Consider the following 60,948-nt stretch of genomic DNA (forward strand, 5'->3'; position numbering starts at 1 on the left):
AATAATAACAAATGGCAAAATAAGTTTAAATAATAGTGGTGATGGTATGACGATATTATAAATTATTATATTATACTGCAATATAAACGGTGTTCCACGTATTCTGTTACACCGTGTTTATATAGAAACAGGAGTAATTTATATGATAAGACATTAAAAGAATCCAAGTCCCGAAATAATTTAGCTTCGATGAAAAGACAAAGAGGAGAAAGCAACTAAAATCGAACCGAGTAAAGCGATGACAACTTTGAAGACACCGAGTATACAGGGAGAAACTGATTCCCGATACAGGGAGCTCCCACGCCTATCCCCTTCGAAAAGTTATCGCGAACTTTTAATAGCCAATTCCGATCTTTCGTTGATATTCTCGCGAAGAATCCTTCTCCTCGTCTCCGTTTCTAACGCAAGCTGTTCCGCGCGTGCGTTCTGTGAGAACCGCAAGCGATAGCGAATCGAAGGAAAATCGCGAATACGCGTTTCTATATCCAGCGCCTCCAGACATACACGTCCGATGTTACAATAGATTTTCATGTAGATGAACCGTTGAATTACGTTTCACTTTGATGTCTGGCCAAAGCTGTACCGCGCATCGTGCGTCGTGAGACTCGTTTCCCGACGACGAAGAGACCATCGAACGTTCCGCCGAAGCAATTCGGTTCGCGAGATTCCTGCGAAAATATTCCGTGCCAGCAATTTTCCTGGAAACGAATCGAATTCGGGCTATGCGGAGTAGGAATTCCATTGATATATGCATAGGCAGTTCGTTAGATTGTGTACGAAGTAACGAACGTCGAAACGTAAAAGGACTATATCGTTACTTTCTTGCTTCCAACGTTCTGTCTGCCTCCTCGATATTGAAGAAGATTAAAGTTTTATTAGTTCCTTTGTGCCACCATCCTTTCTCTTTGGTCAGTTTCAAATATGCATTTAATATGTTACAAAGTGTACAAATTGATGGTAAATTAGTAATCACAAGCCGTCTACATTAGTATATTATCTATGGTAATATACCATACTACATACCTTTCTACATTACTATATTACTTATGCTAATTTACCATATTAATACCTCACTACATACTATATTACTTATGCTAATATACCATATTAATATCTCACTACATTACTATATTACTTATGCTAATATGCCATACTACATACCTCACTATATTACTATATTACTTATGGCAATATACCATAGTATATATCTTACTACATTACTATATTACCATGGTAATATACCATACTAAATTACTAAATTACTTATAGTAATGTACATACTACATATCTTGCTGTATTACTAAATTACCTATAGTAATATGCCATGCCTTTCTATATTACTATATTATGTACGCTAACATACCATACTACATACCTTTCTACGTCACTATATTACTTATGGTAATTCGCCATGATACATTCCTTTCTACATTACTATATTATTTATACTAATATACCATAATACATACCTCACTACATTACTATATTACTTATGCTAATATACCATATTAATACCTCACTACATTACTATATTACTTATTGTAATGTGACATACTACATACCTTTCTACATTACTATATTACTTATGCTAATATACCATACTAATGCCCCACTACATTACTATATTACCGTGGTAATATACCATACTACATTATTATAACTTATGCTAATATATCATCTACATACCTCACTACTTTCTTCATCTCACAATTTACATTTCTTATGGTAATATACCATACTACATATCTCACTACATTACTATATTACTTATGCTAATATACCATATTAATACCTCACTACATTACTATGTTACTTATTGTAATGTGACATACTACATACCTTTCTACATTACTATATTACTTATGCTAATATACCATACTAATGCCCCACTACATTACTATATTACCGTGGTAATATACCATACTACATTATTATAACTTATGCTAATATATCATCTACATACCTCACTACTTTCTTCATCTCACAATTTACATTTCTTATGGTAATATACCATACTACATATCTCACTACATTACTATATTACTTATGCTAATATACCATATTAATACCTCACTACATTACTATGTTACTTATTGTAATGTGACATACTACATACCTTTCTACATTACTATATTACTTATGCTAATATACCATACTAATGCCCCACTACATTACTATATTACCGTGGTAATATACCATACTACATTATTATAACTTATGCTAATATATCATCTACATACCTCACTACTTTCTTCACCTCACAACTTACATTTCTTATGGTAATATACCATACTACATATCTCACTACATTACTATATTACTTATGTTAATATGCCATACTATATACCTCACTATATTACTATATTACTTATGGTAATATACTATAATACATACCTTACTATATTATCTATGAATCAGCAATCAATGAAGCAATCTGTCTAAAGTCCTATCAAAAGCATACTAAGTGGAGTATATTCACGTAACAGCGCGTAAATTAAGAACAATCGTTCAGGTTTTTACTATTATAATAATTAAGAAAGAAAAGTAACAAGCGTGAAAAGAGAAAAGTAACAAAGTAATACGAAATATATACGTATTCGTATCTTAGAATCTGTAGAATCTGAAGAATAGATATCTCAAGAGTATGCCGGACGTAATACGTCCAGTACCGTTGAAAATCTTCAATATGAAGATGTATCTTCCGTACGAATGAATCGTCGAAGCTGAGATTTACATTTCGCAGCCACCTTCTTCCCCCAATACACTCACCAAGTTTCATCTCGATCAGCAACCGGTGCCATTCGAAAGAATATCCATAATTTTAGCAAACACGACGTAACGTACCACTTTGAAACTCTGTGTAAAGCAGATAGATACGTCTATTCCCTGCAATCTTAAAATAGACAGATTGTAATCTCTTACTATACCAAAGTTTCTTGAATGAATTCGTATTTAAGTAATAAACTGCGAATAAAAAATAGAAGATTGTTGGAAAAATTCGTAACAAAATCTATCTTGACAAATTCGATTATGCAAAATTTATTCGAAAAACGTAGGTGTCTTTATGGAATTAATGTTTTATTACACGTTGGATATAGTCTTTTTTTCAAGCAATTTTATTATCTATTAAGTAATTCTATTAATGATCTTTTCGATAAATCTCTCGTTAATTCATTTTCATTTATTTTGAATATTATTTTAATTTACTTGAATAATAAATTCTTTCGAATTACTTCGTACGAGCTTCTAGCGTACTTAATTTTATGACGTTAGACAATTTTGTAAAAGTTTCGATCGCCTGTAACGTAGAAGAATTTCATTAAACTACTGCTACTTTGATATCACTTGTAACTTCTACTTTCATGAAGTAGCATAACTGTTATTAACAGAGTGTTAAAGTCGAGATTCTAATTTAAAAAAAAGCAGTATGACACATATATTAATTGAGAACACATAGGGTTGTCAATTTTCAGGAAAGCCAGGAATTTCCCAAAACGGGAATTTATCATTCTGGTGTAATTATTAAAATGAAAAGATAAATAATCATCTATTTTAATTAAATTTCATTATTTTTCTTTAGTATTTCATTTTTTATTTTAATTCCATTCTATGCAATAATAAATTCAAATAGAATTTATACTCGACGAATCGGAGGATTTATTTTTATCTTTTAGATTTCATTTGTGAATGAAACTTGGTCGCCCAATTCGTTGCTCCAAATCATAAAAATTTAACAAAATAATCTAGAACAAACGTTTCGCCACTAGTTCCACTACCTATCTTTGTCTACCAATCAATCGTTGAAAACGTACGAATTTCCTAAAATAGTTTACTATTCTGACCCGATTTTTCAAATCACTAGATAAATGATTATCTGAAATAAATATTATCATTTCCCCATAGCATTATTTTTAATCTCATTTCATTTCATCTTTCGCAATAATAAATTCAAATAGAATTTATATTCAACGAACTGGATTTATTTTCGATCTTTTCATCTTTTAGATTTCATTTGCCAGTCAAATTTGTTCAGCCAATGCACCGTTCGAAAGCATAAAAATTTACGATGCTGATACGAAACAAACGTTTCCCCATTGATTCTCAGTTCAGGACCAATCGCGATGGCAGCCATCGTGTTGGATACTAGTCAATTAAATCGAATATACACGCTGCACTGGCGAGATATTTCTCCGGGCTCGTTTCATTCGGCGATTCCACGTTTAATTATATTATCGATGGACACAACGCTCATCGACTGGGCCCGCGTGTGTCACGCTTCCGTAATTAGCGACAACTGTAGTAAATCGGGTCCAATCACTGCCGAACAGGAAATAGCGAGGTGGCGGAGTCACGTTGCGAATTTTCGCCTATTGTGCGAGAAATTAATAAAGCAATAGACTGGCGTTAAATTACAAGTGAAATTATCGGCTCCTTTCACGACTCGATGAAAATTCCCGTGATTCGATTTAAATTCGCCGAGTTTCCAATTACTTGCTCGCAGGTTGATTAGACTCTGCTTCTGTCTCTTCTATAATTTACCCGAACGTCTGAGTACTCGGTAAAATTATCAGAAATCTGAAAGTTTGATACCAAGTGAGAAGCTTAAATGCTTCTTCATTTATTTCTTATTCGAATGTATCGTAACCCGTTATTCTATCGGAACATCCAATAAACACGACGACTTCGTTATTTTAGCTTGACGATCTTAACGTTCCAAGTAGAGTTTGACTTAACGCTCAGAACGTTAACGCCTTTCTGTTTCTTGCACGGTTTCTCGAATGTTTAAATCGTCGCGATAAAGCAGCGATGATTAAGACGGTAAAAATTGGCCGGCAAATGCAGAAACATTGAAGTGACAAAAGAAGATACGACGATGAGAAGCGAAGCGCGAGATGCAAGTTAAATAACTTTCTTTCTCTCGCCCATTAAACGTTACACCGAGAGATTCAAATTGGACATTTTGTACTTTTCGCCCAAGCGAATGTGCGGAGAATCAGCCCCGTGTTTTCATTGTCCGTCGTCTTATGTGACACGTCGAGCAAGATGATAAAAATTGTTGGAAAAATACAGAAACACTGGGAAGGTACGACGATGAGAAGTGACACGTAAAATGCAAGCTAAACAGTTGCTCCTGTCACCCATTAAATGTTACATCGAGAGCTTTAAATTGCACATGTCGTACATCTGCTACATTTTTGTACATTCTCCCCTGTGAACGCGGATTGTGCTAAAAATCAGTCCCGTGTTTTCATCGTCTGCCATCTTCGTTTGTAACACGGTACAATCGTTTGTCCCTTTACAGTTACAAAATAGACGCGAGATTAATCGCACAACGTGACGCGGTTAAAGAGGAGGAGTCAGCCTGCGCACGATAAATTTCAACGAAGTTTCGCTTTTTATGCTAGTTACGCTAGGAGAAGAATTATGATCGATGCCATAAATGCTATAAATTATAGCCAAGGCATTGTGGTCGATCATTATCACTTTGCTCGAACCTAATGTCTGCCTTGTATTAAATGCAGAGCAAAAAAGAAAAAAGAAGGAAAAGAAAAGACGCGTAAAAAAGCGCGAACGAATCTTATTACCGAAACGAATAGAAGTCCCCCGTGCTGGCGTTGGAGAGAAGAAGTTTTTTATCGGTCGATTTGCGGCAGCGAACAAGCCCTGAATGCAAATTCGTGGGGCGACACATTCCAGAGCGCGGAAAAGGCAGCCACGAGGCGGAATGCTTCCGCGGGGAGTTAAGTCGATAAGCTAACCGCGTGGTTGAATTTAAGCCACGGCTCACGGTGCTTAAGAAGCGAGCTAACGGTACTCAACACATGAAAATTGCCTGTCACGTGTAATTATAGACCGGATTGAAAATCAGATTAACCGAGAACGGTGATCAACGACAAGAAACCGGGTCAGGCGGCCCCATCGAATAAACTTTCCTTAATATCACCGTAAAATTAGCGACGTCAATATCCGGTGAGGAGCCCCACAACCTCCAACAACTTCTCGCGGTGCATCCACCACCAAACTTCCTTCATAATGAATATTCCGTTAACATGCAGTGGCTCGTTAAAGTATCTCGACAGTTACCATCGAAATGTTTTTTCTTTTTTCTTTTTTTTTTTTGGATGTGTAATTATTTAATTATTGTAACGACAGATGTAAATGCGAGTAGAATTGTTCGTATAACGAACAGAGTTTAGCTTAAGCTACGATTATTCTTACGACTTACTTGTTACGTACGTGGTTTCGTTTAGGAGTTTTGTCTATTGTTCTGGTTTAACGCGTACGTGTTTCTGTTTAACGCGCGAGTTTTATGGTTATTGTTCCGTAGTGCAAATGGAAGTAACCGCGAAAGTAGAGGGAAATAAAAAATCCTATTGTATAATTACATGATTACAACGTACGTTGATGACTGTAAAAAGCGCCGACTATATTTTTCCACGTGTGTTTACTAAGTGATATTCCTAAAACGAATAGTCGGTTGCCCTTCTATGTGTTTAGTACAACTTTCCATCGCTCTTAAGAATTTTATAACTTGCTAGTGTTCCATACAGGAAATATAAGTAATAAGCGTTTTTAAAATGTTGCGGCGTCGACCATAAGAATATGGAATACAAAAGTTTGGTTTCAAAAATAAAATTGTAACCTTCAAAGGGTTTTTCAAAGTTCCTGCGAGATAAAGTAAGCGTCGCCATGATATTTTCTCCCCTAAATCGTAAAACGTTTGTTGCGAACGTTTCTTTATACCATCCATGGTCTTCGAACTATTTACGTGTTTCCCGATAATACTGACACACTGTTTAGTGACAAAGATGGTCCATAAGTCAATTTCATGTTTAAAAACCGTATAACTTTCCTTTTACTGCGTATTTTTGAATTTCTGTTTCGGAATTTTAAGGTTAAGCTAAGAACGATGAGTATAAATCGTCGAGAAGGTAAACCTCGATTACTTTTTGTCACATAACCTGTACACTAAATTTTAATCTTTATAGGTTAGGATTCGCGGCGATGAATATAACGTAACTTTTGGAATTTCGGTGTCCTAAAACCTGTTTTTATTTTGTTTATTAACATGTCCATTGAAGTGAAAATGGACCACATCTGCTGTTAGTACAGTGTTAGCAAAACAGATCATGGATTTTGTAAACAAAATTTAATTATTTTTACTCGTTGCTCCGCTTTGAGTTTTCCCATTATAAATTTTCCCCCCAAAAAGCAAACTTTACAAATTTGAAATAAAAATACTTTTCAAATACACCACAAAGAAAGTTAGACAACTTTTAAATGGAAAAGTGAATTATGAACCATCCTGTGTATATTAGGCATATTCGTTACACAAAACATTTTGATTAGCGTTGCAACGAGTAAACTGCAAATTGCACGCATTTATGAAGAATTAATAGTATTACGCAGAAATTCATAAAATATTTCAAGCATAGTAATCTGTATAATATTTAACGAGCTAAATAAATCTACGTAGGTTCTATTTCATTAGTTGTATTTCATAAAAATTTCAATTTTCACCAACATCCGCATTTCAGTAATAAAAGTCGAACACCGCGATCCTACTTTCGAAACGATAAAACAATGGAACAACCTACATAACATTAGGGCGATAAATATTTGTTAGAGCACAGCGTGTGCTTCCTGCTAGATAAAATTTAGTACGAACGTATTTTCCAGCCTGAGTTTCTATATAAATAGAATATATTTCACGCGGTCGAATTTCCAGAAAGCCGCTGTAAATTTGATCAGGCAAGGCCGCTGAAAGCCCCGTTAAGCGGAACAGCGTGAGCAAAAATCAAAATTTAAAGATTCATAAAAATTTCCTTATCCCGGAAGCGTAGGAAACTCTCGTTATATTTGTTATCTATGCAGATTAGTGGCACCTAATGCCCTTATACGGAGATCATTAGCCGCTTTAGACCTTAAATTATTAGTAATGGGAAACTGTAGAACGTGGCGCATAAGCTAAGCGTTCTACAAGAGCTGGCTGCGAAAATAATGAACCGATGTTGGGGAAATATTACACTTGTAACGAGAATGAAGAAGTACAAGCACAGACGATGTACAGAATAGATGGCATGCAATGCTTTCTCGTGTGCCACGTTTTGGGGGTCACCTGACTCACTTACCATCTTCGCGTCACATGCGACCTTATCGATCCTGTACGTTACTGGTTTGAATTAAAACTAAAATCTTGTATGAAATGACGAATACGATATAGAAGAGGGTATTCTATAGTCGCAACGAAATATGGTATTTTATACTTGAGAAGGCATTATACGTTCAAGTTACTTGAATTACCGTAAAATAAAATACCGTACAGTAGATCAACGATTAATTTAATCAGTTTCAAATAGAAATGTAATTTCATACATCAAAAATATGAAGATGTGAACTCTTCCATCTTTTCTATCTTCGTATGTCCAAACCAATTATTAATTATAAATTATTAAGCGTAGGTTATCGAAACCTACTCAGGTCGAAAGCTGACTCAAAACCTCGCAACACAATTTGTCGATGACCTAAACAGACGAATTGGAAGGAAATGTAAGAAACGAAAGGAGCAAAAAGATCACCAAAATCTTGTTTCCTTAGATAAGTACATCGATCAGGTACGTCGACCTTGGGAAATATACTAAAGCTAATAATAATAATAATAATAATAATAATAATAATAATAAGGCTTGAGACTAAGCTTTAAAACTGACACTTAAAAAACGAACAAGTCCCTCGTTGTCCTTCATCGTCCAACAATGAGGTTAAAAATTAACTTAATCTAGGATCTCAGAACTGAAACCTACTTAAAAGTAGAGCTAAACTAAAGATGGATACTAGATAGATACTAATCTAAAATATATTAGATCACAGTTCTGCTGGCAATTTTTTCATATCGGACAGTTGAGCCCAAATTTCAAAAATCAAACTATAAATGCTTCGTTACATCAATTGCTCTCATAATAATAATAATAATAATAATAACAATAGTATAGTATAATAAAGTATAACGATAGTGATATAGATAAATTGTATAAGATAATTGTATCCAATAATAATAATAATAATCTAATGTAATATTTAGAAGGATTAGGTAAAGGAGCATTTAATTTTTCGCCCTAAGTTACACGATGTGTCTTCGTACACAAAACGCGTAAAATGGAATTAGCCTAGATATATTTATCTTAAAATTAATTAAAACTAAAATACACACATCGCACGATGTGTCCCTGTGATATACCACGGCGTCCTACGACGCGTGCTAATAATTTACTATGGTATATATCTATCTTATGATTAATTAAAGTTAACACACACGCACACACACACAAATTTCTCGTTGGCTATCTAAGCTGAGAGTTAAAACTAATACTTAAATCTAAAACTTAAAAATAAGTATGTCTCACGCACCGTTTATCTACCACAGAACGATTACATGTAGATTACATGTAGATTTTTACAAACTTAGAAACAAGCATATACCACGCAACATCTGTTTGCCATAGAACGATTACGTACGTCATTACTAGACTGCGGATTTTTATGTATTTGTAGGAAATTTGAAAGTACAAAGTTGCGCATAATGCACGTAATACGGAGAAATATATAAAATGTACGAAGCATAATTCTTTGTAGAATAGTTGGCAGGTAAAACAATTTTCTATCGTGTGCAAACCTTTTCAATTATACTCTGACGAACATGAATCTGCATAAAAGTCCACGACCTGAACATTACGAAGATTGTACAATAGTAGTAGGTTGTCCGGAAAGTGTCTTTCTTTTACAGACACGTCTTTTATAACAACGTATCTTTATACAAACATGAAACCTAATCTGTCGAACTTCGTGATCTTTATCTTGATAGAACAAAATGGATCATACGTAATTCGATAAAATAATAGAAAACGAAAAATATTGTGCATCCATTACTTCCTTATAAAACGAAAGAAACTTTCCGGACGACCTAATACTATTGTACTATCTATATACTATAATATTATTGTACAATCTTCGTGATGTTTATTAGCTGTAAGATATTTTAGCTGTACAATTTAAGATCGTACAATAGTACTATTGTAATATTAGTGTACGATTACACACATACAATTAGTGTATAACTTGTATATATTATTGTACGATCTTCGTACAATACATAAATACAAAAAATTCGTACAATACAAATAGACAAAATTAGTAATAGACTATGGCTTGCGTTTATCTATTTTATAATTAATTAAAATTAAATCGCGCCACCCTACGTTAATAATTTACATTAATTAATACACACGCATCCATACACGTTGACTGTCTAAGCTGAGAGTTAAGACTACTATTTAAATCTAAAACTTAAAAGTGAGCATACGTCACGGACCATCTATCTGCCACATAACGATTATATATAAATCTTAAATAAATTAAAAAATAAGCGTATATCGTGCAACAACTTTTTCTATGTGATAAGCGACAGTCTCAAGGGAGAAGAGATCTTTATTTTTCGTTCCAAGATGGATAAGTATCATTGTACAGAATCATTGTACAGGCTCATTTCACATATGTATCTACCTTATCTCGAACTAAAGCTAAAACGCGCACATCCAACGTTGTGCCACGACGTCGAACGATCAAAAAATAGCAAATTTGTATATCTACTAAGGTAGCTTGGAAACTCTAATAAGGCATCGTCCTACAAATCATAAGATATCATGACAGTACAACCAATATTTTATCGTAAATATGTCATCTGAAGAAAAGTAGGAGGAAATATAACGGTTCTACATATTCAATCCATTTCATCTTATTTTAGAAGTTATGGTATATCTAATTAGGAATATATTTTATGTAATATTTGCATCGTGATACCTTATCTTAATTTGTCGCGTTTTATTGTTATTAATTAACAATTTCAACAATATATAAATATATTTATTTATTTATTTATTTACATACTAAGTAGATGTCGAGTTTTATTTCTAAGGTGACGTTAGAATTTCTGTATTTCGTGCATTCATTTCAAACTTGCGATCATTAGTAGTCAAAAAGCTTCAACTCCTCTTACGAGCCACTGCATCTGTACTTTTCGTAACTTTCCCATCACATTTGCCATAAACTTTTTGTACTTTTTTAATATCTTAGCTTAGGTATTTTAACTATCTGAAAGGATATAAATTACGTCAAGTGCTCGCCAAGGGGTGTTTTCCAACCAAAAAAAAGAAAAAAAAAAGATTGAAAAGAAGAGAAAAATATAAAAAATGCTTGGAAGGTCCTGGATATTTTAGAAAGACATCTTAGTGTTTCATAATCTGTGACTGAAAAAAGAATTTATAGATGAAAGACAGTATTTCATAAAAAGAGAAAATTCTAGGAAACTGCAGAATCGAGGAAGAAGAAAAAACGTGACGTATACTTGAGACGTCAAGGAAAACGTTCTAGGTGCTATGCATGTATGCGATGATTTCGAAATGGAAAAATTTCGAGGGTACGAAATATCGAAAAACACCTTGCATCCAAATACCATCGAAAAGTGACAATTTCAGACGTACATTATACGTACAAGGACCCATCGAATAACAGAAATGCTAAAAGAAAGAAAATTGGATTTCCAGAGCGAAAGCGAGAAAATTGACTGTCGAAAAAGTGGAAAGGAAAAAGGAAAATTGTTTATAAGGAAGAGAAAAAAGAAAATTGTTTATAAGGGGCGAAAAAAGGTAGAAACAAAGTAAAAAGGGAAAATTGGTCGTAGAAGTCAAAAGAGGTAAAAGCAAAGGACCTTTAAACAAGAAAGAAAAAAAAGAGTTGAAACGTGCAAATAGCAAAAGCGACAAATAGAAAGCAACAAAACAAAAAGGAAACCCTTAAAAATCAAAGAAAACGGTTGAAGGCTTTGAAACCTAATAAAGCATAGGAAAATGACATTATTATCAAACGAGACAGGAAAATTGATTAGAAAAAGAAAAGGGAGATCCTGAGACGCTCGGTGGTTCGCTAAGAAACAAGATAAAAGTAGTATAACATTACCATTTGAAAGACCGTGTCTGGGATTGGAAATCGTCGAAACACAATGTCATGTCGTCCCATTTGAGCAAAGTGTTTTCCTAAGTTGCATGCTAGTACCGTGCCATTAAGAAACTCGTCGGTTAACAAACAGAAGGAAACTATTCTGAGCGATCATGTTCAACTCGTGGAAAGCGAGTGGTTCGCGTTGAAACAAAGCGCGTTTCTTCCTGCTTTGATTCCTGGAGAAGCTCACTTTCCTCGAAAATATGTAAAGAAGAGAAAATGTAGGGAAGAAACCTGTCATGATCGCCAACACTTGCTATCTTCAGCGTTAACTCGGCAACTTTAAAGAACAGGAGAAAAATATTTGATGCCTTGTTCGTTCACGAGACACTCAATGACTTAATCACCTGGTCGAATGTTATAGAAACATTGAAACTTAATATTTCGTTCGAAAACACACGTCATTCGAAATTGTATATCGTGTTGGCAACTAAGTGATTGCGGATTTTGTCATTAGGTGGTATGATAAAATCCGCAATCACTTAGTTGCCAAGCCAATGCATTTCGTAGACGACATTTGGCTGTAAGCGACGGACGTCGAGTTTTTTAGGAGAAAGAAAGGAACTTCTCTGACCAGCTTGAAATTATTTCTGAAATTTCATTCATTTTGATTGTTATAGGATCTGAAGCGTACGATGATCCAAATGTATGGCAAAATATTCTACTTGTTTTTAAAAGAATTGTATTTGTCGAAAGGCCTGTATGGGCCACCTCTTAGTCGCAGAGAAAATTGAACGTGCCATTCAAGAAATATATTTTTTCAAAATATTCCTTTTACTTTTATCGCAAAGATATATTTTACAATGCTCCGAGCAAGAATTGTTATAAAATTGGTGACGTTCCACGTGTTCCACTTACATCATTTTATATATATTTATACCACTTTTTAACGCTATTATTAATTATTTAGAAATGGAAATTGCCCTGAAATTCTCTACTACATTATACGGTAAAAAGACCATATTTTTTAATTTTTCCACTTGCAGTATCGACCACAAGAAGTCTTCGTCCGTTGCGAATTGATTATCATCGAGCGTCGTATGCTCGTGAAATGATAACACGTGTCAATTACACTCGTGCCATCTATTTCATCAGTTTCTTACTAAAACATTAGTCCCCAGCGCACTCTACTATTTTACGGACTATTTTCTAAATAAACTCGTATACTTTTATACTTTTTATAAATAAATAAATAAGTAAATGAATAAGCGAAGAGAAATGGAGAGGCGAAACCGCGGATGCTCTCATCAAACGCTGGAGATGAGAGTTGGGTTAGATAATTAAACACCAGGAGGTCGAAATTAAAGGACTTCCGACAACCGTTTGCTAAAAAATTCAAGAATCGAATTATTTCCAATTACCCGAGCGAGAAGCCGCCTTCAAAGTCTTCGTCGAATCGAATAAACTGGCTGTACGTTTCCCGATGCAACGCCGCTAACGAGCTTTCGAAGAAACATGAAGAGAGTTATCACGAAATTAGGAATTCCCTTAATCACAGCGCCACGGTCTTCAACGCGAATTAATTTCCCACCCCCGTAACGCCCCTCCACCCCTTTCATACTAATCTAAAATTCAACAGTAGTCGCAAATAGACGGTTGACCGAGTGATCGTCAAACAGAGGCGGGTCTACTTGCTTCCTGTTAGTCTGCTTGCTTAATGGCCTGTTGTAATGATGGATGAGCTCGCGACAAGAGTGGTGGTTCGTCAATTTTTGACCTCCTGCCGATTATCATCATTCTCAAACAAGTTTTCTCCTCCTGTGTGTACAGACTGTGACAAAATATGCATCTTCGCGTCGGTTCGTGAAGTAACATGAAACCTAAGTGTTGGGAGTTGACAATTTGGAAAGTGAAACTCGAAGCACGTGCTTGTAAACGAATATGTTGCATCTCCTCAAGGTCCACGATCCTATCCACGATCGACCCTATAAAATTCATTGTTACTGTCGTTGCTGACATTGACGCTGTTGGAATACAACGATATCAGTCGCATGCGGATAGAGTGTTTGATCATACGGATTCTTCCGTTCGTTGCCCAACGCCATCCCCGCCAGCGTGCGTTCGTGAGATGCACCACGGCAGTTAGCACGTGCATGCTTTTTCAAAAAACGCCGGAAGAAGCGTGAGGATATGGATGGAACATTCTAGATGGGCACGTCGAGAAGCTACTAGAAGATTCTGTGCCACATGTGACGCCACACAGACACCCACACAGGTCACACTCATTACTGCGTAGAGAGTGGGGCTCTAAACCTTTTCAAGGGCCATGGGTCACTAAGCCAGTCTGTGAATAACTAGCCAACTGTCTACATTCCAGAACGCACATTTATAACTCTCGAAATAATTGTTTAATAAATATCACATTGTGTTATTTCAACACAAACATTGTGTCTTCCACAGAATATTAATCCTAATTCCAAGATTAAATTCTAACAGACGCTGTTTTCACCGACAAGATTTCATCCACAGCGGACGCCACACTTCGTCGACTACAGTTTTAGCAACAGCGATCGACGCACAGGTGATCGTTCATTTTATTATTCAGTTTATACGAATCTCTGGCAGAGTATGGTTTCCAGCGTTGTATCAGCTTACGTTTTATCCTTTGCCTGTGTCTGCAACATTGACAACAGGCGCATACGTCTTGCTGAAACCTAGTCCAAACCAATAGCAATCGAAGTGGCAGGTGTGATTTTCGGCAGAAGCATTTTTCTTGGAATTTGCTCACAAGTGGATTGGTATTGGCTCGGATCAGGTTTATTCCTGTGAAAAAGCGAGCGTACTTATCTACGTTTGTATGTAGATCTTGTGGATCGTTGCAGACGCATGATACGATCTTGTAACAGTCGGTTAAACGTTGTGTCGATCGATTTTTATCGTCGGTGAGAATCGTGTCGTCGGAGAAATCTAGCGTAAGTGAAGTACGATGTCAGCGAAGTTTGTCGTCGATGGGATCTTGTCGATGAAGATAGTATCGGTCAAACGATACAAATGGATCTCCATTCTGAGCAAGTTGAAAAGTAGACGAAGAGAGGAAAGCAACGATGTTACACGGTCTTTCAAAATCTTCGAATTTGCTATTATTTGTAACGTTCTCTCGCAACGAGTAAGAAGTAAGTTTATGGAAGTAGGTGGTTCGCGAGTGCTTGAACGATGATTGGTCGCTGATGGGCTGAAGAAATTGACAAAAAGCGGGATTGATCGGTTTCTGTGCTTTTGGGATGGTGAAATATTTTGCGACAGCCTGTATAGCGATATTTCATTCAATTCATTAAATGGAGGACCTCGTTAAAAATTTATCGTCGTCTTATTGTAGAGACAGGGCAATCTCGGAACACGCCAGTTCTGTCCATTAATTCGTGCGGCCGGTTCCATTCTGTGATTTCGATTTGTCACGAGCACCGACCTTTCGCCAAACGACACCAGGCTACTTCTCTCTTTAGCCACTCTAGTCCCACGCTGATACGGCTTCTCACTGACACGCATATCGCTCGTTATACCGTCATACCATTCGCTACTCAACGCCAACACGTTGCTCTTCAAGATCTCGATAAACGATTACCCTTTAAATCGCGCCAGCCTACGCCCCCGCAGGATTTTTATTTAGACGCGCACAGATTTCTTCTATAGGAACAATCCACTCGAACGTCCAACTGCGATTTGACGTAGTGCAGGCATGAACGTTTCACAGTGCCATTAATTCCTTCTTTATTTTCTCCTGAATCCCATATGAACACATAGAAATTTGCTTATTAGTCGGCAGCAATTTTAACAGCCTACTGAGTCCATTTAGATAAGATAACTTTGTGATTCAAATTCTAAGGTTGAACCTCCCACTGTAATTTGATCTAGCGCAGGGATGAACGTTTCACAGTGCTATTAATTCCTTCTTTATTTTCTCCTGAATCCCATATGAACACATAAAAATTTGCTTATTAGTAGGCAACAATTTTAACAGCCTACTGAGTCCATTTAGATAAGATAACTTTGTGATTCAAATTCTAAGGTTGAACCTCCCACTGTAATTTGATCTAGCGCAGGGATGAACGTTTCACAGTGCCATTAATTCCTTCTCTATTTTCTCCTGAATCCCATATGAACACATAGAAATTTGCTTATTAGTAGGCAACAATTTTAACAGCCTACTGAGTCCATTTAGATAAGATAACTTTGTGATTCAAATTCTAAGGTTCAACCTCCCACTGTAATTTGATCTAGCGCAGGAATGAACGTTTCACAGTGCCATTAATTCCTTCTCTATTTTCTCTTGAATCCCATATGAACACATAGAAATTTGTTTATTAGTCGGCAGCAATTTTAAAAGCCTACTGAGTCCATTTAGATAAGATAACTTTGTGATTCAAATTCTAAGGTTCAACCTTCCACTGTAATTTGATCTAGCGCAGGGATGAACGTTTCACTGTGCCATTAATTCTTCCTGTGTTTTCTTTCAGATCAAATACACCAGTACATAGTTATTGACAGATAGGAATTTTCATAGAAACTCTATAGAATCTTAAGAATCTTAGACGTGTACATAATATACGATACAAAAGTCCGTGGTCGAAGAAGTTGCATAGTTGTACGGTTCTGTAGTTGGTAGAAATAGAATCGGACTTTGCAGACATTTCGTTTGGTATCCGAAAGCAACTTGCATAATCCAAATACTTTGCAAACACGAAGACCAAGGACCAACCTCTTATGTTTCCTAATGCAAATCCCAAGCGGAGCAACTTTTGTATTGGAATTGATTTGGAAACAATGAACTGCCTAACTTTGGCTATGTGTACGATACCTGAAACCAATTTGTATAATCCAGATACTCGCGTAATTAGAAATTTGCTCCATTAGGAAACTCGTTAACGTCGTGAAGCGCTATTTATTAACGCTAGTAACTGGTAAGTTGGACAAAAACACCTGGAATCTGCAGGTTTCGCGGTATCGACTGTGACAGCACAGCTGTAGCGATCAGGCAAGAAGTTGGACACGACGTGAATCGTGGAAAGAAGCGTATCCAGTCAGTCTGAACGAGTCTAGACGCAACTTTGATTGCTGAAAGATTGCTCGCCGGGTCGAGCTAACTTTAATGAAATGAAACTCTAGCTGGTGAAATGCCTTCGCTCTCTATCATCCCCAGGTTCTGCAGACCAACGAACCAACCTGGACTCGCGTGTAATTAGCTGGTGGCTGCGGTTGGTCCGCGTAACTGCAACGTTTCTTCCTGCCACGGAGAGAGCCTCTGTGAGCTACGGGCCATCCTGCAAACATCCTGCACGCGTTTCCCTTTGAGAAAACCACCGGGTGTAATACGTTCCTTGGTGCCTTTTTCTTTCCCAACGTTAAATCACAGCCTGGCTCGCGTCGCCCGGTCATACATTTTAATAGGAAATCTCGTTCAATTACCATACCAACTATATGGCGGCTTCGGTGTCGATTAAAACAGATGCAAATGAACAGGGCCTCCACTATCATTTTCCGAACGATTACCACAGCTTCGGCTATCCCGCCCGTTAATGAAACCTGTGAATAGACCTAACCCTAACACGCCTCCGCTGCTCCGATTTCCAACCTTTGTTGCGAATATAGCACCTGCAAGAGGCACGGCGAGGTTATGAGGTCAGACGCTGAGGTTTACGCGTTTTAATCCCCAACGCTTTGACTTTTACGCTGACTCGTAATGTCCGAACCACCTACCATAGAAGGCTTTCACGCGTATAGCACATCGCACAACTAATTATACGCGATGTGAAATACTTTGGCAGGTTTTCCGGAAACCTTTCTGTCTGATCAATAACCCGGATATCAACGAACATCGTTCACCGTCTTCTTCATTTTCTCTGCGATATAAATCGACGTTCCGTGTAGCTGTCGAATACCTGTAACAATATTCTTTTTTTATACGGCCATTTGTCAGGGCCGGATTAAGGTTTTCCAGAGCATATCGACCCGGTGCAGGTTTTCACAGAGAAACGGAGGAGGTCAGCGTTGCTGTTAAAATTCAACAAATTTACGTAAAATACGAAACGAGATTTACCACGCGTATCGACCTGTTTATTTCGTGATAAGTTGCATTGAAAATTTTGCAGCATGCGTGTCCGCAAGACAGATCACTTTCTTCGTCTGTTTTATTTGTCACTCGTTATATCTGATCGTGAAATAAAATACACTTTTCTCGAAAAAGCAAAACCCTCGAGAATATACATGTTTTATTTATCGCCAGATTTCGTTCCAAATTCGAATTCGTTCAATCGAGAAGGATATAGCAAAGTAAAAAGAAGGGCAACAGATGGTAAAAATATCGTGGCTTTAAAAGTAAAAGGAACTAACAAGCGCAAAATACCCGCTACATAGATCGTTAACGGGAAATGGGGAGAAAAATCGTGTCGACCCGTTTCTGAATCGATTTCGCGACTTTGCTACGCGCGATGAGGCCAGAGGTTGCCCATAAAACCAAAAGTAATTCCATTCGAAGGCCAACAGATTGTTCCAGTTGAAACGTATCTTCATTTATCAGGCTCTGTTCGATCAACGAGTCTCTCGTTCCAACAGCGTAGCAATTTGTCACCGGCACGTTCTTCCTCGATAAGAACCAGCCTCGCAAATTACGCGAGTCCTGCCGCGGAGATAGCCGCGGCTGCAAGTTCGATTAAAGCGTCGCGAAGCAGAACTCCGAGACAACGCCATCATATTGCTGGCTCTGTCTTTGGCAAAACCGTTAATTCCAGACCTGTCTACGGTTGCGAGTTTGTAATCCGTTGGAACGGATATAACAAGCTCGTTAATAAAAATATTAAACCACGAAACCGATCGACACGACGCACGCAACACGTTGTACAAATCACTCGCGAAATCACGTTTGGAATTGTCCTGAATTGGAATGTTCTAAAGCAGCGTAGTTTTGTGACGTTTTTTTTTTTTTTTTTAGAAGGGAAATGAAGAAAGAAATGAAGTCATTGAATTTTGAGATATGGTTTTATATACAAAATACGAAATACAAAAAGTACAAAAAAGAAGATTTCTAAGCTTAATTTCATGGGCGTCTTGTCGCTGCAGTCTTCGATCGGCGGGAAAGATCCACCTCGTAATTCTTGACTGAAACAAAAAACCAAAAAAAGGATTAAATTATTATAAATTTTTCTTCTGGATAAACTAAACAACGGTAGAGAAAAATGTGAAACTAAAAATTTTGGCGGGTTTAAAAAAAAAGTATTTTTTTAAAAAGAAAATAAACTTTAAGGTGCTATAACAATTACTTAAATAAACTTTTTTTCTGGTAGGTGTGTTCCCATGCGAGCACAATCTGCTTTTGCAAATTTAGTTAGTTTTGCAAACTAACTAGCTATATCGAGCGCAACGGAGTAATTTCAGGTGAAAAAATAAGTCGAAAGTGCAGAATGGAAATTTGTTTATACGGCGCTTTGTTCTCGTGAAAATTACATTCGAAACTTGTTGAATACCCGTACGTTCGAACCTTTATTTCGTTGAAAATGAGACCTTAAACCAGGTTAAATTACATTTTATTCTACCATTTTTCTCTCTATTTTCGCCATTTCCTTTTCATCAACAAATTTTCCTAAATTAATTTTCGTTACTCGTGGATTTGATCCGTTTAAAAAAGACAGTTTCTACTAATCTAGCTAGGACAGAATCTACTGAGAGAGAGAGAGAGAGAGAGAGAATATCGTTTTACATTTTCCTCAGAGGAAATTCTCTAATCAGATTCGAATTTATATTTGCAACTTACTCGATTCCATCTATCCCGATCACGAACAAAGTGCAGTCCATGCAGAGCGACCAGAATGTGTCCTCCAGGGTTTGCTTGATAATGCAAAAGGATCGACCGATTTTGCCATTGGTTGGTTCTGTTCCAGTGTCGATTCGTTAGGAAGCTCTCGAAATCTCTCCGGGTTCCACCGTCTTGCTCCCAATATCGTTCTCCTTAAGTCTGCGGTCGTCAATTAACGGTGTTCCATTATTCACGAAAATGCCGGTCGATGGTCGTTCCGTGGCGAGTGCTTCGCGAGTTTCCAGTTGCAGTACCGAGACACGGAAACTTTTCCTTCGTCCAAAAACTTCTCCAGGCTACTTTGTAATTCCCTTCATTCGGAGTATATGTTGCCGGCAATGTGTAAAATGTCGATATTTTATATTGTAATACCTAGGAAATGAATAGGGAGCGCGTCGATTTTAGGCAAAAGCGTGAAACGTTTGTGTTGTTCTAATATATCGTGTAGTTTTCCTGGCCATTGTACACAGAGTTGTCTAAAAGCCAGACACAATCAAATTTCTCAGCCACTTTCGATAGTCGGAGAAAAATATGTTTCGAACGAAAATTCTATCAGCTTTCAGTCGACTACAGATTACGATATTACGAATTTCGAAAAAGGTTTTACTTCGATGGAAAGTTTTCTATTTTTCTTCTTTTTTTTTTTTTTTTAATGAAACAATACACCTTTCTGTACTCTATTCGATGTATTTTTTAATTCCTTAGAAAGAGATATTGAGGTATTTGAGTGGAAAAAACGAATAGTTAAAAAAAAAAAGAAAGTTCTACGCTGCATCTCCTTGTAGATTTTTCGTCATTTCTAGAAGTTGCAATAAGAGCTGTCTGCCACAGATCGTGTCTTCCACGTGACTGCTTCTACCACTGATTACTTCTTGGGTTTTATACAATTGGGTTTAATATGAGAAATGTCATAGGTCTCCACGTCTCAGAAAGTTTCCGACAGCTGTCGTCAGTACCATGCAATGCTCGGATGAATCTAACGTCTATTTGATTGGAATTAATGGAACAGTTAAGATTTTGAGTCACTTGTCTCACCTATCTCATCTTGTCTAATGAAACGTAAGAACAAGGGGCTACCAAACGTCTGGCTCAGTCTGACGTCTGTTTGATCGGAATTAATAAAATAGGCAAAACTTTGGCTCAGTCGTCTCGACTGTCTCATCTTCTCTAATCAAACATGAGAAGGAGGAGCCATCAAATGTTTGGCTCAGTCTGACGTCTGTTTGATCGTCTGTTTAATTGATGTTTCATTAAAGAAGATGATATAGGTAGAACAACTGGCTCAAAATAACTGGCAAAACTTTGGCTCAGTTGTCTCGCCTATCTCAATCAAAACTTTGGCTCAGTCGTCTCGACTGTCTCATCTTCTCTAATCAAACATGAGAAGGAGGAGCCATCAAATGTTTGGCTCAGTCTGACGTCTGTTTGATCGGAATTAATAAAATAGGCAAAACTTTGGCTCAGTTGTCTCGCCTATCTCATCTTCTCTAATCAAACATGAGAAGGAGGAGCCATCAAATGTTTGGCTCAGTCTGACGTCTGTTTGATCGGAATTAATAAAATAGACAAAACTTTGGGTCAATTGTCTCCTTCTTATGTTTCATTAAAGAAGATGATATAGGTAGAACAACTGGCTCAAAATCTCAACTGCTTCGTTAATTCCGATCAAATAGACGTCAGACTGAGCCAGACATTTGATGGCTCCTCCTTCTCATGTTTCATTGGTGAGACTGAAATAGAAACCTGAGAAGGAGGAGCCACCAAATGTCTGGCTCAGTCTGACGTCTATTTGATCCGAATTAATGAAACAGTTAAGATTTTGGGTCAGTTGTTTTGCCTATCTCATCTTCACCAATGGAACATGAGAAGGAGGAGTCACCAAATGTTTGGCTCAGACTGATGTCTATTTGATCAGAATTAACGAAACAGTTAAGACTTCTGAGCCAATTGTCTCACCTACCTCATCTTCACCAATGAAACATAAGAAAAACGAGGCACCAAATATTTTCTTAACAATGTAGGGACGCTTGCTACTTTGCCAGAGGACTATGATACTCCTATGATTTCTCGCAAGTGGTTCGACTACCTTTTTCCAGGTGGTCGACTACCTGTTTTCACGTGTTCGACTGCGTGTTTCCATAAACACGACTTCCAGTATAATCTCCCCTATCCCGATGTTTAAGGCACGGGCCTGCTTGATAGTCTTACTATTAAATCCTGCAGCAGGTACCGGACGAAATAGAAACTGCAGGTCCTCTTTCCTTTCTCTTTCAAACTTCCTGCAATGCCTACCGTGACGATCGTACAGCAACAAAATTTGTCACGATATTATGTTTTATCAAACCTTCTCATCATTCATAGTGTGTCACGAGCACGAGCTCGCCTACAATCTTTTCGCTAGATTCGCCTGTATTATCACACGCGGATTCGATCGATAATCGTCACTCGACCGGAAGTTCACCGGAACGCGATCCATTCGGCAGATGGGGTCACCGCTTTCACGCGAACGACCAACTTTCTCTGCCGTTCTCGGAACAACTTTGAATAATCGCCTGCCTTCAACTTGTCACGCGCTTCCGTCCCCACTTTTACGGAATGCACCCTGCAACAGGTCTGCGATGAAATTCTGCCCTTCGAAAGGTCCGCAACTGCTGTGAAAATTACTCGTCGCTCGCATCGTCGACGAACGAACTCGTTCCAGTTGTTTAGACACGAACGAACCTGAAAAATTAGAGGAATTTTTTTCAAATGGGTTATGCCAGCTGGACTTAGCTCCGATGTTAAATCCGGTATTCTCCGCGCCTTTTTTTTATTCCTCTCTTAACGCCTCCGTTGAAGAATTTAAAGGCTGCGATAAGCAGAACACGACGAGACCTTTCGCTCGTGTTTCTGCAGCTTGAAAGCACAAACGTGCATTTAAACGGCGAACAATTTTCTGATTCTTTACGGCGCAGTGAAATTCACGGTTCCACCTATCGAGCTCCATTTATCACGGTTACACTGCCGCAGTATAAACACCAGGACGATCGATACTCGGCCGATTATTGCTCTCGCTTTCCTGAAAATATAAACTACACCCATTGTTTCAGCCTGTGTTAATTGTTCCAGCCACTTTCCTGAACCTTTCGCTCAGACTGACTACCATAAACGAACTTTGCTCCCTTGATCATCGACCGAACAAGTTTCTCCTTCCCATTCCACGAGATTATTCTTCTGCTAGCTTCCGAATTTACCGTAAATTTGACATTTTTGCAAAAAATTATCGTCTCACGACGGTGCAGACGTTGCCAGGATTTTTCAATTATTCAAAATTTCGGAGCTTTAAATTTGATGAAGATGGACTCACGTGTATGGTAAATATAAGTTACACCATATTATCAGGTAAATATTGTAAAAATAGGTTTGCAGGTGGAATTTTAGATAGCTCAGAACCTGGACTAGTTTGAATATTTTACAGAATAATCGAACCTTGATCGTCCCTCAGTGTCTTATTAAGAATCTTGCAATTAGATTGCTGACTTGTATACGCTTTGAGAAATGAAAGAATACAACATAGAATACGGAGATTTTATAAAAATATATAAAATAACCAAGATACAGTGCTTGTTATGATTCTATGATATTTAGTAGCTGTAACACTTTTAATTGCTTGTTGGGTAAAATTTTATTCGAATAACAAATGACGAATAAAGCTACAAAATTATCATTATATTCGCCACTAATGAATGTGTCCTATCTAACAACTATATATCTGACTAATAAAATAATTTACTCGACTAAAAAATTATTGCTGTAAGAATTTATCTGAAGAAAAATTTAATCGAATAAAATTATACATTATATATTACACTATTCGATACACATTAATATATATATTTATGTATTTTATCGAGGATGGACATGGTATCGAACCTGAGATATATCTTCGAGCTACGTTGTCCAGTTATTGTAACATTAACTTCTATAACTAATTTTGTCCAAATGGCAGATTAGAAAATTCATTGTTCCTTGGTAAATTATTCGTTGTATGTTACTTATGTACACAGAAATACGCATTTCCATGAACGTAAATATAAAAACTTCTTAACACTTTACCGACCGGTAGCCTATTAATCAACTTTTTATCGCCGACGCTTGCCAATCGCTAGCCGATTAATCGGCTTTTTGTTGCCGACAATCTTCCTCATTATTTGAGCAGTAATTTGTTATTTGATACTAATGTACCTTGCTCAGTTGCCTCAGTTGCGTTGCTTTATGAGCTTCCACTGTTTTATACCAATTTGAAAAGCTTATCGTTCGCGATGAAGGAAAAGAATGGTATTGAAGAGTCTGAACCAAAACAGAGCCGGCGCCAGGAAGAATCCGCGCCTGAGCTGCCGGTCGTACTGTTGAACCGCCAGCGGTCGGTAAAGTGTTAATAATCGAGGAATCATCGCTACTAACGAACAAACTATTTCTGTTGCAGTACACCAACTGGGAGGACCCGTACAACGGCTACATCTACCAGAATATGGTGGCGGACGTGGTGGGCGACTACTTCTTCATCTGTCCGTCGATCCACTTTGCCCAACTGTTTGCGGAGCGCGGCATGAAGGTCTACTATTACTTCTTCACTCAAGTAGGTAGCGCTTTTTATCGTCACGTGCGCCTAGACTACGGGAACGTGTCACGTGAAACGCGCCCGATCGATAGGGAACTATTATGTTATAGTCTGACATTTCCACGGGACGATAGTCACGTGGCGACTGACGATAACACGGCTCGTGATTCTTCCCTTTTCTGGTCGTTTGCTGCAACGATCAGGGTAATATCTATCGTCCTGTCCAAGGCGAATCGTTGATTGCTTTCAGTGTTTCGAGTATGTCAGGCATTTTTCATAGTCGAATCGCTATACGACATTTTAAATGTCTAAATTACATTCGAATGTTGTGGTATGAAAGCTGGAATCTAAATTGCTGAGGGAGGAAGATGTGACAGTAGGTTCAAGGCTGGCCAGTCGATTTAAAAGACAAAGGGATGTTAAAATTTGTTTGACAGATTATGAGCAACGTTAGACCTGTATAGGCTTGGTAACGCGATCCGTAAGAAGTCCATAATGGACAAATTTTTAATTGACAAATACTGTTCGCACGACTACTTGTTAAAAACCGTCGATTCGTGGAATGAAAGGGAAACTGGATGAAGTTTGTACAACGTACGAGGGTTAGGGACTTAGATGGGACTAACAGCATCATAGCCATTACGATAAATTCAGTAGTTCGTACCAGGAATACATTTTAAATAAATGCAGTCGTTAAAATTTGTCGAGAAGAATAATAATAACTGGAGGATCATAATCGCTGCATATTACGAGGAAATTATGAAAAATTCGCCAGGGTTTTCTTTTACTTTTTTCCACGCTTACACGGTACAGTGGGTGGCAGGGAAAAACGAGCTGCAACGTCGACGAATGATTGACTAATAACAGCCACTCGACGTAAATTATAGCTACACCAACGTTGCCGATGTATGTTCGGCAAATTTCGTTCGTTTTTCTTCCTTTTAATTCTTTACTTCGTTTTTCCTTTTTCTTCTCTTTCTTTCTTTTTTTTTTTTTTTCATTATCGATCTACCCGGTTGAAGTTGATCGTGTTCATTTTCTTTCCATGCGAATGCTCCTCTACAAAAAGCGACGCCATTAGAGTGAATAGTATCGAAGACGAGCTTTTAAGAGGCGGCGTTATACTGGAACGAAGGTCGACCAGATATTAGGAAAGGCTACCCTTTCAGATCCGGGACTTTGTCGACTTTATCGCCGCGTTTTATCCTACCCCGCAGTGGTATAAATCAATAATTGAGGCTCTCAAAGGGAGAAACCCACGACGATTCTAGGATCCTTCCAGGTTATTAGATTCTTGCCGTGTGCCTCGCGACTCCGCCACCGTAAGACACCGTAATTTCTTCGTTCCACGTGGTTAAGCTGTTCCACGGGCCGCACCATCCTATCTGGCCTCGAGTTTATCACGAAATTTCTCGATATATATTCCCGCGCTGAAGTTATAAAACAGGGCATATAAGCGAAAGTCGTGAAGACTCTTGAACTTTCATCGCCTCTTTAGCTCGAGAGGACATTAGGGACCCACAATTTATGGATGGTAGAACGGGCCACGTTTACGAGTTCTTCTGAGACACTTGGAAACAGACAAGCTGTGAGCTCTAGGAAGAAATAAATGGAAGCTGCAGGTTTCGTCGAATCAAGTTGCCAACCTAAGATCGAAGAAGATGTAAGATCTTAGGTCTAACTTGGATCAAGAGTGAAAGACGAGATTCAAACCAAATTCAAATCCAAATTCACCTTACAGATGAAGATTAGACCCAGCTGAGGCTTAATTTCAGGTGAAATTCCAGTAGGACTGTATCTTGAGATTGGGGAAAGAATAAACAATAGATCCAACTTGAGATGAGAACCAGGCGAGAACCAAAATTAAACCCAGTTCTAAGATTGGCGGACAAATAAGATTTAGGTTAGAGACTTAGGTCTAATTCTGGCTCAATTTGAAGCAAAAGCAGGCCTAATTCCAAGATGGCAGAAAGAGTACCAGGGTCTAACTGACACGAATCTGGCTGAAGCTTAACTGGCACAAAACCCTAAAACTCCATGGTTCCAGGCCCAACTGAGTTTTAACTTGAACGTAGTCCGACTCAAACCTTAGCCTAACTGCAAACTGAAGGAATAACCAGTAAAAGATGGAGAGTACACGTAAGGGAGAGCCTATCCTGAACCAGGTCCAGGTGCGATCTAATCCAAACTTAGCCTGAAGCCGTAGAAGTAACTATCCCGCATTTTACTGCATCCTTGTCTCCTCTAAAATTCATGTACAGCCAGCAAACGAAATTGAAAGGCGGCCATTCCATAAAAAACCGCTGAAGCTCCAGGGTGTTTCACTTTCATATAGAGGCTAGATCCTGGGAGATTTCTCGCCGCCGACTAACTGGAACGTGAAATACTTGTAAGCGGAATGCCGAGGCCCAAGTAATTAGCGGAGGAGGTAATTTATCAGGGAGCGTTGGTGGAAGCAAAGGAGGATGTCATTACTCATGCGCGCCCACCGTAATCTTAATAACGGTTTCGCCAGCCAGTTAAAGCAGCCTCCTTTAACTCGCGTTCGTTTTCAGCCTCTCTCTCTCTCTCTCTCTCCCTCTCTGTGTCTCTCCCTTCCGTGGCCTTATTCCACGCGCGCCTTCCCGGAAACTTTCATCCTTTCCATTCGATCCTTAATACCATCTCTTTCTCCCAGGAATGGCACGGTTACCAAGTTAATTGGTCGGTCTACGGTCTCCTAAAGGGTTCAGATCTAGCTGGCTCGATCTTGATTAGAAGGGCAAGACTACAAAAGAATATCCGGTCGCCACTTCTTGTTCCCTTCGGTTTTCATCCGTTCTCGAATTTCCCTCGGAGAAGTTTACTCGCCGGAGGAGCAATAAAAGCGGCAGGAACATGTTCTCCGCGTTTCCAGTTCATCCGGCAGCCGAGGGTGGACAGACGGGGGAAAAAATTAAAGATGACTCGGAGAGAGGAGACGCTGGAAAGAAGTCGTAAGTTTCCCTTCGGGGCCGGGACGAAACAAGTTCAAAGCCGGGAAGTGGGTCAGAAACGGGTTAACGCTGGGGCGGAAAAGAAATGGGGGGGGGGGGAATGCACGTCGCTGGAGAGAACACGTGTATAGATATCTGAAACGCTTCCGCCGCGAGGTCGAAACACATTTCGTCCATCAGGGTACGCTGATTTTCTCACACTACACGCGTCTCGTAACATAAATTCGAAACTTCCTTCCTTATCGACCGGGTATCCTCTAGCTACGTCTATGTTTCTATGGGAGTAACTTGGAAAGACCCGAGTATCGAAAAAGTCGAATCGTTCGTCGAATAATTTGTACACGTCGAAAAAATAATCACAGCCGGAAATAAACCGACCGATTCGTTAAGCGATGAATCGCGCGGCCGATTAGCCAAAGGAATTAATGGAAACGAGACTCGTGGCTTCTGAAAGACTCCTTTCAGCACGTGACCCTTCCGACTCCGCCGGGAATCTTTTCACGCGCTGCTTTTTCTCGCTAAACTTCGTTATCGACCGAGCCGGATCGCGCTCCACGATTTCTCGCGGGGCCATTCATTGGCCACGTTAAAAGCGAGGCTGAAAGGAACGAATCGGACTATCCAATGGTTCCGTGGCTATTGACAGCGCCGAAGAGGAATCGTCCCATGAATAGAAATCCCGCGGAAAGCTGCTTGCATCGCGTGAACATTGACTGGCCTGGTTATCACCGAATCAAACGCCGCTTTTTCGTCGACTGTCTTTCAAACAATTGAGTTTAATTTCTTACGAATTAATCCCTGTTACGCGTAACGATTGTTTCTCAAGCCGCCTGTAACGAATCGATTAAAGATCCACACGTTCAAACAGAATATGTCAATCATTGATCAGACGAGGACGAGTATCAAGTGGTAAAGATCGACGATAAGTCAGCCACGATCGAAAGTCACGAATTATTCGACGAATAGCTGATTCTGCTCATTCGTGCAGGTCTTGATCCGTCGCGAAAGATTTTTCAAGAGATTAAGACGTAGTTTTATAGAGATACAAAGTGGTAAAGATCAACGATAAGCGAGTGGCGGTTAAAAATCGTAAATTTCTCGAGGAATATCGAATCTCCTAGGTTCTTAGAAGCTCTTAGTAGCTTCTTATTTATCTCGAATAATTTCTGAAAGGAAGGAAAAGGGAAGAAAACTGTTCGTTCGAATAGCTCGTCTCGCAGAGGAATAAAGGGCAGCAGCAGGATTTTAACACGGCGTGCGGTGAAACGCGGCCAAGTTAATTAAGAAATGTCGTTCGACGGCGTTTATTAAAGCAGCGTAACGAAATTCCTGGCGTCCATCGAGTTCCGTTGAGCATTATCGATCGTCGTGTCATTATGCTCGCCCCTGGGCTTCCCTTTGGTCGATCTTCGGCCCCACCCCAGCCTGTCCTTCCACTGTTGCCTTTGTAATTTTAAGGATCGTTAAAATTAACGACGTTTACCGAACAAAAACGACTGTCATTATGACAACGCCGTGTTCGCAGCTTCCCTCCTTCGGAGCTCGTTTCCCTTTCCAACGTAATGTGACGGCAATCTAACAACAGAAATCAAGTTCGATTGTCTCTCTGACCTAGATGTGTACACAGATTTATTGTTATATCGGTGACAGAATATTTTTTTTTTTTTGTTAGAAGACAAATATTTGTTATAAAATATAGGAAAATGTAATAGTAGTAGCAGTACAACGTTGTAGTTTGTCAGTGTTGTTGGTCTGTCGAAATAAGGTTTGAAACGGTAGCTTTTTACAATTCGTTTCAAAAACGACAATTAGCCTGTTCTTGCAGACTTTAAACAAGAATGGAACATATTTAACAAACAATTTGAAAATTCAGTAATACGCTACAAGTTACTTCAGGCAGACGATAAATATTTATCAACATTCGGTTGAATAATTATGCATTATACTCGTAATAAGCAATCGTAAAATTCAGTAGTCAGCTATACGCTACAGGTTACTTCAGACAAACGATGAATATTTACCAACATACGGTTGAATAATTACGTTTCGCATTAATAGAAAATCCCATGAAATTGTCAGAAATTATGCAATTGTATATGTATTTCTTGGTTGATTAATAATTTCGCCTCGTTGCAACAGACTCGTGAAATTCCAACGAAACAATTTTCTTTCTTCCTTTCGAAAACATTATTCCTCGACCATTACCCTCTGTAACCAATTTTTCCGCCAGTTTTCAAATACCATGGATCGCTGTAATAAATGTCATTTGAAAGAGTTGCGGGGCAGAAGAGGACGAACAAGTCGCCAAGGGCAAACGGAACGATGTTTCTCCGTCGACAGTTGGAACAGCAGCGCAGCATCGCGTCGACGTCTCGGGCGGCGAAAAATCGACCTCTCAACTTTAACGCCTCCGCTCTATCAACTTCCGCATAGACGTTCCTTAAACTTTGCTCGAGCATGTGCGCAGAAAATGCGAGACGATGCAAGTTTTTGGGCAAAACTTGGCGGCGCGATCATTTCACAAAATTCTGATTCCTGAACGTTTGCTGATGTACTTTGTCGTAGCTTTCGTGGAGAACGCCACTGATTGAAAATCTAGTCGAGAACGTAGCTTCTAACTCGTATGTTTCTCTTCTCTGTCCTCAGCCAACAGCGATCCGAGCTTTTCGATAAGTTCTCGGGACAACAACGTCATTGGGAAACTCGCGGAGAAGTTCTTCGCGGCTGTAGGGCCAAGCGGATCGGAAACCTAAGCGGAATCTTGCTGAAGGCAAACTAAAACCTAAACTAACCGAAAGTTTCTGGTCACAAGGAAGATTTAGAAAATTTGGTTTATTCGAGAAACAACGCGATTCTATTCTATCGATGTTAGGGAATCTTCTTGATCGCAAAACCAGGTAATTGCTGGTGGAAAAATAAGACAAAAACGTGGGATAAAATTTGTTCGCTTTGGTGCTTCGTTCTTGAGAAAATCGAGTTTGAAAATTAAAATTGAAAAGCAAATACGAGCGTTGAAATCGGCCCTGGCTAAGGCCAACGATCGATCTAACGCTAATTGTTACAAGTAATTAGCAATGATCGGCTGAACCGTCCAAATTTCAGGCAAATTGGATTTTTCGTACCGCCAAGACAGAAAAAGTCAGAGAACAATTTTATTTGTAAGGCACGTTACCTTTTCCAACTAGCCGTGGGTCGAATTACGAAACGAGCCAATTCTTATGACGATATTCTGCGCTTCTATTCGGATTTTTCAATTTCAGGAAATTCTTCGGCTCTCTTTTCATTTTTTTAATTCTATCCTGGGGTACATGTACGCGTAACGATGAATATAACGTAATTATTATGTCTTTTTGTAATCATTATGTATGTATTGTATTATAAAAAGAACAACAATAAGAAGAACGACAGGAATAACAGTAAGGATAACGACAAGAGCAGCAACAAGAACAACAACAACAACACCAAGAACAATAACGAGAACGACGACAATAACAATAACAAGAACAACGACAAGAACAATAACAAGAACAACGACAATAACAATAACAAGAACAACGACAAGAACAATAACAGGAACAGCGGCAAAAACAACAACAGCAATAACAATAACACGAAGAACCAAAAGTACAACGACAAGAGCAACGACAAGAACAACAACAAGATTAACAAAAAGAACAATAACTAGAACAACCACAAGAGCAACAGCAACAAGAACAACGACAAGAATAACAAGAAGAACAACAAAATGAACAATGACAAGAACAACCACAAGAACAACGACAAGAACAACAGCAGGAACAACGACAAGAACAACAACAACAAGAACAATTACTATAGTAATAATAATAATTACTGTGTCGAGGCTGGACAAAAGAACTGATTGGGTAAATAAACGTGTAAATAGATGTGCAACCAGAACGACAGAAATAGAGGTTTGGAGAAGCCAATAAGGGAAACTGGCTGCTCGGGATTCGATCTCGCCGGATTTCGTTATATTTCGGCACGGGGGAGACGAGAAGAGGCGGAAGAGCCGCGGTTTTATTGTATCTTCTGACGGAAGCCGTCTTATCAACTGGGCCATTTATTGATTCAGTCGAGTGTATTCTTAAATCCCGGCCGGATTCGCCGGAAATAACTGGAAATCCGTGCATAATACGACGTCCCAACGAACTTTTAAAAAGGACAGACGAGGAGAAAACCGACACAATAGGATCTCGAACCGGGCCGATCGATAGGGGGCCGTGTTTCATGAAATTTAATTCAATCCCGAATTAGAGGTCAGACCGAATTACCAACTGATCCTTAATTGACACAGAATTGGCGAGGTTTCGTATAAATAACACATCGTTGCTCGCGTATTGTACTCAAATCCGGCAGATACCGTGACGTCAGTCTACGGATTCAAGAGTACGCGCTACGCGTACTTCTGGCGTTTCTAGAAATTTCTATGTTTCTAGAAATCTCTCTAGCTCTAGAAATTTACCACTCGTCTTTCTCGTCTGTTTCGATAAAAAAAAATCTACGCTACGATAAGCGAAAGGAAAATTCAAATTCGACAATCCTTGAAAATACGATTCGAGAATTGCAGCTTAGTTTAGCTCGCTATTTTAGCTACTTTATTTCCATCGACTTGTATCGTCTTTCTTGTTTTCCCAAGTCGTAGACCGCGGAACGAGTATCCGAATTTGCAACTGCGTGGATCGTCTCTTGCTGTCACAAATTTGATCAACTGTTGTTGACGATGTCCGCTGCAGGGACCAATGCCGAGATCCCAGAAAATAGAAGATCTTAGACTACTTTGTATCGATCGATTTATTTCCATCTATCCGCTCGTATCATTTTTTCTTATTTTTCAAATTCCTACGCAACGGAACGAGCATCCCAATTTGACGCTACGTCAGCAATCTTCGTTGCACAAATTTGATTAAGCGTTCTATGACGTGCCGCAGGCTAAAATTCTAAAACATCGATGTATCTCTTCGTATCTATGGCCCATTCCTTATAATCAAATAACGGGTGTTCCTCTTTTTATAGGCGGAACGCTCGCTGTATTTTTGAAATTGCTGCACCGTGAATCTGTTAATCATCGATAAGGGAGAGCAAACACAGTGGGTAGAGGCGGGGGTTGTTTAAATCGCAGTGTTTGCAACGGGAACGCGGATCTACCGTGTTTGCCAACGACCTGCACCGATATAATACAGCCCAGCCATTGCTGTTTATAATCGTCATCCGATAACGAACCAAGTTCCAACACAGCCAGTACATATTTCTCTCTTCTGCTCTCAGCAACACAATTTATCCATAACGAAACAATATTGCGCGTACCTTCATTCCACGTTGAATATTCTTAACTCTGCACGGTTATCGTCGTCTGATTACTCGATGAGGATTCTTCGTATAAAAATGTGGAGATGAAGGACACGGTGTATTTTCCAACGCGGGACGTTCAAAGGCCAAACTGGTTTACTCCGCTTCTCTAAATTTTCGAAACGTTCGACACTTTGGAAATCTTGAAAATGTCAGCATCAGATCGACGCTTTTCTTATACAATTTCATCAATTTTCTCCACTTTCTATCTCGCGGAGTTTACCTATTCGGCAATAAAGCGGCTCGTCACAGTGTGAACGACGCTTAACGATGGCAGGGACGTGGAAGTTAAAGGAGAAAAGTACGTCTAATTAATTCTTGTAACGTCGCGGTGAATGCAGACGTCAGTTTGTAAGATTCGATCGCGCCAGATTAATCAACGCCTTCGTTAATTCCACGTTCGAAAGATGTGCACCCGGGCTTGCGACCTTGCCATTGTGAACTTGCTGGAAAGAATTCGCGCAGAACTCTGAAATCAGTTCAAGCTGAACAGATTTAAACGCGGATTAAAAGCTGGCGTCGTAACTGTAGGAAGACCTCGACGAAGAAGAGAGATGCGACCGAGTAAACGCGAAATTTCCGCGTAACTTTGAATTACGGAGGATGATGGAGGCTTCTGGCAAAGGAAGGGGACGAAAGTTAGGAACGAGCCGGTATTGTACGTTACCGGGAGACGCTATTCACGAGGACGAACGTTCAATTACCAACGATTCCGGGTCGGGCCTTAATTTTCCCTAGGCTAGAACCTAGGCGGGATCGAGACGATAACCATAACGCGAGATGTGTCTCGGGACAAGAAGCTTCGCCGGTTTCCACAGGCTGCTGACGCTCCGTTGATCCTCTAAAGACTCTGTATTTCAGTGTAGCTACTATATTAGAATAATTTCTGTCTCGAGTAGACACCTGGCTGCGTCTCAGTCGTTTCGAATACTCTTAATACTTATTCTTCGCGTAATACCGCGCAATTTTCCTCCTTTCATCTTTATTCTTAATTAACCTTACAACTACGATAGTGTGTCCGTAAATGGCCGCCTCTTTTTCCCCCTTAATTGACCGGTCGTCATCCTCACTAGTGGGGCTGGTTGCCTGTTCCCAGGGGATCGTAATATACTGTTTGAAATATGGCGAATTTTGACAGCTGAATAACGTAACCTAATCCGAATTCAGTCGTACATGAAAAAGGTACCAATTATTCATGATGAGACAACGATGAAACTTTCTTATTTTTGGTTGTTTCTTAGTTAAACTTTGACCAACGTGTGTCGTGAGATTTTTCTGATTAAAATGAGACCAAACGCGATATAGTTTAAATCATATTTACACGTACATTTAATAAACGAAAGAGAATAGGTTAATGGCATCATGCAAACAAATATGCTGCAAACTATATGGTGTGTATATAATTTCATAGGGCGGTTTTCTATATACTTTTACGGATTTCTATGAGTAAGCAGGTTTAATATTTGATCTACCATTTCTTTCGCAAAACGTCGCGCGGGATTTACGTATCTGAATATCGTGGTTTTCTTTTCTACGACCTGTACGAAGTAAGCTGCCGCCCATGTTCGGTTTGAGGATCACTGTGCGCCCCGCTGCTTAGGCTGACCTCCTTTCGTTCGTGTAGGGAGGTTTGCTCGCGTGTAGGGACATTTTAGCCAATTTTTAACTGCCAATAACTGAAAAACAAAGCAGAAAACGCAATTTTTTTTATTCTTGATGTTCGTCTTATTTCAGCTTCAAGAATCTCCTCTTACATTTTCCGGCACCTGTAGCCAAACATAATATATATATTCATATAATATATTTATTTTACATGTTATATATTTATATATATATATATTCTTTCTTTTTTTAATTTAGAGTTTGCATAATTTCGTGCTATACAATCACCCGAATTATTATGACAGCTAAGAAGAAACAGACAACTGGCATAAATCCATAAAAGAAATTCTTCAAGGTAGTGGTAGTTGATAGACTGCTCAGCCATTCTCAGCATCCCCGTTTCAATTTTCCTTACATTTCTCTAATTCCGCGTATATTGCTTCGAAAGGCTGGCTGTTTTCTCTTCTCACAATTTTTCTTCCCGCGTTAAATCATCCATCTTTTAATCCTGTCTGATAACTGGGTAACCTGTTTGCATTATTACAGGAAGAGGCGAATATGGGTTGCTGACCTAATGGTATCTAGGTTAGGTCTGCGTTAGGTCGGAGTTTCGTTTTGGAGCGTCAAAAAATTTCCATCGATATCCATGTTTTCTGAGAGGACCGGCGTATTTCAACGATGTCAGTGTCGAGTTCAGCAAGCTCTCGGTTCGTAACGTTACTTCCGGCCAGAAAAGCAGCGCGATATATTTCGAAAAAATGTTCGTTGCATTATTGAAAAATATATCGTTTCCGAATTGCTTCCGCCAATATCGTATCGGCCACGAAAGCAACATTATTACAACGACGAAAGCGATGCCATAAATATTCACGCGATCACTCGACGAATCCCTCGTAGCGAAACTGTCTCGCTCCTCCGTGCGTCAGCTCGACTCCGTTACTTTTCTCTGTCTATGTGCGTTACTTAACACAAACCTAACGTAACTTGTTTTACGAGTTTGATGATTTTCATGCCATTTACATGTATGGGAGATCTTAAAAAAATATTTGACACGTATTTTTTTATATCGACCATCGTCCACATTGAAGGGACCATCAAAGTTGATGGTTGCACATAAACTTTTTGTGGCGTCTCCAGGGGACGTAGGGAAAAATTTCCTTTGAACTCGTACGCGACGAATATTTATCAGAAATTATTTGCTCGAACAAGGTGTGAAAAATTCCAATCCCTTTGTTAATTTCTCTTACTTAACGTTACGCTCCATTCGCACGTGAATTATCCGAGCCAACCACATTAACACGCGTTTGCAGAATCTTTTATTTCACACAACGACAAACATTCGACGTAAATTTCGCCAAAATCCGCGTCCTCCTCTTGCGTAACTCGCCTGCATTTCGATAACAAAGTCTCGTTCTACGTTCCGCCGCTTTTCTCCGATAATCCCGTCGACCGAACGCGAGAATAAAAAATAGTTTCGCCCATTTGCGAAACTGCGTTTTGCAAAATACGCCGAAGTTCCCCCCTTTTTTTTTCTTCCTTTCTTTTTTCCCTCTTTTTTTCCGCTCGGTAGGAATCAATTTCCCGGCGAGAGGTCGTTTCCAGCGAGCAAGTGGCACGGCTGAAATGAAAACTGACAAACTGCGGGATGGCCAGCGGTTAATAGCAACGCGATATCGCGTCAGCGAAGAGACGAGGGTCGATCTATGGGGTTGGCACGAAACGCTGAGAGAGAGTGGGAGACAGGAGGGGGCAGGAGGAGGTGGAGGAGGCCTGATACATGACGACAACCCCGGCAACGTATTTGAACGAGCGCGTTTAACGCGGGTATAACCGAGCTGCTGTGTGTTTCAGAGGACCAGCACCAACCTATGGGGTGAGTGGATGGGAGTGATGCACGGCGACGAGGTGGAGTACGTGTTCGGCCATCCTCTCAACTTGACCCTCGAGTACACGGAAAAGGAACGAGACCTGTCCTTGAGGATGATACTCTACTTCTCCAAGTTTGCCTATTCGGGGTAAGTTAGCGTAAAAGCCATAACAGACATAAACATATCGACGTTGAGGAGCACAGCTTATTTGGCTGAGTTTTTCTCAACTGCGAAACAGTTAAACGTGTAACCGTGGAACAATTTCACGAGCAAATAACACGGAAACTCTGCAGTATTTGTATAGCAATGATTTGCGTGGAAACGCACGTGTCCTGAAAATTGCTAGCATGAAACGAAGAGGTTAGCAAATAGCGTTTTTGGTCAAACGAGTTGCTCCTCCTCGGTGATTTAAATGGCAAACGAGCAACCGTTTGTTCCGTGTTATTCGCCATTGGTATTTCATATTGTCTGAAGAACTTACGAATGCAGGATTTTTGTACATTTCGCGAGGCAAGTTAAAGTGGTAGAAATGAGCACAGCATGAGGAAAATACGCGAAATATTCAACGTATATAGTATACTTTTGATATTATTCAGCGGATGAAATAAATTTCTACTTGGATGCTATTTGTTCGGTTGGCTTTATGAAAATATTTCCTACGGAAATCTGCGGTTTAGTTAGAAATTTGTCGGTATCCTGCGAACTAAGTCAGTCTCGGATAACAGCAGGTAATTTATGAATTGCTGCATCTCCGGTTAATTGTCCTGGCTGTTGCACGGCTCTGCTTATTTATGCGGATAGTACCGTACTTTCGAGAATATTTTTCTCCCTCGAGGAAACGGCATATAATTCCAATCGGACGAGACTTTCTCGAAGCTGATTTAGCAAGCAATCAACCATACACCATACGTAGTATAATCGAGCAGCCGAATCCTGACGCGTGTACGTGGAATTTCACGTTGCAGAAATAACAAACTGCTCACGGAGGTGGTGAAAAATTCATAGAAATTGTCCTGCGTGTTTCTACAGAAATAGAAGATAGCAGATAGTAGAAGGTCCACATGGTCAGAATTTTCCAGATATATTCGCAACCGTGCGAGAAGCTGCCAGCAAGAAGTTGGCAACGTGGTCGAGCCTATGAACCATCGACGACGATCAATTTGCCTCTTAACGAAATGAAACTATCGATCGTCGCCTTGTTTGCCCTGTACGCATTTCTCTTCGCCCGGCACACGATTTTACCAAGCTGCGTTTGTTTATTCGACCGGTCGCGGAGAGACGCGATCGCGAGGAAGCGCGTCAACGGGAGTCGTAAATTCTCGCTACGATTAGCTAATCGACGCCACGAACAGATCGATCCCTTATTTCGGTTAGGATAATAGGGATGGTTGAATTAGTATGAGGTGTGACGGATGAAAAGAGAGAGAGAAGAGTGCGTTTCGTCCCGGGACTACCGGTGGACTCGTCAGTAAGGCTATGCCCGGTAGTCCCTGCCTTAGACGTAGAGGGAGTCTCGTTAGGTGCGGTATTTATATCAATCGCTCGGTATATTCGACCGCTAGCGAGTTAGACAGACAGACTCGTTGTCGTCGTAGCCCTCTAGTGTTGGCGGTTGGTACCCGCGGATCGCCCGGGAGGTGTTGCGCCGCGTTGATGCCTCGACCTGTCGGCGTCCTGTTGATACCGATCCGCCACAGAGGTGTAGCTTGTTGAGTAGTAGTAATTAGTAGAGGTATGGTTATAGTAGTTTGTTGTGGTATAGTGCTCCTGCCAGTGTAGAGGCCGAGATAGGTTCTGCTGCTGATGTAGATGTCGCTGCTGGTGTAAATGTCGCTGCTGGCGCACCTGCTTTTCTTCTCATTTTTGTATCGTGAAAGAAAAATCGGACTATGGATGCTGGGATTTGAAGGGTCCCTAACGTTAGTAACCTAACCACTGCGCTGCCATCGTGTGACTCCAGTTGGTGTGGAGTGCCGCTACAAGTATAACACTGAGGTTAACAGGTTATAATATATACAGGGTGGTTGGTAACTGGTGGTACAAGCAGAAAGGGGGTGATTCTACGCGAAAAAAGAAGTCGAAAATATAGAATAAAAATTGTTCGTTCGAGGCTTTGTTTTCGAGAAAATCCACTTTGAATTTTCGCTCGGTACGCGTGCATTTTATCGCGTCTCGTTAGAACGGATCTCACTGTAGATCGTTGTCTCGATCGACGTTATGTTGATAACAAAACAAACTACCGGAATTATTAGAAGATGTCCCGCTGAGAACTAGAGGAAGTTTAATTTTTCAACAAGACGGTGCACCGCCACATTCTAAATAAAGTGCACGCGTACCGAGCGAAAATTCAAAGTCGATTTTCTCGAAAACAAAGCCTCGAACGAAAAATTGTTATTCTATATTTTCGACTTCTTTTTTCGCGTAGAATCATCCCCTTGCCGCTTGTACCACCAGTTACCAACCACCCTGTATATTTCCAACAACTTTGTAGAGAAGATAGTTACGCTGTTGCGTAAGGTATAAGAGAAGTAGGTGAATGATTGATGGGTGGAAACCCGGTCAGGAGATGTCGACTGTTCTAAAGACGATGAACAGTGAAGTCCGGCGACGATGCTGTTGCAAAGGAAAACTCTCGTTCGGTGGTGATCGTCCCACTACTAGTCGCTTGTGGGTGGAATCCTGGGAAACATGGGAAAAGCCACGTTTTTACCTGATGAAGCAATAACCATAAGGAACCTCTTGACTCGAAGATGTTTTATGCCAATTGACGGACTTAAGAATAAATCAAAAAGCCTCGTTTTATGTCGTTGCCTTAGGATTATTGCGACCCGTTTAATTCTATATGCATAGCTGGTGGACGCCTCGACCGTAGAGAGTCACCGGACGTAACAGCATTATTATCCAGTTCCCTACGACCCCAAATCCTACGAAACCCGGTCGCCTGACCTGCGCCTCTATCAGCTAGCTATTTAGGCCTTTGCAACGTTTCAACGGACGCGAAGCTATCGGCTGCATTAGGATGATACAAGGTTTCTCGCGACGTCTCTATAAATAAATTAAACGCAGCCATTCGGCGAGGGCGGCTCACTTAATGGGATAAGAATCGAACGGTATTTCATCCTGGTAGGATTATTCGCTCGTAAATCAAAGTCTACGCGAGAAGGGTGGGGCAAGATAAATTTATCGAGATTTAAGATGGTCGTGGCGCGAGTCTATGCTAAAGGGAATAGGAATCGACGATTTTCATCGGCAGATAAATTTTCAGTTTCCTTATTTTCTTATTTCCATTCGGAGTTCCGCGGACGCGCCGTTTGATATTTCACTCTGCAGCCAGAGACCGCAACACCTGGCTGAGTAAATCCAACAACATGAAACCGTCGTTCGCTCCGCTCTTCGAAATATTCTTACGGATTTTTTATTCCTTCGGATTAGTCGAGACATTTACTCGCGAACGCTCGTAGCAACGTTTTATGGACACGTTACGTACGTTATAGGAAACATTCGGAAATTTCACTCGCGCTATAACGCGTTACGACTGTCACTCACGATGCTGATAAAATTTCTAACAAATTGGACAATGTACGTAGAAGTTAGCAGATATTTATCGCGAACGTATAAACCTCGCAGGGATCGTCAAAATATTTGAACAGCTGATTGCTCGTTATATTGGCTCGGCAACTAAGTGATTGCGGATTTTGGCGTTAGGTGGTATTGACAGAAGCCGCAATCACTTAGTTGCCAAGCCAATATTGGTAAGTCAGGATATTTAGGGAAACTGTGTTAATTATTTCTTTCAGATCGATACTATATAATTTATTCTATATAACTTCGTTATAATTTCTATATACGTTAGCAGATTGCTTTTGCGGCAAAGTTTCTTTAGATTCTCAACGTATCCGAAGAAATTTTCTCAGAAGTTTGTCTACTATTCCCCTGCTAAGTTATTTAAGACCACGTTGAATATCGCGGTTGCTTAAAATTGCATTTGGTATTCGCGTTTGGATTCGAAGCCTGAGTAGAGCAAAAGTGGAGCAAAAAGCGAAAGAATGTCACGTGTCCTAAAAGGTTGCACGAAGATGAAGCGCTTCCACAGGAAGCGTCGAAAACGCCTGGTCTTTTCTCTAATACTCGACGACTGTATAACGTAAACTATAATATAAACTGTAAAGTATAATATAATTAATATATAGATAAGGTATAAAGCAATAAATAAATAATATGGCATAATAATATAAAAAGCGGATATCGTAATTGTTATAAGACAAATTTTTAAATTTATGGTATAAGAGTTGATATGTTTAATTAGAAAAATTTAATTGCGGATGGCCATTGCGAATGAATAAAATTTATTTGATTACAAAGCAATCATTATCGATGACGAGAATTTTATTTTCTTTGCTAATAACCATTATCGATGCTGGAAATTTAATTTTGGTTGCCAGTATTCTATATAAACGAGCATAATTTTTCTTTGGTTATCAGTAGCCATTATCGATGGTCCGAAATTTATTTTTGTTTACTGATGATCATTATCGTCAGAGAAAATTCATTCTGCTCAGATTCGGCTGTTTTCAATTGTTATTAACATTGCTGATAATTAGTTCATTTTCATGGACAAACGTGAAAAAGCTTAATTATAAAATCCATTTATTAACGAAAAAAGCGAAAATATATGAAATAAAGAATAGGATGAAAGATATCGCAGTGCGACATTAACAATACAATTTTTGTTAATAGAAGTATTGTTCTAAAATATCTTCGTCTCGTACATTTTCATACCATTCTTTTTTTTTTTGCTTAATAAATAACCTTTATAATTACATCCTTTTACGTTGTCAATGAGTACTAATTATCAGTATTGTCAATAACGATTAACAATAGTCGAATGTAATTAGAAGAAATTTTGTCGTCGATATCGACCGAAGGTAACTAAAAAAGTGTTTCATCATGGATAATGGTAATCTATAAGCAAAATAAAATTCAGGCTATCGACAATGATTACTGGTAATCAAAAAACAAAAATTCTGATCGTTTATATTGCATGCTGATAAATAAAATAAAATTATTTATCGACGATGGTTAAGTTTCAATCGTTTACAACGGTTATTCCCAATTGAAACGATAAAAAAAATTACTACTTTTCATTTTGTATGAAATCTATCGATAACTAGCTTCGATTCAAATAAAAATTCATTTCCACCGGATCAATCTCCTCCAAGAAATATTTCCACTGCTATTTTGGATCACTGAAACGAAGACCCGTCGAAAACTTGCTATTTCTAATGGGAGAGTCGTGCAATTTGTAGGTCTCACAAAAATCCGTCGGAAGCGACGTTACGATGACCTTTGACGCGAGAATAGAGCCGCGGATCTATATCTGAGGGCCAATTAATAATTCCAGAAGGTTGCTACGGAGGCCGGTGACGTAGCCTGGGCAAACGGAAAGTCAGCCAACGAATTAATTCCGGACGTTGGGCGTCGTTGTGTTTGACGACACCTATTAAATATTAACAATCGCGAGGCCGCGACGCGTTCCGCGGCACGGCTTTTCAATCTGGGTTAACGGAAACTGAAGAATTATTTATCGACGCCTGGACACAAAGAGGCCGATATGTCACGCGTCGAGCGGACATGATCCATCAAGCCCGCGGCATTTCTCTTTTTTCCTTTCCCCTTTTATTTTTGTTATCTGTGTTGCTGCCGATTATCAGCTTATCGAAGAGCTTCGGTTGTTTGCTAGGCAGCAGGAGCACGTTGATTAATTTTTTCTCGCTGCTCGTACGAATAACTTGGCTGGCTCGTCGAAATGAAACTTGGCGGACGTCGTGCGAAGAGGAACTCGCAGTGACTCGCGAAAGATTCTCCGCGACATCCTTGGAAACTGTGCTTCGTGTATATTACAGTGCCATACAGTGAATTACTATAAAGACGAACACATCGTCTGCGTCACTTCGTTGTTTCCAAGAAACCACCGATCATATCTGGACACGTTGAGTGAAATTGCTTTTGCAAAGAGTCAATCCAAAGCCGTTACAACGAGAGAATCATTGGTTTTAGTCAGTTAGCTGTTGCGAACTCCTTCTAAAATGTATCGCTGTATGCGCTATATACAGTCTTTTCCTATAATATGATCTTGTTTCCACTAAAATGCAATTTAAACAGCAAGTTGTAACTACTTCTTACGTATGACGAGTATACTCGTCATGACGCTAAATATCGCCATTTCTTCATGGCGAGTATACTCGTCGAAAACAATTAACTGTAACGTTGTAAACAACTAACTAAACTTCATAAGTACCGAAAGAGAAGACACAAGAACAATTGTTCAACGAGACAATGTTCCCATTCGTATCAACTATCAAAATATGGCTTCAAGATCTGGGGATAAAACTATTACCATAGTCAGTATTGAGTGTCCTGATCTGAACTTAATCGAGAACCTGTGGGGAATTCTAGCGAGAAAAGTTTACGACCAGGGAAGCCACCTATTGAGATATAGTTGAACTTACAAAAGGAATAAAATCCGCGTGGGCGAAACGAAACTTCAAATAAACTGATGGATAGTGTAACCGACGGATTAATGCAAGTAAGTAAAAGTAAAGAGTCGCTAAATTTCAAATGGGAAGATAACAAAATTAACATTACGTTTACATCTTGAACAATGATTTATGTCCAGTGTTACTGGACAACGATTATTTTCTCTGGTAAATTCAATATGTGAATACGTAATGTCTGTATGTAAATGTGATTTAAACTATATCGTGTTTGGTCTTGTTTTAATCGAGAAAATCTCACAAATACGTTAGCGGAAGTTTAATTTAAAAAATTCGAAAATAAACAAATTTCACGATTGTCTCGTGCGCGAGCTGCTGTTGTTTCATGGACGATTGAGTTCAGATCGAGTTGCACAACTGCTCAACCGTCGAGAGTGGCGTGTCATTCGATCTCACTGTGTCTCATTCTTTTCCAAAGTGATGAACTCGACCAACTCCTGGAACACCTATCTTCATCAATCTTGTTCACCATGTGAAACCAAACTTAGGGATGTTTGTTTCAACTAGCAATTGCTGATGTCGATGTGACGATGCTTGTGTCAGACACAGCGGTGTTGTTTATGTAAATAACCGCGGACCAAAATGTAAAACGACGCTTCCAATTATAATTTTTTCCACTTAATTGCAAACGGTTAATTTCAATTTAATACTTGAAATGGGGCCGATACTACCACTGACGTTCTGTCTTAAAATTATTAAAAAGGAGACATCGTCAAAGTGGCATCGTACTTTTCCTCTCTGCTCTTTGTTTTTGCTTGGAACAAGCGTGTTCGATTCTTGGCCAGATGCCGGTTCTCTCGGCTGGTTGAGTTAAGGAAATTCGAATTAATTAAAATGCGTACTATGTTTAAGTGTAAACTATATTTGGAACTGTCAATGGAAACGTGAGAAAATACTACGAGCGAGTCCGGGGTAGTTGCAGTTACAGCACGTTCTGTAGATTCGGAGATGTGGAACTCGATAGTTTTACTTCGACGTTCGTCCGCGTCGACGATCAAAGCACAAGGAATGCTCGAAAATACCAGGCACCGCAAGCTTAACCAGTTAGCTGTTGTTGACGAGTATATTCGTCACGAAGAAATGGCAATACTTTGTGTTATGACCGTCGGTGATAAATGTAAGAAATAAAACAGCCATTCCATTGCAACTTAATTCTATATTATAACAGGCACCGCAAGCTTAACCAGTTAGCTGTTGTTGACGAGTATATTCGTCATGAAGAAATGGCAATACTTTGTGTTATGACCGTCGGTGATAAATGTAAGAAATAAAACAGTCATTCCATTGCAACTTAATTCTATATTATAACAGGCACCGCAAGCTTAACCAGTTAGCTGTTGTTGACGAGTATATTCGTCACGAAGAAATGGCAATACTTTGTGTTATGACCGTCGGTGATAAATGTAAGAAATAAAACAGCCATTTCATTGCAACTTAATTCTACATTATAACAGGCACCGCAAGCTTAACCAGTTAGCTGTTGTTGACGAGTATATTCGTCATGAAGAAATGGCAATACTTTGTGTTATGACCGTCGGTGATAAATGTAAGAAATAAAACAGCCATTTCATTGCAACTTAATTCTACATTATAACAACCACACGCACCCTGTGTTCGACGAGTATACTCGTCGTCGCTTACATATTGCCACACGTTTCAGGCACACGCTTTCCAAAGTTTTCAAGGAGGCTGCAACAGCTGACTGCTTTTAAGAAACCAACAACGATAAGGGGAAAGTTGCGGCTATCGGTCAGCAGCGCTTAAAAAATGTGCTTTTTAAGTATGACAATTTAACGTGAAGACAGGCGACTGTGCAACGTCGACGTAACTCTTACCTACTCGCGGTATTTTCACTTTTTATCATATTACACGGATCTGTTGCTTTGTAATTGATCCGGTCGAACGAGAAGAAAGTCGATCTGTCGACGGCTAATTGATTAACGAGACAAAGATAGCCGTGTAAATATTTGATTGATACGCAGCAGATAGCGGTGGAAAAGACAGGCTATTTCAATAATTAATAAAGTAACCTCTGGTAGGTCAGTCAACGTCCAATTTATTAACCGACGCTGGTTGTTATTAATTTTAAACGAGACTCGGTTGACTGTCCATGTTCACGACTCGTGTCTCCGGCTATCTGTAACTTGAATTAATTACCTGCGACGTAATATCCTCGCGACATCGCCAATTAATCCGTCTGTGATATAAAAAACAATATAACAAACCATCGTTTTTCACGTTCTCTTTTTCTACCGCCGCTACTGAATCGTTAGGTAGAGACTGCGGATTTTTGCACATTTTTATATCCCTATGAACGTAACTACAGAAATGAAAGCTTGTTTCATTTACAGCTGGATATGCTACTTTGGATGTCTGTCTGTACACGTACATTGCAACGATTAATCACAAAACTCAATCCCATTTTTAGATTTTTCGTAATATTAGAAGAAAAATTGACAGGATCGTTTATATAATTCCATAGTATGATATGAAACAAAACTATAAAGGTACAACGAACAAGAGTTTTCTTCCTTTGAAGTCTGGAAAAAATTGAATTTTCTCTTGAAATTGTGTTTTTCGTTCTGAAACGACGTAAACTCAACGTTAATTTACTTACCGTTTCACTCGATATTTAGTGGATCCTTCTTTATCTTTGATCACTTCCATTAATCCCTTAGTTACATTATCCATCAATTTGTTTGAAATTTCATTTTGAATATTCGCGCGGATTTTATTCCTTTTTTAAGTTCAACTACATCTTCCATAGATGGCTTCTCCTGGTCGTAAACTTTTGTCACTAGAATTCCCCATAGATTCTCGATCAGGTTCAGATCGGGACTGAATGCCTGGTAATAATTCTATTCCGAAATTTTGATCGTAGTGGCTGTATGGATGGGAGCATTGTCTTGTTGAAAAATTGTTTTTCTGTCTTTTCTTTCAGTACTTATTAAAAGCAATAATTCTGTCTGAAGTAACGTCTCCTGATATCCCGTAGCATTCGATTTAACCTCTACAAAACAATTTCGTTTAACATATCTAGATATAACCAGTGGTTTCATGGAAATGTAAGGAAAGTGACGCGGAAAATGTGTTCGAGTTTACAATTATTCACAGCACTGTAATAAAAAACGGTAGAAGCATGGTATTTGTACATCGAATAAAAAGGAATAAAACAGTCAGCCGAGAATAATTCATAAGCTGCGCAGTGAAAAGAATCCATTTTTGGAATTTTTGTCTGTCTGTTTGCACTCGCATCACGTAAAAGCTACTGAACGAATTTTGACGAGCTTTTCTCTGTTGTATAGCTTAGTGTCTGGGAAAGAAAATAGGGTATATTTCATCTCGATCCGTTTTATAGAAGCCGAGAAATACTCCGGGATCTGAGTTGTATGCGCTTCCATGTTTGCTAGATGTCAAGCAACGATGGTTATCGTCTATTCTTTACGTCGTGTTTGTTCCGAAACCTTCTTATAATTTAATATTTTTTACTAGGGAAGAGAATGATCTAATTGTTAGTATAAAAAATGTGTAGATATTTCGTTCGTAAAAATTTATCTGTTCCAAAATTGTTCCGTGTATTAGTAGTCCACGAACGAAGTAGTAGCGAACGAAATCGCGGGCAGAATATATATTTTTTCACTATCAAATTTCCCATGAATACATAAAAATCCGCGGTTTAGTTCTGAAATAATAAACTAAGTAGTTGGTTTACGTTAGTCTGCCGTTTCGTGCGCAACCTTACTTCCTAGGGATTTTTAGTCCCGTCTGGTTGCCACAGTCAGATAGTTAACCTACAGATGAAATTTTAAATCAACTAGACTATCAGCTAGGTCATCGTTAATCTTTCCACCAAGAAATTTGAAACGTTCTTATGCCCTTTTGGACTCGAGAAACGATTATAAGGCCGAGTCTGAAATAGGAAACCTTTGATATCCAATATTAACCTTTTGCACTCGAGTATCATCGACGCAGCTTTCCTCAGCGACTCGATAATTTCAAAAAGTTTCAAAGAGAAGAAATTGGCGATTAGTTTGCTTATGTTTGGTACGATTAAGGAACATTAAGGAACATTAAAGAACGTTAAGGAACACTACAGAAAGATCTCGTTTTTTAGTCACATTCTGTTTCAAAAGTTAGTAAATTTTCATCTAAACTAAAATATTCATTTTTAATGAAAAATAAGAAAAAAATTTGGTATAACATTTTTACATCCCAAGCTTTGTTATCGCGTGTGAAAATAAATCGAAAATATGGAATACAATCTTTTCTTTCGTTTCTTCGAAAAAAAAATTGGGAATGTATCATCAGACCAGTTCGTAATTAAACACATTCACATTTTATTATCTTGAGAATGATTTTCTTGAAAAATTTTCTTAAAAGAGAAAATATTATTTAACATTATTTTCACCGTGTATAATAATCTCTCACTGTCGATTTGCTAAATCCTGATCGTCGGTATCTAGCCAAGTTAAAGTACAGTTGACATTTTTGTTTTTGATCATTTTCAAACTCGATCTTCCCATAAACGTAGCGTCACATGAAAAACTGTCATTATATTTTCTCGACTTATTTTTTCACGAATAGCTTCGTGCCCAACTCTACGACGATTTCTCACTCACCCTGTATAATATATTCGGTGTTCTATTTTCTTCTAAAGCTAATTTCGAGTGCGAATGGTTCGTTCCACAGTGCAAAAGATTGATCATTGGATTCACGCTAAACGTGACTCGTGACACAGTCGGTTTCTACTAACTGATCGATTGCTTTTCAGGAAACCGACTGATGAGGAAGCCGACTGGCCGCCATATTCGAGGGACCGGCCGCAGTACTACATCTTAAACGCGCAGGAGAACGGCCTTGGAAAAGGACCACACACAACGTATTGTGCTTTTTGGAACGACTTTCTACCAAAGCTGAAGGGAGTGCCAGGTCCGTGTCAAAATTCTACCTAACCTATCTATCTAACCTATTCTACCTAACCTAATCTATCTACCTAACCTCATTAGAACGTCCTCTTCTTTTTTCCTGTGACAAGTGACTCGCATGACTCTCTCGTTAATTGCCCGCTTGCAAGTTTCCTCTCTCAAGAATTTTCCTCGTTACAACGAAGAACGAAAGAGGATTTAAAATTGCTTCTTGTATAAACGAGCCTTAATGCATTTTGTACTGGATATTTTTCTATCTTTTTATCGAGAGACTTTGCTCTTTCGAGGCTCTGAGATAACTGCAGTCCCTAAACTCCGTTTAGCAAAAACGCATCGATGAATTCCTCATTCCGTGGTCGGATCCTTCAGACAAAGTCTCCACTTGTTTGGCAATCCCAAGGCGTCACTTGCAATCAGTAAACTACCTCATGCATTCTGTAAACAGTCGTGTAATCGACACCTCATGGCTCGGCGACTTCCAATCGCAGACTATCCACTTTCTAAACATACGCTCGAGCACAGTGCCGAGATCCTTAAGCCCCTTTCACACTTGCCACTAGTCGCGCCACTCATCCCATACAGATCAGTCGCGTGCAATTGAACACTGTTGGGAGTGTGGAAAAGCACAGCTCACTGACGACGTTCTGGTGTATAATATTATTAATTTACAATGCTGTATAATATTCCACAGTAATAATATATAATAACGATACTATAATACTATATAATATCATGATGTACGATACCTTTGATGCAAATAATTAATATTCCAACGATGAGAAATTTTCTACGTTCTTTCTACATGTTGTTATCGTTTGACAGAAATCGAAAATTTAATTATTTTACTTGAGTTGCTCGGCTTAGCCAACAATTTGTTTCTTCGACGTAATGTAATAGCTTCTCGGTTTTTAATAAATAGATTGCTAACTTTTTATAAGGTATACCACTACAGGTTGATTAAAAAACGTTAAGCTTCCTCTGTCCGCCATTGTACATCTACCGATCTACGATACACCTATCAATGATTTACTTTTCGTAAAATTTCTATCTGCAGCTAAATCTCCAGAAACTCGCATACGCAGATCTCACGAATGTTTTGATCGTTCGTGCCAGCCAATAACGAATATTCTTCCTGTAATTTCATTATTAGTTAACAATTAATTTAATAAACACCAAGCTAATATGATTCGTATTTTGCAAATAGGGCCACATTAACGCGCTTTGTTTCCGAGTCATTCTGCCCGATCTCTCTCATTCATTTTTTCGATTTATTCTTTTGCTGTTCATTCTTTATCTGATCGACGAAACACCTTGGGGTCCCTAAATCAACGATGCCCGACCTGCCCAACGCGTTGGCGACTACTTCGTCCAGAAATGATCAAGATTGCGTCAACGGGATAGGAAAAATAACTCGAGGACATGATCCATATCAACGAGATTTCCGATGTTTCTACGTTTCCAGCAATTATCCGGTTGCTGTTGTTGCGTGACGATAGAACAACGCGTGTTCTCGTTTCGCATTCCGTCGCATAATTCCCAGTGTTTGTTTGCTCGAGATTGTTCCGGATTAAAGCTGGTATTCGGTCGAATCGAATTCGCTGTCGCCACTCCCCTTTCTGGCTGGCGTCCTCCAACGAAATTGCTTCTACCCCATGCCCTCGTTATTTTAAACGAACGATCCGAAGACTCGATAGTCCGGAACAGTAGTCGCTCGGACCAGCAAGACACCATCGAATTAACCCTCCTGTCTCACGATTTAATCTACGGCCAGGTGATCGTTTCTTCTCGTCTTTTGTTCTACGAGGTTCGAAGAATTAATAATTACTAATTAAATAAATCATAGTGCTATTATACAGGGGCGGCCGAGTAACATGCGTGCAGTACATGATTCCTAACGCGGAGAAATAAGAACAGATTATATTTCTATTCATTTTTTAAATTTCTATTAATTTAATTTTTTTCTATTAATTTACAAGAAAGCTTATCGAGTATACCTGAACGTGGCAGTTTCGTTGTACGTCGATCGGCTTCGTAAATTGTACAACAAGTAGCGTCATTCTGTTCAACGGCATACGCACGTCCGATCGGCAGCTCAGGCGCGGATTCTCCCTGGCGCTGGCTCTGTTTCGGTTTAGACTCTCCAATACCATTCTTTTCGTTTATCGCGGACGATAAGTTTTTCAAATTGGCATAAAACTGTGGAAGCTCATAAAGCAACGCAACTGAGGCAACTGAGCGAGGTACATTAATACCAAATAACAAATTACTGCACGAATAATGAGAGAGATTGTCGGCGACAAAAAGCCGATTAGTAGGCTATCGGTCGGTAAGCGTCGGCGACGAAAAACTGATTAATCCGCTATCATTTAGTTAAAGTGTCAAGTTACAGTAACTTGGTAAGTGACTTTATTCTCCGGCGTTATTATTCCAAACGTGAAACGCTATTTTATGAACAACTATAATACATAACAGTAGCACGCTTTATGGGACACTCACACGCACCTGTATAATTCTCAGCCAACCATATACACACAAAATTCGTGACATACCGTTCGACGTGTTCGCCGATAGAATCTTTCTTAACCGCCTATAATCTATTTATACAGCGTTCCTCGTCTCTTTCCCAATTGTTATTGCCAATCCATAGAATACCCCTGGCCCCATTTATACCACGAATTACGGTCCACCCTACGGAAATCCCATAGTCCACTCGTAATACCGTGTTTCTATCGATTCTGCAAGATCCTGAAGGTTGGCCGCGACACTTATTAAAAGAAACGAGGATCGTGGCAATTTGCACAGCTGCCTCCCTCCTAGCGGGCTAATTAAGCGTCCCATTAATTAAGTTAGGCGAGAGGATCGGTGGGTACGTTGAACGCTGTAATATCAACGGTTATCTCGTGGTTTAACGGCGGAAACTTAAACAGGCATTAGGAATACGACAGGCTGCTGCTGCTGCTCCGTCGAATTGCAGCGGGGGATTCCTGGAATCGTTGTCGAGGCTGAGTATCGGGGTAACCGATACGTTAGATTCGCGGCGCTGATCGATGGGGGCATTGCCACAGTGGACTCGTTATTTTGTGGTCAGACGGCTACAGTTTGCCCGCTTCGCCAAGAAGAAACCCCTCTGTATTCCGGTTTTCCGATATTAATCTGGGAATTGCGAGTTCCCTGAGCTTCCTGCGGTCCCGGACAATTTTCGTGGACCCGTGTGACCGATCGGTTTTTTTCTTTCCTATCGCTATATTTTTTTTTTCCTTTCAAAGCATCAGATCCCGATAAGAAGAGCGAACGACGTCGTAAAACAAACATGAAACACATTTCAACCCCCTTGCGCGACGATAGCGCGTGAGATTAGCGATACACTGGTTTATAGAACGATTTCGTGGTGAAAAATACGAGTCACGCTGGTGATTTTAGGACACAGTTAACAAATGGACATGGTGACCCGTATACAGCGTGAGATTCGTAACTCGATAGGTACATCGTTGATCAAAAGTTTGGAATCGTATTTCGAACTGCGTCTACGGTGATGAATACACCGGGGACCTTTATGGTTATTATGGCGCAATTTATAAAAAGCTAGGTAATATGTGGAAATATATGAGATATGAGTGTAGATAATAATAGTAATAAATATTAAGAGTAAATAGCAATAATAATTTGCAGAAATATTCGTAGTCCACCGACGAACAAGCGTATCATCAGTTAGGTGAGCTGGGATACTGGCTCTCCTTAGAAGATTCCGTGTAAATTTGTTAAAGGATTCTTTATTTAATTTCTACTGGACATATTGGATTGATAACTAAGTGATTTTACCATTAAATGATAATGACAAAATCCGCAATCACTTAGTTGCCAACCCAATAGTTCTTCCGAGTAAAATATGAGCAATTTGGTTTCTTCTAAAATATAATCCTCGAGGGATGAGAACAGTTATGACATGGATTTCAAGTTAAATGGCTTGGCCAGTCTCAACACGATGAATTTCGGCGAAAGTGCGACTATCGATTGATCGTTATTAAATTAAAACGAAATGTTGCACCTATTGAAATTAATGGGACTATGCGTTAAATGGTGTCCGAGAGTTAGAGTCATGAGATGATCTTCTATGCTATGTTTAGCTAATCAATGGCCCTATTGTGTATTGAAGCCTATGTTGCCCTGTTCAATGATTCACAATCCATCGACGACATCGTTCAATCGTCAGGATACAGTCGAACGAGGATGCAGTCGATCGACTGTTAAGACCCACTGTTCCTCGTAACGTAGCCCAGTCCGTGCGGACCTTTAAAGGATCCGGAAACTCGGTTCTATACACTGAATTCAGAAGGGACTTGGCGCGAGCTAGAATCGCGTGAGTGGCTCGTGATCGATCTTCTCCGCTTAATGGCAACCTCACGGATCACGTACCAGCCTGAACCAAGGGCTTGCAGCATTTTTCGCGACGCCTAACTTGAAAAACACCCGCCTATATACCAACATCACGCTGCCTTACTTTCCGCCAATCCTCGAGTTCTTTATCCTTGCGCAGTCTTTTGTAAGTAAAAATGATTTTCCCCATAGCAACCACCACGGTTATTTATCGAATAGATCGTTTACTATCTACGGAGGAAGAATATGAGGAGCTTTCTCTCTTCGAGAAGAGAGACGATCATCGGTTTCTTCGATTCTTCAATCTCGATAATTTGCAAAATCGGTTGTTACGTTATGCAGAATTTTGCATCAAATTTATATAGGTTGCATCTAGAGAGAAAATTTACGAGCGCGTGATTCTCATTGGTAGATGGCGGATTCTTAATTTCCATGAGAATTATTTATTTTAAATAAATTATAATTTATTAAAAATGTATTATAAATTGTATTATTAAAATTATATTATTCGTTATATCGCGTATTACATCTAAATATCGCAGCATCGATGCTAGTCGTCAAGGGTTCGTTGCAATCTGCCAAACGCCGGAATATATATTTCCCAGCAGGCAGGTAAATCGCCTTTGTACAGAGGACCGTGTTCGACACGGGGCTCCTTTAACGAGTAGGATCAAGAGCGGAGCTGTTCGAAATCACGTTACTCACCGAGCATTCCTCCAACGTTATACTCTCGCTTTCTGTTTCAGATGTAACTCCGAAAGCCTGTAACAGCGCGATAGCTTCGAGCGTGTCGGCAGGTGCGGAGGATCTAGGCAACTCCCTGGCGATCACGGCGCTGTCGTCGATCCTGGTACTGTCGAGAGTCATTTAAAGACAATGCAAAGGGGACCGTTTATCGATCGACAGCCTTCTGAAAGCCAGCAATCCGGGGTTCAAACAGTTGCACAGGTATTAGGGCTTCGTTCACGGTCCAGGATCTCGTTAGTGGTTAACACCCTGCTAATCGTTTGGGTAGATCAATGGGTCCCGGCTTACCCATTGCCGTCGAACGACCACTTTTCTCCCTCCCATAGACAAAACACGAAAAAAAATATATATATATATCTATACATCGAGGAAGAGAGAGAGGAAGAAGAAGATAACAAGATTCCAATCAGAGATTTGCGAGAGTTTCGAGGGAACAGAGATTTCTGCCTAAACTTTGCATAAGCAAGATCCGGCTATTCGCGAAGCAGATTCGTTAAGGCTTCGTGGAAAAAACCTGAATCGCGGCGACTTAATGGCCAGGGCTGGAAGATTGATGAACCGAGAAAACGAGGACAGCCTAACGAGTTACGTCGCTCGAGTGTCTCCGACCGGGGACTGGGGCTGGATGTGCAAAAGGTTGAACTATCGATTCCTCTTGCGAAGACCGCGGCAAGTCCCGTGGAGGTCGGGTCAAAAAGACCCGAAGGATGGCTGCAGGCGTGAAAACTCTCGATGGACCAGTGGTTTAGAATTGGGCTAACTGTCGATCGCCCCGAAAATACCGGTGACCGCGGGGATTTGAATAAAAATGGCGGGCCATTCGCACGGACATGGAATTTGCATAAATAATAGCGGAACGCGGGCCGGATCGATACCGTGACAGGGTAGGACGTGTTGCAGGGCTGGCGTAAACACCAGCCGCTATTAACCACCTGTTCGTGCAATCGATGGCTCGTGACACAAAAGTTTCATTAGTAAAACGCAACAAGTGCTCCGGTTTTACATAAGAACGGCCGCGCGGGGATCCTGGATCGCTTGGACCCGCTCCAAAATCTTGGCGACAATCTCTGCTCGTCGAAGAACGCAAGCTCGGATGACCGGTCGTCTTGGCCCTGGGTTGTTATTGCCTTTTAAACCGTTCAAAAGAGCCGCGGAACGATTTACCAGGAGTTTCCAAGTGAAATTGCATTCGGAAAGTTTGCCCGATGAGAGAGGCGAGGCGAATTCAGACCTTTGAAGCATTTCTGCGAACAGACGGCAAACGGGTTGCGAAGTTGCCAGAACGAAGGGAATTCCTTGGTCAAAACACCAAGATTGAGAACACTCCGGCGTTTCTTCAAAGACAGATCAACCAACGACCAAGTCCTCGTAAGATGGAAAAGAGCGGAGGAAGTGGATCTGTGACCGCGGCGGTTTCAACTAGACCAATTAGACCACCCCAATCGACTGCAGTGGAAAGAGTTCCTCCGTGGCAAAGCAGAATCGAGAAACAGCTCCGTTTGAAAACGTACCACTGATGCCAACGCGATACTCGAGAAAGTAAATGGAAACCAATCCGGGGAAAGGTGAAATTCTTAATGAGACACTCGATCCGAGCGAGTGATCAAACGGAGCATGAATCAAGCGTAAGGAGGTTTCTAAATCGGGATTCTCGAAACCGGTCGACCGTTGAAAACCGGCTTTAAGGATTCAACGAAGAGGGTTCTTGAAAATTCAACGGGTTAAGTGCAGACTGATGTCCTTGTGGTGGCTCGAGAACACCTTCAAATCGGGGAGTGCCATTTGCTCGTCGAAACGAAAGACAAGCAAGTGGTGGGTAGAAGAAGGGGAAGGGAAAGAGGAGAAGAAGAGGGAAAGATCGTGTCAGTTTCCCGAGGAATTTACGCTTCGCTTGTCCGCTCCGCAAAATTGGACAAACCAGGCTCTCTCTGGCAACCTTTCCAACCTCGGCATCGTTATAAATAAATTCCCTGTCTCGCCGGCGCGTACCATCGCTCGCCGGAAGTCGCCGTTCTTTCACACCGAATCCGCACCGCTTCGAATGTCACGTGATCCGCTCGACCGAAACGATCCACCGTTTCTTCGACCTCCGACACTTGGTGGGACTAATCTTGGCCAGAAGTGTGGCAAAATGGGATTTTTGAAAATTGCACTCGGAGGCTGCTTTCTCTTGACGAAAATAATCGATTTTGGATAAGTAATCGGAGGAGATTAATCGATGTGGTCTCTGGAAAGTTATTATAACCATTGGTTCTTCGGAGAGAGGCAAACGTTAACGCCATCTGTCGCTGGTTGAATATTCCATGCGAAATCTGTTTGCTCTTAACGAGTAGAATTGATTTTCGATAAATTAGAGACAGAAATTAATCGATGGTGATTCATAGAAAATTATTGAATGGTTGGTTCTCTGCAGAACATTAACGCCATCTGTCTGTGCTCGAAGTCTGCTTTTGACGAATACAATTGATTGTGGACAAGTTGAAAAAAGAGATTAGTCCATGTGATTTGTGGAATGTTATTAAATTGTTGGTTCTTTGGAGAAAGGCAAACATTAACGCCATCTGTCGTTCGAAACTCTAAACAATAACGTATCCACTCTATACACGTTGTAATCTACGTCGCGTTGTTGGAAGCTCCCTCGATTCCACCTCAGCACTTTGACCACAATTGTGAAAGGATTGTAAAATGGAAAAACTAGTCGCCGGGACGTTCCCGGAAGAAGAGAAGTGAACGATTTCAACGACGAGCGTCTTTCGATCGACAATAAATCTTTGCTGAACAAAGAAGATTAACTCCACGGCCTAAGGGAGGATCTTTCACGCGAATAATCGTTTCTCATCGATCTATGCACCACCTTTTTCTAGCGATGTCGAAATTATTGTCACCCCAAGATCGTCGAGGACGTCTGACAACGCGACCTCGGTCTTTTAGCAAGGAGTACCTGCATTTCGAAAATAAGACAAAATTCCTTGGAAATCTCTGCTCGAAGCTCGGCGCCTCAAGTTTCAAAACTATCCTACACCCTCTCGAAATTATTCTTCATCTTGCGAAATACCGTTGGATTCCCATAAAAGTGCTGGCAGTTTTACAGGTTCTAAGGACCCATAGAAGGGATGAAACTTTCGAAAGCAAGGACCATGGGCAAGAACAAAAACGAACACGAAACATAAGACACCTTTGATCTGGACTTTCAAGATGGGCACAGCTAACATGACAATACCAGTCGATGAAGTAACCGTAGATAAATTAAATTGCTACAAAATATTCAAAAGAACAAAAAAAAAGAAAATATATAGAGGGAAGTACTAAGTGATGCACGAGTATTAGCAGTGAGGAAATAATCTGTCGTATCTATGTAGAGAGGGAGGAAAAGGAAAAGTGAGATCTTATGATCCATTGGAAGAGAGGCAGTCCAGGTCAAACTCGAGCGACTCTCGAGAGCCGGAGCGAATGTCAAGGGTGCACCGCTAAAATGGCAGCATTCATTAAAGAAGCAGGGGAGGGGGAAAAAAGCTTGGGAAATTTTAAACAAGAACAAGTAAACTAAAAAAAAGTGGGAAAATAACGAGAAGTTTCTTTATTTCAGTCAATTCTCAACTATCGTACACTTTCTCTACCTTCGAACACAAACTTTGTATCGATCCTCCCCACGTGCAACCGGAAGGAACGCAACGAAGAAAGAACGCTCTCTCGAATCGAAACGCGAGCACATGGACAAATAATTTCGTTTCGTTTGCCCGGATCTTTCACATCCGGTTTCCTGGAATTCAAAAAAAAGAAAAAAGCAGAAATGAAACCAAAAAGGGCTTGTGCACCCCTGAAGCATGAAAGGACAAGGAGTAACTCAGAAAAGATGAGGGGAGAGAGGGGGGAAAAGCGACTTTTCAACTTCTTCGCACGGCTGCCAGATATTACTGAGAAAACGAAACCAAAAAGATAAGAAACAGAGACACACACGAAAAGACACACGTATACAGCAAAACTAAAAAAGAAAAAAAATGGCACCTCGTGAATTAATCTCGTACACACGTTAAACAAGACAAGATAGAAACTTAAGAGATACATTAAGCAATGTAAATATACATATACATATAACGTATATATACATACATATCGATCTATACATATATATGTGGGTGTATAGGATCAATATATGTATATACATATAAATATACATGCAAGCTCTGTATATCTAATTACGTGTGCCGTCGAGCAAAGTAGATGTAAGGCAATTTTAAGGCACCCGTGTAATTTTTGCTCCGTGACGTAGGTGTCCACACAGCGACATTCTAGACACAGTGATCGATTAAAATAGATATACATATACATATATATACAACGTTTTAAGAGGCCATCCGATAATTTCCGAGTCGCAATACAACAGCCGCGAGAGCGCGCCGCGATCGTTCGCGCGGGACGAGCCCAGACGAGTCTTGGTAATATTTTTTCTATGATTGAATTCCATCGTAGCGCAATCCCTGAGATAAAATAGTAATCGAACCATAAATTGTAATAACGAGAGGGAGGGATTCATAATCGACAGAGAAATGCAGACCTAGTCGTGATTGAAACTCATTACAGCACTATCCATGAAATAAAATGAAGAGCGCTTGTAGAAAATACCGTAAATACCAAGAAACAAGTTTTTTTAGTAGGAAAAGCACACTTATGCATCAGTATAGCCCAAATTGATGAAGAAAAAATCCAGTATGTATCATCTATTAATTGCAAAGAAAAATCAATGTTCCATTCATTTATATTAAATAGATGGTATTGAAAAAAGTCAAAAATCGATCAACTAATGTGTATTGATTCTTTAATTTTTGTATAGTGGCGACATTGTAACCCCATCTTCCAGCATTATTAATTACTATTTAGAAAGGAAACTACGCTTCAATTCTATACTAAAATATTCTCTATTAGTATATAGAACATTTTCCAAGAAAGAGAAGCAAATTTTTCAATTCTGTCACTTGCTGTGTTTTCTAGAAATACTCTTCAAATATTTTTCGAATCAAAAATTGTTGAGTTGGAGTTGGAAATTCCGAGCGTGAAACTTTAAAGGTAATAAAATAAGCTTCGGGAAAATATACTCCCGTTTTAAAAGATAACTGTTTAACACTGCAGGGTCTGGAAGCTTCCGCTGTCGACGTGAAATCCTCTCGAAAAAAAAAAAAAGAAAAAAGGGAAAAAAGGTTCTCGAACGAGCTTAACAATTGGAGTGTTAGAGGACTCGTGCTCGTCTCGCGGCAAACGGCACGCTGAAACATGAATCTTCCATTTGGTACATATCACCTATATAAATATATCATATATAGCGAGAGTTGATTCTATCGTTAGAAATCTTTTCGTAGTTAGAGCATCGAGCGTTTAATCACCGTGTGACAGCGCGTGCACACACTAAAAAAAAAAAAGACAAAAGAAGAAAAAAAAAAACAGAGAACAAAGCACGAGCAGAGAGAAGAAGAGAAGGTGTGTGTGTGTGTGTATGTGTGTGTTTGTGTGTATGAAAATGCGAATGACAGAAGGAGAGAAAGGATCTGGTATTTTGATTAAAAACGAGAGAGAAAGAAACAAAGAAGTAGTACGACCATATTTTCTACCAAATGATATTGTTGGCTCTTAGACTATCGTCTCAGGCTTTTCTCGATAGTGGGCCTCGATCAGTCACTATTAAAGCTACTGTGTCACTCGTCGATTAAATTGCAACTTCGCCTAACGAATTTTTATTTCGTCGAGGAAATAAAAGTCTTCGCTCGACCCTTGCGACAAGCATCGTATATCGTAAACGAATTCCGAGCCCCATCCACACGAGGTAGGGTGATCGTTCGTTAAAACGATACCAAAGGATCAGAAAGACAACAGGGTACACCTATACGAAACAAAGCTCAAGCCTAAAACAGGCCTAAGAAACAATTTTTCCCGCGAGACCTTAACCGAACGCCTAACTTAGATCTAACCGATGCCTAAGCTGAAACCTAACCTAAGCCTAATTCTACGATTCTAGCTTGTAACTTTAACCGGTGCCTGTTTTAGATCTAACTGGTTTGGGACCTAATCCAGACCCGTGAATACCTAACCTCTGCCACTATGCTCCTTTATTCGAAGAACTCTTTGTCGCGAGTGATCCGTAGCCTTTTTGGTGACACCAATTCGACGCGCACCATCGTTCCCAAATATCCAGACAGTCGGATCGATTTTTCATTGATCGATGGCTGGGATTTTCTGCTTAGGAAATCGAAGAAGAATACATTTTTCTTACTCGAACGTTAAACGTGGTCAACGATTTTATCAAGCCGTGACATAGGAATGATAAAAGATATCTTCTCGTACTTTATTTGACAAATTCGTCCCTGGAGAGATACTGTGCGTTGCTGGAAACAAGTCTAACGTAAGAAATGCGGATAAGGAGTTGTTCTTTCATATAAAAACAAAACAATACAGCAACGCATAACGATAAAAGATAAGGGTCGACCTAACCCTAACTTAACCCTAACCTAACTTAATCCTAGCACTAACCCTAACCTTAACCTCTCTTGCGCCGCGTCGCTAGTCTTCTTTTCAGCAAAACACTGTACATGTATGAAATTAAGTAAGAATTTGCGGAAGGCAATCGAGCGTCCGGATATTTCGCAGCGATGACGTGTGTTCGTTAGAAATTTAGGCGAGTAAGCGGAAGGACCGTATACGCATCTGCGGCGTCCATGCGCACTCCTCTCACTAACGGTTAAGCACGTCCTCACATATCATTAGCTGATTACCCATGCGTCTTGTCGTGAAAACTTAATGTTAGGATTAGTGCCTCGACGTAAAACACGCTCGACCCATTTCACACACCCTGCCCACAAGAGGAGACCTCGCGTTCTCATTACTCGCGTCAAATTAACTAATCGACGTGTCCTCGCGGCTATTAGCCAATTAAGACGATTAACGATACGATCAACGATTAACATTTCAATCAAATTGAGTGTTGGATCGATGCTGCTATTTTTCGAACGTACGAAGGAATTTCGAATTTCTCGTCTAAAAAGGCTCAAAGTCTCTTTCTTCATTGGTATATTGGAGAGAAAAATTCGATGATAAAAATTGGAAGTTAGAAGTTCAATCTTGATCTCTTCTCGGTGAAGAGCGAAACTTGCAATTGGAGGGTTCAATGGAAGCAGACTCGAGCCGCGCGTGTCCATGTTACCTTCGAGATCAAGCGAAGCAGGAAACGTTAGATAAAATGATAATCAAGCGTAGAACGCCGTTCGCGTGGAGGTCTGGGAACTGAAATGGGTCAATATTTGTCTTTAGATAGTTTGTTCCTGCGTGTGCAGCTCATAGTGTATAATTGATCGCGATCGATGCGTTCAGGATGTCACTAGCGGGCGCGGTGATGCCCCTGAAAGCACGCTGTTCCAGGAATCCTTGCTAGCGTGGAACGGTGTATACGGAAACAAGCCTTTCTCCAATCAAATATCCGATATCCTTTCAAAGAAACAGTTCTTTTTCTTTTTCTCACTTCAGCCTTGTAGTATTTTACACGCGTTCTTACTTCTACTTGTTCACAACTGTTTCGTTGTAACGTGATATGATTATAGTGAAAATTACTTGTCGATACGGAAGACGAGATGTTTGACACTTTCGCTGTTACCGACGCATACACTGCATCAAATCAGAGGTTAATAACGGTTACCATTTGAGGCTGTTAGAATCTAAAGTATTCAACTTGGCGTAAAAAAATAAAATAAAATAAAATTTGCCAATATGGTGAAGCGCATGAATATCCAGCGAATTTTTCAAATTTATTTCTCGAGAACGGAGCTTCGGACGAAAAATTTTCCTACTATATTTTTAACTCGATGTTTTTCAAATCCTGTTATTATCTTCGCTGAAAAATATGTGTAGAGGATGAAAGTGGCGAAAGTGTAAAACAAGGCTCCGTAACACAGCGATTCGCGAAGAGACGAAGCTTCTGAACTGGCCTAATCGTTTCGAAGAAACGCGAGTATATCACTCGACAGGGCTATTCCGTGTTTCGTATTTCTGACTGTTCGTCGAATAACGAGAAACAAGCGCAAGAACGAACACGAAGAGGAGAGGAAAAAGAGTAA

The 60,948-nt window shown here is 39.8% G+C and overlaps 1 protein-coding gene across 1 annotated transcript; it reads left to right on the plus strand.

The window, feature by feature from the left end:
• The first annotated feature begins 24,298 nt into the window (after positions 1 to 24,298).
• On the plus strand, positions 24,299 to 56,829 carry LOC117236581 (acetylcholinesterase-like). The gene is made up of 4 exons (XM_033499667.1): positions 24,299 to 24,458; positions 36,236 to 36,399; positions 47,578 to 47,735; positions 52,852 to 56,829. The coding sequence occupies exons 1-4, from the start codon at positions 24,351 to 24,353 to the stop codon at positions 52,974 to 52,976; spliced, it is 555 nt and encodes a 184-aa protein (XP_033355558.1). The 5' UTR covers positions 24,299 to 24,350; the 3' UTR covers positions 52,977 to 56,829.
• Positions 56,830 to 60,948: the final 4,119 nt, after the last annotated feature.

Source organism: Bombus vosnesenskii, unplaced genomic scaffold (assembly GCF_011952255.1).
Source record: "Bombus vosnesenskii isolate JDL3184/JDL3185 unplaced genomic scaffold, Bvos_JDL3184-5_v1.1 scf7180000013349, whole genome shotgun sequence".
NCBI lineage: Eukaryota > Metazoa > Arthropoda > Insecta > Hymenoptera > Apidae > Bombus > Bombus vosnesenskii.

Bases quoted from the DNA above. Each gene is read 5' to 3' on its own strand.
- LOC117236581 (XM_033499667.1), top strand. From the start codon at position 24,351: ATGGTGGCGGACGTGGTGGGCGACTACTTCTTCATCTGTCCGTCGATC. The intron at 24,459-36,235 runs GTAGGTAGCGCT...TGTGTGTTTCAG, and splicing joins ACTATTACTTCTTCACTCAA to AGGACCAGCACCAACCTATG. The intron at 47,736-52,851 runs GTCCGTGTCAAA...TTTCTGTTTCAG, and splicing joins AAAGCTGAAGGGAGTGCCAG to ATGTAACTCCGAAAGCCTGT.